Source organism: Cucumis sativus, chromosome 5 (assembly GCF_000004075.3).
Source record: "Cucumis sativus cultivar 9930 chromosome 5, Cucumber_9930_V3, whole genome shotgun sequence".
NCBI lineage: Eukaryota > Viridiplantae > Streptophyta > Magnoliopsida > Cucurbitales > Cucurbitaceae > Cucumis > Cucumis sativus.
The window spans coordinates 13,324,810-13,396,898 of record NC_026659.2 but is presented as its reverse complement, the minus strand read 5'-3'; the positions used below and the strand labels follow the sequence as shown (position 1 = coordinate 13,396,898).

The following is a 72,089-nucleotide window of genomic DNA, read 5'->3' as shown; positions in this document are numbered from 1 at the left end:
GGGGAAAATAAATTATTAACGATCTATTGGGATACCCTGTACAGTCACAGTCTTGTGATCCCGTAGGATACACATCTCAGTCTAACGCCCCGAGGGACGTACATATCAGTCTAGTGTTCTGCAGAAACACATATCAGTCTAATGCTCCCGAAGGTGCAAAATAAATTGGTGATCCCGAGGGACACCTACAAGGTATACATCCCAATAAAACTAATAATTTTCCCCTCATTCCATTCAATCAATCTTTCAGTTACTTCAAGTCACAAAGTTCTTTCTTTCAACGTCCTAACAGTCAACTTATTTTACTACAGTCATATGTCTGTCAATAATATGTTAATACATCAGTCAATCAACTATACAGTCAATGCACCCCTCAGTTCATCAGCACACAGTCATACTTTAACGTAACGTACACCCAATCCAAACGAAAATCACAAGATTCACATCTGCATCTCATACAAACACAATCTACAATCTTCGTCCTGTCCACATACACACACTTATATATATATTCCATGACAATCACGATATACATTCGACGTCAAGTCTACTTCAATTCATATGCATTCATATATATTTTCAGTCAATCCACAGTATACATTTAACACATACAATCCACAGTCATAAGTGAGTACAGTAGAAAATCCCTTACTTTCAAATTTGTTAAGCTCCTTAACCACGTTGAAGTCTATGAAGAACGAACCTAAACATTAAGACAATTTCTCAATAATTCTCTTCAACGCATCCATCATTTAAATTCAACCCAATGTGAATCTTTTTACAACTTACCCAAATCTTCGCGAAAGAAATCGAGCAGTAGCTTTGCGAAGAGACGACGTGCGACGGAGAGACCGTATACAGACGGCCGGAGAGTCGCGCGGCAGTGCAGACAACGGAGGAGAAGGGATCGGCGGCGGCTGGCTTGGACGGCGGTTGTGAGCGGCGGACGTGGCGGTTACTGCTTCACACGGTGGCTCGGCTTCGACGGAGACAGAACAAGACGCGGAAACGGTTGCAGCGGCGGTGAGGCTGTGCACGGCGACGCAAATCTGGACCGGGCAGCGGCGGAAGGACAACGGTGCGGTCTTGCGGTGCAGATCTGGACGGCGGCAGATCTGGACGCGTACGGCTGCTTTGCGAACTGAAGAGAAGAGGAGAAGGGTCGCGGCGCTCGGCTTCAGTAGGGGAGACGCGACGGTTTGCGGCGGGGCTACGGACGGAAGAAGAAAATGGAAGGAAGGGAGGCGACGGTTTGCGGCGGGGCTGCGAACGGGAAGGAGAAGAGGAATGGAGGAAGGAAAGGAGAAGGGAAAGGAGAAGGGAAAAGAGAAGGGGAATTGACAAAAATAGGCCAAAAATGGGGTAGATAAAGACTTTTAGGATTGATTGTAAAAAAGTTGACATTTAGGACAAATTGGAGTGAAATGACGAAAATACCTCATTTCATGTTAAACATTTCAATTGAAGAACCTGCGAGATGTCTGCGAGATGTTTACGAGATGTCAACCAGATGTTTGCGAGATAAAATAATAATAATAATAAATTGTTTTAATTGTTTTATTTTTTTTAAAATCCGAATATGAATTGTGTTATATGTATATATGTTTGCATCTTAAATGTATCAAGTTGATTTATGGTTGATTTAAGGTTGTTTTAGAGATGTTTCAAAGGATGTTAGCAATTTATTATTATTTATTATTTTATCTCGCAAACATCTGGTAGACATCTCGCAAACATCTCGCAGACATCTCGCAGGTTCTTAAATTGAAATGTTTAATATGAAATAAGGGTATTTTCGTCATTTCACCTTCAATTTGTCCTAAATGTCAACTTTTTTACAATCAATCCTAAAGTCTTTATCTACTCCATTTTTGGCCTATTTTTGTCAATTCCCAAAAGAGAAGGAAGCGGGGGGGGGGGGGGGGGGGGGTCGCGGCGCGCGAGGGAGAGAGAGAGATTTTCTTTTTCCTTTTTCTTTTCTTTTTATTTAAATTAAATATAAATAATAAATATATATATAAAATAAAAAACAATATATATATATATATATATATATATATATATATATATATATATATATATATATATATATATATACCTTTGGGGCATTACAAAGGTAGTAAGCCTCTCTTGGAGTTTTGCATTGAATATTTAACAACTATCTTGTCAATATACGATGCTTGAGACAAAGCTAGCTTTTTGTTCTCTCGATCTCTAAAGATCTTAATGCTCAAAACAAACAGTGCCTCTACCAAATATTTCATTTGAAATTGGGCCGCCAGCCATTGTTTGATATCAATTAGTACACATATATCATTCCCAATTAGTAGGATATCATCTACGTACAAATCTAAGAAAGCTACTGAATTGTTGATGATTCTCTTGTAGACACAAGGTTCATCAACAATTTGATTAAAGCCATAAGATTTTATTGTGGTATCAAATCTTATGTTCCAAGATCGAGAAGCTTGTTTCAATCCATAAATGGAACGATTAAGCTTGCAAATTTTTTGCTCTTGACCTGGAGTTATGAATCCTTCTGGTTGTTGCATATAGATGGTCTCCTCAAGATTATCATTCAAAAAAGCAATCTTAACGTCCATTTGTCAAATCTCATAGTCATAATATGCAGCAATGGACAAAAATATTCGAATAGACTTTAACATGGCAACAGGTGAGAAAGTCTTCTCATAGTCAACTCCCTCAACTTGGGTATAACCATTTGCCACTAGTCTAGCTTTAAAGTTTGCACCTTACCATTTGCACCCATTTTTCTCTTGTAGATCCATTTGTAACCTATAGGTTTTACCCCATCAGGTTGATCTACCAGATCCCATACTGAATTGAAGTACATAGACTCCAATTCAAGACTCATAGCTTTGATCCATTCATCTTTATCCACATCCTCCATTGCGTTCTTAAAAATCAATGGATCCTCAATTTTGCCATTAGACATGATAGTTAAGGTTTCAATTAAACTCAATAACGAATAGGTAAGTTTGTGACTCTCCCACTTCGTTGAGGTTCCCTCAACGATTGAGGTTGATGTGTCCTAGTGGATGAACCGACATGAACAACTCTTGTTAATGCTATAGGTTCTTCAACAACTCTTGTTGGTTCAGTAGTTTCATTAGAAAGTTTATTTAATACTATCTTACTTCGCGGTCTGTGCTTCCTTATGTGGTCCTCTTCTAAAAATGTAGTGTTTGTCGATACAAACACTTTATTATCTTGAGGATCATAGAAGTAATCAACTCTAGTTCCTTTGGGGTAGCCTTCAAATAAACATAATTTTGAATGAGATTCCACTTTCTTAGAATTGGTCTCAAGCACATGTGCTGGACAACCCCATATTCTGAAATGACATAAACTACCTTTACGACCATTCCATAATTTCAAAGATGTTTCATAAACACTTTTAGATGGAACACAATTCAAAATATAGATTGCAGTGCACTACATAACCCCAAAACAAATTAGGTAAGTGAGAGTAACTCATCATAGATCGAACCATGTCCAACAAGGTTCAATTTCTCCTTTCTGATACACTAAAACGAATTAGGTAAGTGAGAGTAACTCCACCTCGATCAGATCGAAATGTTTTAATAGTTTTCCTTAATGTATTTTCAACTTCAGCCTTGTATTCCTTGAACTTTTCAAGTTCTTCAAACTTATGTCGCATTAAATAAATATGCCCATATCTTGAATAATCATCAATAAAAGTGATGAAATATTCAAACCCTCCTCTTGCTTTAACTTTATAGGACCACATAGATTTGAATGTACAGGTTCCAAGGGTTCTTTGGCCCTATGACGTTTTCTAGTAAAAGGTCTTTTGGTCATCTTACCTTCAAGGCATGACTCATATACAGGTAAAGAATTTTCTTCTAACTCACTTAGAAGTCCATTCTTTACTAATCTTTCAATCCCACTGAGATTTATGTGCCCTAATCTTAAGTGCCAAAGATAAGCATTTTAATTTGGAGAAATTTTAAGTCTTTTCGTTTGAGTCACTGCAGTTTTGAACATTTCAGTATTAAGGAAAGCTTTAGATGTTAACGATCTTAACACATAAAGATTATCTTCTAACTTTGCAGAACAAATCTCAACACCATTTTTGCAAACAAATACTTTATTTACATTAAAAGTTAAAGAGTAAGATTTTTCAAGTAAGCATTTTACATAAATCAAGTTATCTTTCAAATCAGGAACAACATATACATTTTCTAATAAAAGAAAAGATTTTTGTAAAAAAAAGTCGAAGCCCTCCCACTGCAACCGTTGAGACGACATGCCCAGTTTCAACCCGCATCGTAATCTTTCTAGTCTCCAACTGCCGCCAGGAACTAATTCCCTGAAATGAAGAACAACATGATTAGTGGCACTTGAATCTATTATCCAGGCTGAATCATCATTTTCCACTAAACAAGTCTCTAGCACTAGTAAATCACATTTACCTTGTTTGGCCTTCTTTTTTTCTGCCAAGTACTTGGGACAGTTTCTCTTCCAATGTCCCTCATGGTTGCAATGGAAACATATTTCCTTTGCAGCCTTGGTTTTCTGGATTGTTTTAGCAACAACGAGGTTAGCTTTATTTTCTTGACCACCCTTCTTCTTCTTCCACTTCTTAGTGTCAGATGAAGAAAGCACAAACTTAGTCCCAGAAGTCGAACCTCTATGGAACTTTCTTCTGAAAGTAGCAACATTTGCCTCTCCCTTTTGTCCCTTGATTTTCATCAGAGACTTGAAAGTCTATAGCTCATTGAGAAGAGTGGTAAGGGTATAAGCAATCTTGTTCATAACAACATTGCTTCTAAATTGCATAAAACTCTCTGGCAGATATTCCAAAATAAAGCCAATTTGACTGGCTTCATCGATGACAACCCCATTCATTTCTGCCACATTGAAATGAACCATCATATTAAGAACATGTTCTTGCAGCGAGGCTTCCTCATTCATACGGGCATTATAAATGTATTTCAAAGCATCATGCTTGATCTGATAAGAGGCCTGACCAAACATCTCCTACAAGGACTCCATGATCTCACGAGCAGTGAGCAATGATTCATGTTTCTTGGCCAATACTTTAGATAAGCTTGCCAAGATATATGCTCAGGCTTTTTCATTTGCCTTAACCTAGTGCTCATGTGCTTCTCGAACAGTTCGAGTTGCATTAGCAACTGGGACTTGAAGACACTCCTCAACTAGGATAAACCGCAGGTCATCGATAATTAGCACAGTGTTAATAGTATTTTTTCAAGATGCATAATTATTGCCATTAAGTTTATCAACAGCCAACATATTCAAAGTAGCACTCCTCATTATCAAATTGCTGAAACATACAATTTATTTATATTAGATATACAAGCACTTTTCATACAGAAAACCAATCAATTTAGCAAAAATTTAATATATCCTAAGTGATATCTATTTTTGCAATGATGCTTTAGTGAGGTAGGATAAAAAACTCTGTAGGGTGATTAATTATCCCTTCACTGAATTGAGACAATCTCAACTAAATATTACACCAGAATAACTCTTATTTCTATAATAATTAGTCATCATTGTTTAGTCAAGGAATGATTAACTTACTTAAAAATTTCTTGTAAGTGTAACCCTTCATTTTAGATTCTAGATTTCTGCACCAATAAGTAATCCTTCGGTAAAAATCGATTGGAGCAAAAACTAAAGAAATCTTATCCATTTCTGGAGTTTGAGTAAAATCCCATGCAAACACCTTCCGTATGGGAACACAAACAAGGGTGCCTCGAGGCCGAGGATGAGAATTTACTAGAAATTAATGAAAGAGACTGCGGGATGTGTCTCTCCCACTTACTATAAACATTATCTCCATTCTTCTTGTTTTTGACTTAAGCAAACACCACCCATAGGGGGACACAATCAAAAAATGTCTCGAGGTCGAGCATAAGTCTCACGGTGTAAATATTTAAGGAGAAACATGAAAAGAAAAATGAAGTATCATATACCCTATTTTCTCCCACTTAGTGTTTTTCTTAAAATTAATTAAATTAGAAAATAAACGGCTAACTATTTATCTAAGTCCATTGTCAAATTAGCCCAATATAACTCTTATATTAGATACTTTAACAATATATGATTATTGTTCATCAAACACTTTGATAAATATAATCATGTATAACATGCTTATAAAATATTTGACTAATTCACCTTCCAAGTCAGTTCTCAGGTAGGGGTGTTCTGTTACTGTCAGCTTAAGTACCCAACCTAGACAAAACCTTCTTAGACAAAGGTTCCTTATAGACAAATATTTTATAAATTTAATCTTTTATTGATATCATTTTAATCCTATTAAAACAATAAAAGATTAATCCTATTTATAATTTAATTAGAAATATTATTCATTAAGGTCTAGGTGAATTAATTTTAAATTAAACCATTTAAAACTAATTGTAACCTTATGTTAGCATGCAACTCTTTATTATAGATTTTAATTCTAAATTCATTAACTATATAACACTTATCAGAAAGGAAACAATTAAAACCTATAAATATGCATTTCTAATGTCATTTAATAAAGAAAACAATTATATTCATTAAGGAATGACATGCTCAATGCATTTCCAATTTTATCACAAAATATAACAATTATATTAATGCAATAAAAATAAAAACATCCATCAATAAAACTATATAATACAACAATTTAAAAATAGTATGATGCATGGAAATTCACCTTAGGATTATAATTATAGTTTAAAATTTCACCTTAGGATTATAATTATCATGCATCATTCTTAAATATAAGTGTTTTATTTTAGTTGCATGATTTTCTAAGCATGCTAGTGCATCATATTTAATATAATTGTTATATTATATTATAATATTTAATATAATTGTTATGTTACATGTATCATTAATATCTTAGAAATTGCACAATTTCACACCCTAAGAGAATTTGACACCCCTAAAAAAACAAATGAATTTAATCATATTATATTAGTTTAATTAAGTAAAATAAGGAAAAAAAATAAAAATTTAACTTCTAAGACTTGAATTACTACAACAATGGAGGATGACACCGCCCCTACACCAAAAAACCATGGATGGTATCTATAATTCGAGCAAAATTTATATATTCGTTTCAGTTTTCTTTTTTCTTTTAAACAAACATTGCTTCAATTGTAAATCTGTACAATTGCCACTTTGTACAGAATACACATCTGAAAAAGAAAAATCTTCGAAAAATGCATCTTCACAACAACCATAGAATGACACAAATTTATAAACTCGATCGTAAAATTGAAATGGCCAAAACACCAAGCCTTTACATTAATCAAATTAATGAAAAAAATGCTAGCTAAGGTGCCAAAATCGAAAACATCTATTTTGCAAATTCACATTCATAATGCAGAAGAAAAAGAAATATTCACATTTTCTCTTTTGTTTCAATGAAAAAACAATTGCACCATTTGACTCTGATACCAATTCAAGGAATGAAATTCTCATAGTGGAAGCGTCTGAATGTCGTGCAAAAGAAATTCAACTTGAAACACTGAGAAAACACCTAAACATGCTTCGATGGAGGAAAAGAAGAAAAGAAAACTAAATTTTGTAGAACCTCTCAAACCTAAAGAACACCATGAAGTATTCCTTGTTATCCTCAATAAATAAATATATATATATATATATATATATATATATATATATATATATATATATATATATATATATATATATAACACAAACAACAGAGAATTTGTGGGCTTTTATTTTTTTTTTCTTTTAAAGGAAAAATATTTGCGGAGAGATTTTTCTTTTTGGAACCAATACATCATCAAAGATTGCATCCCCTTCTATATCTTAACCAAAAGATATGAAGACAGATGGAAATTATCTTTTATTTAAATTCATATTAATATAAATCTAATATAAATATAAATTATATTATATCTTATATAATTTTAATTTTATATTATATCATATATAATATAACCAATGACTTAGATCTTCTCATACGATTTATAGTTTTAATATGAATCAAATTCATATTAATTTTAATATATATAGTTAATTTATTTATGAATCTTATTCATATTATTATTATTTGAATCATATACAAATATTAACCTCTCTCATAAAAACTTTATATTATAATGTATCAAATACATTATATTAATGGTATCATATACAATTTATTTTCTTTAATCAATTTGAACTATTCAAATTAAACCAAAATAAATTTGATTCTCATTTATCTTTATTGAGCTAACAAGATGACCTTATGGACCTACAGATTAAAGCTTAAATGATGTGAGATTAATTAATTAAATTAATCATCATCTATTAACTATTAGTCATTCCACTGAAGACCAATAGTTGCACTCTTATTACTATAGATATATTTTTGTATCCATTAGATATAACCAATCAACAATGCAATGACCATTCACAAATTGCTCATAAGTACAGCTAGGCCAAAACTTACCGTTTTGCCCCTGTCGTTGCATCTAACTCCTTAAGTACCACCAATCCCTTTAATGAACAATAGTTATAGTCTCACTATAACTGAACTCCTCTCGGGCCAAGAGAGGGTGCGGTGCCACATTGTTCAAGCCCTAGAATCAACCCTTAAGAGAGAAATTTTTCTACTTATTTTATCTATAGATGAGTGAATTCCTTCTTGTGTAGTTGTATTTCCAGTTTCCTAATCAAACGAATCCCCAAAATGGTAGGCTTATTGAGTCGGCGATATAGGCCACTCTCACCCATGCAAATCAAAGGACTGCCTTCATAGGCAGGAGTTCACAACTCACTTAGGATTCAGGTCAAGTCACCTATGGTCATCTTGGTGAAATGTAGTCTCAACTAGTAACGTTGTTAATAAGAGAGACTATTCATTTCATGATCCAATATTATACAAACTCTTTGTATAGAATACCCCTGCTCTAATGTCTCGACATGAATGGTTAGGATCAAATTATTTGAAGTACTTTAGAACAATTGTAACAACTACAAAGTATGTCGTATTCGTAGTGTCACCGGGATAAGGTATCTAGCCTTATCCATCTACTACAGACCATTTAGGTTATCATTTAAACATGATCCACTTGTATGTCTCCACATGCATGTTTAGGTTACGGAAGATAACCTTGGATGTTAGTTTATTGGTTTTGTGGGTTAATGCAACTAAATGTCAAATAAAATAACACACTTTATTTTATTATATAAATAAAATGTTTGTATAATATACACAATTACAAACTGCAAGACCACAAGATTTAGGGCATCAATCCCAACACAAGCATGTTCTTGCCTTCTCCTTTTGCTTTAATAGACGTATGAGCATGGTAGTTTATGCTATGTGTTGTTAATAAGCCATATTTTCTTTATCCCTTAAGATTGCTTCTTCTTCTCTCTTTTTCTCTGTCTCATTATTTTTTGTATAATCTCCTTGGACCAGGTTAGAGTTTCAACTATTTTATGGGATTTGTAGGGACGAAGATAATAGAAGTTTTAGGGTGAAAGAGAGCTTTCTTTATGTAAAAAAAGTGGCATCCACAGAAACACTTACATACTATATACCTTCCATTTAATAATGGAACGGTTTTTTTCTTAAAAAAAAGGATCTCTTGATACACAACATGGAACGTTGAGAGATTTCCTCGGAGATCCTCTATTTTTATAAAATACCTCGAGATGAAAGAATTATGCTTTAATCCATTCGATCTTGAGTATACAATGTCCCGAGATGCCTCAGGATAAAAGAATTCTTTCTTTAGATATTGGATCTCAAGCCTTAGTTGCATCGAGGTGGCTCAAAATTTTCAACTCCCAACTAGATACCCCAACCCAACTCGAAAAAAAAATAAATTTTTTAACTCAACTCAACCCACATTTTAAACTAACCCAACCCAACCCATATAATATGGGTTGGATAGTCCAGATTGTCGAGTTATTCGGTTATTCTTACACCCTTACTTTTTTTTGTAATGCACTCTAGTGATCCTATAAGTTTTGCCCAATGTCTAGCCTAAAAATAATAATAACAAAATCATATGTATGGTTTTTTTTTTTTTTCATATTACTTATGAAAATGGCTTATTAACCCACTTTTGAACCATTAAATTCACCCTTTTGTGGTAATCTAAATGACAGGTTTACATTACCAATAAGATATGAACTCAATAGAAGCAAAAAAAAATTGTGATGTTGTTGAAAAACAGTAGTTAAGGTTATAGCCATGGATAAGAAGATAGAAGAAAAAAAAGGAAATAAAAACAAAAACAAAGAAAGAATCTCAGTTTTTATGAGATACACGTGTACCATGATAGGTTGTCATGTTTATTTGGATGTGTGGTATCATTTAACTTGAAATAGTTATATTGTATGTTTTGGGTTATGTAGATTGATAGACTTTCATGAGATTAATATGCGCATACATTATTAAGTTAATGTTTTATTGTCAACATGAGCTCAACTCAACTGTCACTTATATATACTTTGTGGTTCGTTATAAGTGTTCATACTTCAACTTATTGACATATGAAAACATGTAGGTTCTGGTAAACCCTTAACAAAAAAATGCGTCAATCATTTTTTACAAATTATTATAAAGTGTGCATATATTAAAGTATTAACTGCTTGTGTTTCCACAGGGGTGTGATTAGAAGTACTTTGTAATTGAAATTGATGTGTGACAAGGCTGCAAGAAATAACCTTCGCTTAATGTATTTTCTTGACAATACAAAAATGTGGTAATGTAGGAGTATATGATATTTGATTTGAAAAACAAAGTATCAAGGTAAAGATATTCTTGACATGCAATGGTAGTCATGTTGGACATGTTCTTGGCTGAAAAAACATATCAAAGTGTACAAGTTCTTTACATTTTGTAAGAGTCGTCAATATGCAAACGGACACAGAGAATTACTTAGCTTGAATTTGTGTCAACTAGTGACAATAATTAACTTTCCTCATATATTGAAAATGACATTCATTAGTTGTCAATACTACTTAATATTTGACATTTATTTTTCGTCATGAAAATACCTATTGTGATTTTTTTTTTCAATCTCATAGATAATCATACATTTACAAGTGATACAATAACAGTAGAAAACTATCAAAAAATTTAATCTGACAGCTTATAAATTTCATGGTAGACAATTTTTCTAGTAGTGACAATTATAATTTATCTATTAAACAACCAACAATAAAGTAAATTTATACATTACAAGTTCTTTTAATTCATAAATCAAAATAGAGTTTGCCATGAGATTAGACAATTTTAGGTGAAGGATATATATGTTATAAGTTACATAAAAGTAATTTATATTAAACCAAACTAATCCAAATTTATTATTAATTTTTTAAAATTATTATTAGTTAAAAATACATTTTTATTCTTAATTTTTTTATTTGGTCCAAAACTTTCAAAATATTATACTTTTTATCTTTAGATTTTGACTTTAGATTCAATTTAATTCATACGTTTTAAAATGTTACAATTTCCATCTTTAAGATTCAAGATTAATTTACATTTTTAATCTCAATATTCTTACCCAATGCTCACTTGAATCTTTAGTGCTAATGTCTATTAATCAATTTAAATTTTAATGGAAGGAAAGAAACGTATTTAATTATAATTCTTTTATATATATAATTTTAAAATTGATTAATAAACATTAACAATAAAGACAGAAAGTAAATGAAAAATTGAAATTAAAAGTGTAAATCTTCCTATCCAACCAAATTGAAACAAAATTTGAATATTAATAATAGAATGGAACATTTTTTGAAACTCATGCAACAAGGATTCAAACCAAATTCAAAACTTAATGATAAAATCTTTTAAAAATCGAAAGATTTAGAAAAAATACCTAAATTTAATACGAAATTTTACAAATGTCCTAAACTAAAATTTATTTTCTTAATTAAAATTTCGTATATTTTTAGAACAATTTAAACCTTATTTTCATTGTTTATTATATATGATTTTTGAAATTAATTTCAAATTATTTTCTTATTCATGTTAAGCACAAATTTATTAGGTAAATGATAACTTCATTATTTATGCTACTCATTAATGTGTATGATTTTATTATAAAAATAGTTTAATTTTTAATATAAAATGATTTTTTTTAATATGAAATAATGTAATAATTAAATATAAACTTATATAACTATTTTCATCCCATTATTAAGAATCTTAGAAATTTCTTCTGGCGCCGGTAAAAAGTTCTTCATCCTTTCTTTTGTTATTTGTCACACATATACTACTGTATATATTCAATAATACATAAATATATTCTTTTTATGTTTTGTTATTTTTTTATTATCGCGTATATATACTAATATATACACATATTATATATCTATTCGATTTTTTTTTTTTATTTCTTAGATATATGTTATTGAATAATGCATTTATGTTTTGTGATTTTTTACATATATACTATTGCATATATTCAAGAATAGATACACATTTTTTTTCTTCATGTTTTGTCATTTTTTCTTACTGCACTTATATACCACTGTATATATAGATTATGTATTCGATCAGTATTGTTTTTTTAATTCTTACATATATACTACTACATAATACATATATTTTCTGTGATTTGTTATATATATACTACTTCATATATTCAATAATACATAAATGTTGTTATCTTCAATATACTCAATATACCCTAATGTATTTCAAATACGAAATATAAATTTTTACTAACCTTAAATTTTTGACAAATTTTTTCGAAATATCACTATACCAGTCAGCCATCGATGTTCTTATTCTTCACCGTTTATACTTTCATCAATCTTCTATTATTCGGCGTCTTTTATAAAGAAAATGGAATCAATATTCAACGTATTCGAAAAATAAAATTTACCATTTTTTTAAAAAAAATTCTAAACCATAACCCACATCCATGATTGCTCTCCTTGTTGGTCCACCTTCTATAAACAAATTGATATAAGAACCTTTCATTTATAAAATATACACCGTATTATTCAATATATTCTATATTTAGGTGGAATATATGAAGAACAAAATATACTATTAATAATGAAAGAATGAACGGAGTGAGAGATTAAAAAGTGAGAGATCTAGGGAATTTTTTTTTAACAAAATAACCAAAATAAAAATAATTAAGGAATTTTTTTTATTATACTATTACCATAATATAATTATTCACTTACCATATTTATATAGAATATCTAATAAATACAGATGTTAATCATAGTCCACTTTTCTTTTTCCTTTTTCTTTTTTCTTTTTTCTATTTTCTATTTTTAATATATTATTAATAATAAATATGGGTAAATTAGTCATTTGAGTCTTATATTTGTGTAAAATATTAGTTAATTTAGGACATTTATGAAAAATTTGAGAAATCTAGGTCAATCTTGTAATATAGTATACAATTTTAGGCTATATGAGTTAAAGACCCTTAAAAATTTGAGGACAAAATAGAAACTACCTCCTTCGTGTCGATGGAACTTGGAGTTGGACTTCCACATTTAGAAATCTAGTTCCCCTTTTCATGTAGATCAACTTTATTAATTTGAAGGTTGGGAGGGAGAATCATTTTACCTACGTACTTCTCTTGTTGTTCTAGTGTGTGTTTTCGATCTCAAGTGTGTGGGAGTGCCATTACATCCTAAACATCTAGGGGTGTCTTGGTCTCATGTTCTTTTGTTTGGGGTAATATTCCTAGGCATGCCTACATTTACGGGCTTGCTATTCGAAATAGTTTGCAAACTTGTGATCATATTAGACAGTGGTGTTCAAATATCCCTAGTAATTGTGTTCTTTGTACTGTTGGTGTAGAATCTAAGGACAGTTTGTTCTTTAAGTGTTCTTTTTATCAAGAGAACATGTTGTGATGCGGGTGCTCTCATAGGATTTCATTTTGGGATACCAAGCTTGCTTGAATTTGTCATTTAAACAAAGATAATCGAGTGAGGCATAAAGTCTGGAGAGTCACTTGGTGTGCGGTTATCTAACATGTTTGGTGTTAGAGTAAGTGGGATCGGGGTGTCTATGATGCTCCTTTGCAACCTCCCATTTGAGTTGTTGATCTCGATGGTTAAGGGCTTCTTGTGTGAGGAACCACGTGGACTATTCTCCTTGAAACTTTCCTTGTTAAGTTGTGTGTGTGTGGTGTGTTGGTTTCCCTTTTGGTAATTTGTTTGTTTTGTTGCCTTGTATAAATATATGTTGATTGTAGAAGTGCCTAAACCCCAATCTGATTCATGAAAGACACCTGCATTCAGTTTAATACATCATATACTTCACATCTGATTATATATTTAGTTCTCCAACTTTATTTTCTTACAATTTAACCCTTCTACTTTCAATCTTTTAACAAAATAGTCCTTCAATTTTAGGTATTCTCATTTCATCCACATGCTCTCAAGTTTTTAACAATCCTAAACCCCAAACCCTAAAATATAAGTAGTATTTGAATTGAGTTTGTACTATATTTTAAACCTTTTTTTATTAAACTAGTTTTTACCACGTCATATTTGTGTTTCATTTTTATTTTATTGTATAGCGTGATTTTTTCTTCCCAACAAGTTTTTTTTTTTTGTTAAGTATCTTCATTTTCAATTCATTAATTTTCCTCCATCGTTGTTTAATATTAAACTCATAAACAGTTCTTAAAATGTTATACGATTGTTAAAAAAATAAATTAATTATAATACATTAGTTTACCATGCTAAATTACATAAACTTTTAGATAAGGGAGTTGATGAACGAATAAAAGGTACAAATTAAGAGAATATGGCAAACTAACTCAAAGTTTTTCTTCTTCTTATATACGTACATATTTAGATCTTCTTAAAGATGTCAATTGATGAGATATTTTTTTTTTTTATAAAAAACATTAACTTCATAAATCACATACCATCAATTAAGGATATATTTTTCTAATTTCTATTGTTGTTTGTATTGGTATTCAGGTATGCTTTCATTTTTACCGATCTTTATGGATTAATTGGATCAAAGCCAACAACTTCTCGATTTGATTAGCCTAACCCCTAGGTGGGTAGATTGATTGAATAGTCGATGACTAATGGAGATGTTCTAAGGTGCATATTTTATGTATAAATTGAAATATCGATGAAAAGTAAAAGATTTTAAAAATAAACACATCCAGAGAAGCATAAAAAACCAAAAAAGAAAAAAAATAGAAAGAAAAAGAACAACCAAAAACCATGAAATTGAGATATTCCTTCTTATTTGGAAGTCCATCTGAACAATGTACAAATTAACATAGAAAAAGAGCTTTTATAAGCACATCCATACTTAAGAATAGTTAAAGACTCATTCATTGTATTTTATGTAAGAATTAAGAATAGTTAAATGAATTATTAATTATTTCTATTTAGAAGATGATCTTTTTGAGCTCATTAACTATGAAAGTGTTCTTTAGTTACAACTTTTTTCAGAATTTTTAAAGTTTTAATCATTGTATTTTGTGTAAAAATTAATAATTAAATTGATTATTAATTATTTCCATTCATAGGAGTAACTTTTTGACTTTCTTAACTATGAAATTGTTCATTAGTCACAACTTTTAATTTTCTAGAACTATTAGAAGTTGGAAAGAATTTTGATTTTATTAAGTTATTAATTATTCGTAAGTTACAATTAACCTAATGGATTCTTAAATTATCTCATTTTTTCAATTAGCATAAAAATAGAAAATGACAACATTATCATCTACCTAATTATAGAAGCCACTTCTAAGAAAATGTCAAAAATGGAAGAAAAAAATTTCTCCTCATCCAAGTTTTTATATATACTAGTTTCTTTCACGTACGTTGTGTGGATGTCATGTTATTTTTTAAAATATAAAATAAATAATATAAGTTATAGTAGCATTGGACTAATAACTATATTTTCATATTTACCTAATGTAGGGTTATATCTTATAATTTTTTACTTTTCTTTAGAATTAATATTTCATTGTTAATTATAATTAATGACATTGATGTTTCAAAATTAATTTCTATAAAATAGTGACTACAAAATTTTATTTATTTTTAGTTAATCTCTTTATTTCAAGTTTAGTTAGATATCAAAATGTGAAAACATTTAATTTATTTTAAAAAGATTATATTATATCTTTAAATTATAAAATATTTTAAAGTTATATTATATTATGGAAGATTATCGAAAGAAGGATAAGTTATAAAGAAGAAAGAAGAAAAATAGACTTAAGTAATATATAGAAACATGATAGCAATTACTATTGGATAATTGAGGTGAAAAATATTTGTATATATAAAATGTTAGGTTTTTATGATATTAAATAGTTAATTTATCGTCTTTTACTATTTTAGAATTTGAATGCATTTGTAACAAGTATTCATGAGCCATCCATAGTATGATACATAATATAAAGGTCATATAATATTTCTAAGCTATGAATTTGAAAATGTGTAACTAAAATCATTTATTTGAATTTAGTTTCACCATATTTCAGTTTCCTAATTCTTTTGGTTTTGTGATTATGTCTAAATATTGAATTTTTATCCTCTAAAATAACACTAATTTTTAAATTTAAAAACACTCCAAAAAAAATGTTAAAAATTTTAGAATGTTGATCTATAAAAGCATAGCAAAGAGATATGTTGATTTAAGATAAAAAAATATAATAAAAAATAAGGTCTGATGTCATTTTATTTTCTTATTTTAGTTAGAAAAATAAAAGAAAGATGTAATAGAAAAGAATATGAATGAAAAATTTTCATTCTACTCATTTATATATAATTAAAAAAATAACAAAAAGAAAAATAGTACCAACCAAATAGAAAAGTAGATAATATTTACAAAGAAATAAAAGAAGTGAAGAAGAAAAATATTTGTATAGATGTCTAACACCAAATAAATAAATTTTGTCTTCTTGCATTTCTCTCTTCCTAATTGATGATACAATTTTCTAGATTCACTATTTATCTTTCTCTTCACATCTTTCTCGTCTCCTTGCACTTCCATCTCCACTTAACAATGATTTGTTGCTCAAGGAAGCAAAAGATATCATAAATTTATATTGAATAAATTAGTAGAAAGTATAGGTTAGAGAATTTGAAAATGCTTCTTTGAATTTATTATCATGCCTATAAAAATTATTCTTCCATTACCCATGAAGTTAATTAGGGTAATAAATGAATCAAATATTGAATGGTTGGAGAAATGAAGAGGAAGAGTTAAAATTCACTCACTATTCATGCATTGAAATTGAATGACAAAACTGCCATCAAATGAATAGTAAAAATACTTATAATTAAAAGGGTAAAATTGACTAAAAAAACTTCTCCAAATAGGAGCTTATATATATATATATATATATATATATTATAGACTAGTAAACAACACGTGCCATGCACGAGAAAATCACATACAAAAAATCATTTTCATTATAACTTTTAATGTTTGCTTTAGTGGAAATGATTTTTTAACTTTTCATCTCCTTGTTATAACTTTTCTCAAAATTTAAAATGTCTCTCCAACTAATTATATCATTTAAATTTATCCAAATTCATTCACATTTCTCTTTCTCATTTAATCTTATATCTCCCAACCATTTGCATTTCATTCTCTCATATTAACTCATTTTGTATTTCTTTCAACCTCTCAAATTCTTTCTCTTCAAATCTATGAATAAATAACTCTTCTTTTTTTTTTTTGTTTTCCATGAATGTTCTCAAGCCCAACAAAATACTAAGGGTAAAATAAGATATCATCAAATCAATACTTTTCTATTATCTTCTATTTTTTTAAAAAAAATTCATAATTAATTATTAAAAAAACAAAATAAAAACAAAATTTACCAGAAAACCAAAAAGTGAATCGAAACACAAAAAAAATTGGAACCATCATTATAATATTTTCATATTTATATCCTTTTTATATTCACATCGTAATGTGTGAAAAATGAATTTATTTAATAAAAAGAAAATGTTGTCATCTTTCAAATGTATCTTTGAATTTGATTTGTTTGCACAATTCAAATTCCATTTCTTAACATCTTGAGCTTACATGTTGCAAACTTAGCCATCTAATCTATATATATCCAAATAAAATAGAAGATAGAAAGGTTGTTAGTTGTGTTTATATATAACATTATGTAATGTCAGTTATAAAATATGGAAAAGTTACATTATGGCCGGCCATAATAACATAGAGCATTAACTAATGTCGGTCATGAGATCAAAATCTCTTTTTTTTTTTCAAATAAGAAGATGAAAAGTTAACAAAGTGTAACTTCTATTTTGTTGAATGTAAAAATGATCATATACATTAAATCTATCATAAAATTATCACTAAAACAACATTAAAAAAAACTACAATGAAAGGGTAAAATATTCACCAAACTCATATTTCTTTTGAAATTATGAAATTATAAATGTGAAATCATAATTTTTTTTAATGATTTTATAGGTAAAATTTTAAAGAAAAGACTTTAATATTTCTTGTTTTACACATTTTATTACCTTTATTTATACTTAATAAATTTAAACAATATTTACATTGTTTTAACATAATCAAAGTATAAGTCACCCAACTATTTCATTAATAAAATAGCTTTAATAAAAAAAATTAAATGAAGAAAAAAACATGAGCTATTGCAAACGGATTCTCAATACTACATGGTTTAAACATAAAAAGTATAGACATATGTACATGTCAACCATGACGTCGGTGGTTCAAGTTTCCCCAATTTATGTTGGGCACTAAAAAGAAATTTATAGAGGAAGGAATAAACACAAACATACTTCTATATATAAAAAACAGACAACAAAAAAAAAAAAAAAAAAATTGAAAAATATGATTTGATTTTTTCTTCACCCTTAGCATTTTGTTGTGACTTGTGAATATGAATGAAAAAAAAATAATAAGATATTTATAAGAAGATTTGAAAAGAAAGAATTGGAAAGGTTGAAAGAGATAGGAATGTGAATAGTTGAGAGATAGAAGATCAAGGGAGAGAGGAGAATATGAATGAATTTGGATAAATTTAAATGACATAATTAATTGGAGTAATTTTTTTTTTTAATTTTAAGAAAAATTATAATAAGTAGATGAAAAGTTAAAAAAATCATTTCCTCTACCATTAAAAGTTATAATGAAAATGATACTAACATTAAATCTATGTAAATGACAAAATTGCCACCAAAACAAAACTAAAAAGTGATATAATGAAAGGGTAATATGGGTCAAAAAATTTCTCCACTTCTATCTTTGATATATAGTATAGATTACAGATAAAAAAGTTTTTCTAAAAACACTTTTTTTCTTATGTCAATACAAATAGATACTTCTATCATCATTACAAATTTCATCAAAATTAAATATTATATAAAATAAGTGTATACTCTTCATAGTTGACGAATACATATTATTATAATTTAAATAAAAAAAGAGTCTTTCCTGTCTATAACTATAATGTGTAATAACCCTGTACTCCAAATAACAACCCATTACTACAAATAAATTTTTAATGGTAAAATGTTTATTTAAAGTAAAAGTGAACTTCTGGTAATTGACCTTATCTTCGATCGTGATGAAACAGTTAATCCCTTGTCTCATTCCTTTTGATTGTTGTACTAAAAAAATGATTACTTGTAAATTATATTTTTAGAAAATATAATTCTAAATTTGTAATAACGGTTTTAACTTTTTAAGAATGACGATATAAAAATATCAATAAAATGTTTAGTAAAATAAATGTTCAGAAAATAAGACTTAATCTCTCCCTGTGTTGAGAGCTATTTTTAAAATTCTAATTTTTTGGTGTTCAATTTAAAATGAAATTAAAAATATATGTTTAGATAATAAAAAAGAATAATCAGATCACTTTCTCTTTCTCTTTCTCTTTCTTCTTCTCTTTCTCTCTCACTCACTCACTCAACTCTCTCTCTTTCTATCTGTCTCTTTCTCTCTCTAACAGACTTCCCCCACAAATACATACTGACACACCCTCCCAAATTCCTAGAGAGAGAAACACACAACAACATCAACAACAACGGCCCCCATTTCCTCTCTTTCTCTCTCTTCATTTCATTTATACCCCTCTTCCTTTTAGAGAGAGACTGTCTTCATCCCCCTCTCTTTAACGAACCCAATTCTTCTTTTTCAATCTCTCTCTCTCTATTCCCCTCTGTTTTTTTCTCTCTATTCTACACATTTCTTTTCTTTTCCGTTTTTTTTTTTCAATTCATTTTGTGTTCACTGTGATGTACCCTTTTGAGATTTGAACCCCTACACTTTTTTTTGGATCCTGGGTTGGACTTACATTTGAATGTGAAGGTAGAGGGGGGCATATTTTGGTAGATCAGGTTGTGATGGCGGAGATTTCTGGTGATGGAGGTGGGTTTTTACCGGAGATTAGCAATGGGGTTGATTCTCAGGCTACGCCGACGCAGATTACAGCACCCAATCCAACGCCCTTGACGGTGTCCGGATCTTTTAAGGAAGGGAAAAGCTCCTCTCGTCGCCGGACGTCGGTCAGGCCGAGTATGGACGCCGACGACTTCTTGAACTTGTTGCACGGCTCGGATCCGGTGAAGGTGGAGCTCAATCGCCTCGAGAATGAAGTGCGAGGTGTGAAATGTGGTTCGATCTGGTGTTTTTTGACAGGGATTTGAGCTGGATTTTGCTCTAACGTTTCTTTGTTTGGTTGTTTTTTTTTTTTTTTTTTGTAGATAAGGATAGAGAACTCGGGGAGGCTCAGGCAAAGATCAGGGCTTTGAAGTTGTCTGAGCGGCTTAGAGAAAAGGCAGTTGAAGAGGTTAATGTTTTATCATTTGAATGTTTTGGGACTTCCTAATATGCTGTCAATTTTGGGGGTTCTTGTCGATTAGTTTAAAGGACTAAAACAATTACTTCAAATTGTTTTTCTTCTGTGAGATAGGATGGGATTTGATAGTGAATTCAAAACCCCTTTATAATTGGAGAGCACTACAAAACCATCTGTGGAGTTTGCGGTGTAGGTTGGAGCATTTTTCTTCAATTAGTTGGGTTTACTCTACGTATAGTTGAGATCTAGACTTTTCAATTAAATCCTCTGTTGATTCCTATTTCTATTATGTGGGCATTCCTTCGGTTATTCTTGATGGGTACTTCCCATCGTTTTATATGTCAGTTTCTTTAGCAATGTGGATCCGTAAGCTCCATCAATCCTTAGTGGGGAAGAAGTACATCCTTATCTCAAATCTCTAGAACTAAGCATTCTGGGAAGATACTTTTGATTTTTAAGTTTTCCCTTTATTTTGACAATGCTTCTTTCAAGTTCTAACCATTCTCTCAGAACATTTCTCTTGAATTACTCTGTGGTCCTTGACTCCTTGTATCTCTCTAGTTTGAGGGCAGCATGAAGATTTCCCTTTTACATTCATGCTCAATCTTATTTTTTTTTCCTTTTTACTAATAATGTTGGGGAGGGGAAGAGTGAATTTAGCATAATTTTATGTCATGTTCGTTTTCATTTTGTTGGATTTTGCCTCCCCCCCCTTTTGAAAACAAAACGTTTTGCTGCATGGGTCATTGTGGAAATTGTTCACTAAGTTTTAATCATGTATCTATTTTTAACTTCTTGAATTACTTTTGTAATTTCAATCAGTCTTAGTCTTTAATCATCGTTTTTGAATTCCAAGCGTGCAGAAGTTTAGTTGTTAATATTAATCCTTCTTCAGAAATGACAGAATTTCAAATGTTCACAACTATAGGTGGTATGGACTTTTAGAACTTAAGGTTTTCCTGTAAACTGATGCTAATACATTGCATTAGCTTTATGTATTCCCATCTCTTATCAGCATTTTAAAGTTAGCTACAGAGTGTACAGTTATTTTTTCTTTGATGCGGGGGGAGGACTCCTATTCCTGATCCTAGAACTATTTTTACTTTGGTTCATCCTTCTTCGTTAGGTTTCTTCGTCACTTCTGACTTTCCTACTTGGCTTTATGCTGTGAAGCACTAGTGGGTTCCTTTTCATGTATTCCCCCCAAGCAACATTTATGATATTTGAGTGACGTTTGTTCATTGAAGTACTGAAAATTTATTGTATGGAAATGATTTATTTTGATTTTAATTGATATTTAGCTGACTGACGAATTATCAAGGGTTGAGGAGAAACTAAAGTTGACAGAATCTCTTCTTGAAAGCAAGGTATTCACTATATATTTTTTTCTCTTTTTTCTTTTGTAACCTTCCGTACACCATTTGGTTGATATCATGCTAATTTATCTTGTAATATCTTGCAGAATCTTGAAATTAAGAAAATCAATGATGAGAAAAAGGCTTCAATGGCAGCTCAATTTGCTGCTGAAGCCACTCTTAGGAGAGTACATGCTGCTCAAAAGGATGATGACATGCCACCAATCGAAGCCATTCTTGCACCTTTGGAGGCTGAGCTCAAGCTTGCAAGACAGGAGGTAATTCATTAAATATGCTACAATAATTACTAATACACATACCGACTGAAAAGAAATTTACTGAGTTTATATTGTATTTTTTTGGTTGATTTCAAGATTGCTAAGCTTCAAGATGACAATAAAGCATTGGATCGTCTCACCAAATCAAAGGAAGCAGCTTTGATTGATGCTGAGAGGACTGTTCAAAGTGCCCTGGCCAAGGCCTCTATGGTGGATGATTTACAGAATAAAAATCAGGAGTTAATGAAACAGATTGAGATTTGCCAGGTAATGTTTCTGATGTGGGATGCTCAACATTTCATCCAACACGAATTTTTAAGCTTTATCATGAGGAGAAATTTATAGGTTTACTGATCTCTTTTAGGAAGAAAATAAAATCTTGGATAAGATGCACAGACAGAAAGTTGCTGAGGTTGAAAAATTAACGCAAACTGTGAGGGAGCTAGAGGAGGCTGTTCTTGCTGGTGGTGCAGCAGCAAATGCTGTGAGGGATTATCAGCGAAAAGTTCAAGAGATGAATGTAACGTGTCAAAATATTGAATCAGAAATGCCTTTTTGACATATACTATTTGCATCTTGGAGTGCTATACCAAAATTATTGAGGTTTGTTTCTGTGTTCTTCAGGAGGAAAGGAAAACTCTTGATAGAGAGTTGGCTCGTGCAAAAGTAACAGCCAACAGAGTGGCTGTTGTAGTAGCAAATGAATGGAAAGATGCTAATGATAAGGTTATGCCAGTTAAACAATGGCTTGAAGAACGAAGGTTCTTGCAGGTAAATCGAGTTCCATAACTCTTCTGCATCCGATATTGCTCTAGACTCATTTGTTGCTTGTATTTTGTTGTGCTATTACTTCTATGTTCAGGGTGAAATGCAGCAACTTCGTGATAAACTTGCTATAACCGAGCGGACTGCAAAGTCTGAAGCACAATTGAAAGTAATCAAATCTTTTTTCAATGGTTGTCATTGTGTACATGCTAACAATTGCTAGAAACTAAAAACTCTCTGCTGCTGTTTTCCAGGAGAAGTATCAACTGCGACTTAGAGTGCTTGAAGAGAGTTTGAGAGGGTCCTCTGGGGGTAACAATCGAAGTACTCCAGAAGGGAGAAGTATAAGCAATGGCCCTTCTCGTCGGCAATCCCTGGGTGGTGTTGACAACATTTCAAAATTAACTTCCAATGGATTTTTGTCCAAAAGGACACCAGGTTCTCAGTTTAGGTCTTTGTCCTCAAGCAGCAGCACTGTGTTGAAACATGCTAAAGGCACGTCAAAATCATTTGATGGAGGCACGAGGTCATTGGACCGAGGAAAGGTGTCATTAAATGGACTTCTACCCAGTTATTCATTCAATCAGTCCTGTGATGCAACAAAGGACAGTGAAGTAAATAATGATTGGAAAAGTAATCCTGATGAAAAAGGCAATGAGTCTCCAACGCTTGAGAGTGAAGACAGTGTTCCGGGCACATTGTATGATTTACTTCAAAAGGAGGTTATAGGTTTGAGAAAAGCTGGTCATGAGAAAGATCAAAGCCTTAAGGATAAGGATGATGCCATTGAGGTTGTTATTCTGGACAAGCTTGTTTACATTTATGATTTATGTAATTTATTCTTTATCGGTGAGTCTTATAGACTGTTGACTTCTTTTCTGGTACTGGTGCTCAATGTTTTTCAGATGTTAGCAAAGAAGGTAGAGACGCTGACCAAAGCAATGGAGGTTGAGGCAAAGAAGATGAGAAGGGAAGTGGCTGCCATGGAGAAGGAGGTAGCAGCTATGCGTGTGGAGAAAGAGCAGGAGAACAGAGCAAAGCGATTTGGTGGTAGCACGAAAGGTCCCGTTAGTGCAGCACAACTGCTTCCTGGAAGGTAAATTCAGATTTCTGTCCTGTACAAAACTAGTAATGAATCAACACTGTTATCATCAGGAAACTAGTAGTGTACATAATTATTGTATTTTGAGTGCATATCTCTGATCTTGATTTTTTTCCTTTTCCTTTTTTTTTTGGGTGGGGGGTGGAGGGGTGGTTGGAGATTCTAATCTATGTAATTTGGAGAGCTGATTAGGATATGCTCCTTAATTTATGTAATTTCATTATTTCATGTTTTCAAGCTAATGTGTTGTATGTACTGGGTTAAATGTTGGGAATTTGCGGCAAATCTTTGTTATGCAATGCACGAGATATTTGGATTAAATTGATAAGGAATGGAAAGTTGTATTAAATTCCACATGTGTTCAGTTTCTTTGTTAAGATGTCCTTTTCCTTAACGTCCTGGAAGATGTTGTGTATATAGACGTGTGTTGTGATGCTCTTTTATTGAGTAATTATCTCTCTCTCTCCCCCTCTTCTTTCTTGATGATACCCAATCCCTCGTATTAACTAAAAGTGATCAAAAGAGGAACAGAATCCTAACCATGTGGTCCATGTCCTTGTGGAATTAGAAATCTCCATCAGCCAGAAGAATAAAAATGAATATTGGTAATAGAAGAACCAAAAAGAAACTACAGAATGAACTCATTCCCTGATCTCGGGCACTTTCTGTCATGATTTCCTGTTGAAACTTCCATTCTTCCACATCTCTGATAAAACAGTGATCACTGTTTTCCCAGAAGACCCTGGCGGTTCTTAATGTTATGGGGGGCCCTTGGATAATCTCTTCAAGGTTGGTTACTGACCAGTAGATATAAAATTTTCAGAACCATTTTCCCAAAAGAAGGGTAAAAGATCCAAAATAAATAATAATAACAATAGCATCCTTTGGGCTTGGCATGAAACACAACTCTGTTGGTTCGCTAGGAGATTTGCCTTTCTTTGAGTGCAATAGGAAATGAATTTCCTACATGATACAAGCCTAGTGATGAAGTAGCTCTGTTTTGGAGCCTGGGATTCCCAAAACTATTTTACTTGGTGGTAGGAAGGGAAATTACCCCTTTTTTTACAGACACAACTACTTTCGTTTAGAAACAATAGAAGAATACAAGGGCAAAAAAAAAAGCAAGTCCACAGAACCCCTCTAAAAAATTACAAAAAGTCTTTGAGACCGAAATCCAAAACGAAAGATGGAACCTAAGGACCAAACATCACCATGGTCCCTCGAACACAATGATATTCCTCTCCCCCAAATATCATACAAAATAGGATACACTCCAGCTACCACAAAGGGTCCTTGAGACCGAAATCCAAAACGAAAGATGAACCTCACTAAAGACCAAACATCGACCATGGTCCCTCAAACACTCTGATTTTCCTCTCCCCCAAATATCCTACAAAATAGCATACACCCCACGACCACAAAAACTGTTATCATACATCAAACATGGAGTGTGATAGAGGGATGATCCCTCAACTAAACTAAAGAGCTTGCTCCTTGGGTCCCTATCAGACTGCCGTCAACAAGTGACTGGCAATTATTTGCTAGGACCATTATAAAGCATCAATAATGGTCCTTACTACAACTGAAGTGGAGAGCTTGTTCCCCATTTTCCCATCAGATTAATCTTGCCATTGCCACAACGTTGAGAGTTACAAAAAGATTGAACTAATGTAGGTTTCTAGATGGGGACATAATACTGCCTCTCCTCCACACCTCTTGAGTGAGGCATTTCAAAACATGATTAACTCACATAGACAATATAGTTTTCTTAATCTGTGATGATTATTTGTGTAAAAGAAAGAAACGAGAATTTCATTCTTCAAAGACTTGTGGGAATTATTATCATTTGTCGATCTGTGTTTACCGCACCCTACTGCCCTTAACTTTAATTTGCTCTTACTTCTTGGACCTTTCTTTATTGACTGTTTTCTTACCTGAAAAGTTGACTGACGTTTTTCATATTCTCCAGAAATGTTGGACGAGGTGGGTTGAATCGCAGCACGCAATAACAAGAAGCCGAATCTGCATTTGTGCAATCAAGAGTTTCCACATAGTTTATGATCTTTTTTCTTTTTTACTCTATTCTATTTTCTTCGTCATGATTGATCATAGTAGTTTAACCCGCATGCCGATGACCTTGTGTTCGTTAGAACTGTTGCCAATATAGAAAGGGGAAAGATTTGGAAAGATGACGCTTCATGAGGAGCTAATTGGTAATGCATCTGACTTAGGATTGTCATCCCTCTGTTTAGAGATCAGCAAAGAAGGGGAGAAAGAAAAAGTTAAGAAAGGAAGAATAGTTTGACTTGCTGGCTATAACCACCTTCTGTCAGGTTTGTTTTTGAGTGAACCAGTGGTTGTGTGATTTGTATAGGTAGTTTCTCTACTTATTTGAATTTTTACTTTTGTTTCTTCTATTGTCATATTCAGTTGATATATGATGTAATCTGCAATGAGTGTGTTATTGGTTCAGGTATTGTTAATATATTCTTGTTATCACACAACTCTCTTCTTTTATGCTCCACTTAGTCCTTCGCTGTTTTATTTACATGGTCGTTTGTAAACCTTTGCCAAAATGATGATAGGTGTTCAATGCCAAATTGAATATAGCAAAATATAGCTAGACGGTCGAGAGGTTTGTATTTTGAATCTCTTCACCTCGTATTATACTAAAGAAAATTATAGTTTATCAACAATTTCTCTTTTTTTTTTTAAACAACAGTTTATCAACAAGTTTCTTTTTTTAATTATTATTTCAGTAGGTTAGATAGTTGAGTCGATTGCCTTCTTTTCATTGAAATGGGATAGGTGTTTCATCTCGTAGTACCGTCTGTTATACCCATATTTCAATAGTCTTGAATTTATAGCTTAGTTGAGTTGAGTAGTTGCTTGTTTTTGTAAGCTCGTACCAACTCTCAAAATGCAGTCCAGCTATTCTCTTCAATGGATTGGTAATATGTTGTAAGAGCTTTTCACTTGGTAATATGTTGGGCCATTAGGAATTTGGAGGCTTTTGCGGTGATCAGGGGTCTTTTTGAGCTTCATGCCAAGTTCGACCCATGATTGTGTTAGTCGGGTTATTGCAAGTTTATGAATGCCTGTTCTGATTTTGATATGTCTGAGCTTCTTTGGCTTATGAAGGAGATTGTCTCTGCCTTCTGTTGTCCCATTGTCTTTTCTTCTCCCTCTAAAGGTGGTTGGGGTTCTACGGCTGTTCCTGGTTGCTTCTTCTATGCTATTTATGTAAGGACTCTTGTATCTCAAACTTTCAACATAATTCTGTCATATTATAAATGTCAAACTTGTTTTGTTGATTGATTCAAGAAAAATTGTTTTGTATTTAAATTCTTTGATAAACATGGTTTTAAATAAAAGTAGTTTAAAAACTATTTTGATTGATTTTCAAACGCTTAATTAAACACTTGAAAGTTAAACTAAATATATGTGTGAATTTTTCCAGCAAAATACATTTCCCACTTTATGTCCATTATTTTTGGAAAACAATTGTATATGCACATACGTATAAGGACACGAATATGTTTATGCATGAATAATTATATCAATATTCATATAATGATATTGTATGAACGATTGGACAAGTAATAAGTATTTAAAATTTTGTATGTATGAATATTTAACTAGCTTAATATAAAATTAAAATATATTTGATTTAGGAGAGGTTTAAGAATTTTGCATGGTGAATTAGCCATTTAAAGGTGAAATCATAAGAATGGATCACTTAAATGAGAATTCTTAGTGGAAATTTAATTGAAAGTTTTTGTTCCACGAATTCTATGTGGGGAATTAATTTCAGTATGAGTCTCTTAAAACTAAATTTCACAAAATGATGGGGGTGAAATTTGTGGTATGTGATTGAATGGAGCAGCATCTACATAGTTTATTGTACCCATAGGTCAGATGAATCCAATGTACAACAACAATTGGTACATCTATCTACTAGTCCACTACTTCCATTTCAATGACAATAAAAGCAGTTCACTGAAGTATAAGAATAGCAAATATATGTATGTATATATCAGTGCTAAATATAAGTTTGTGATCACTTTTCATAAATTGGAAAATTGGAGATTTAAACTTTTAACTTCAAAAAAAGATACTTTGTGGTCATTGTCATTGAGCTAAACACACTTTGACCAAAATGCACTAGTTTTCATTCCTCTTTTATTTCTAATTTTTTTACTAACGTAATTAGGTTACTATTTAAGATATTAAGGTAGATAATATAAATGCACCACCTAGTTAAACAGTGAAGTGTAGTTGTATTCATTGGCTAATTGACCTACCTATTTAATTAACTTGTCAATATATCAAACCACTGAAACAATATTGTTGACAACTATTTTTAGAATAATATTATCAACATGAGTTTAACATTGACATAAAAGGGTAATCCACGTTTTCATTACATCATAATAAATTTCTTAAAACATATTAAGACAAACAATAAAAATATTCACTAATGTGAATATAATATAAATAACAAATCGTTTAAATGCACTTTTGTATAAAAATAAATTTTATCATCACCCACTTCATTTGTTTTGCTACATTGATTTTTGTTGTTTTAGGCAAAGAGGGTGAAAGGTCGGTTAGAGATAAATCAAATATCAACACCATATTCTCCTGGTTTTGTTCTTAACAAAAAATTATCTTACACCCAAAACATAGACGATTTGCACTAAAGTGATGTCGAATTTGCTTTCAAGACAATTGTATTTTACTCTGCAATAGTCAATTTTCGAGTTTAGACATATTACAATAGTGCAAAGTGAAATAAGAAATGTAGTTATATAATTACTTGGTTCAAACATTTGCATATCCTATAACGAACAATATTTGTTTAGTGGAACAAAATTTTTTTTTCCCTTTTAAGGATTCTTTTGTTGAGCTTGTCAAGTAAACTAAGAACAAAAAGGTCCACTTAATAAAGGAATGTAGAAGGGACAACTTCATACCGTCAAAAGTTCCTTCCATAAGTAAAGACTACAAAAATAAAAGGCAAATGTCCAACTTTGGAAACTTTACTCATACCAACTTCAACATCATACCTAAACAAAATAAACGTTATATTTTTTTACTCAATGAAAAATTAGTTATGAAGCTGCCAACAACCAATTCTAAAATCTTGTAGTGAAGTCACCATCTTGTGTCAAGTAATATTTATATCTAAACCTAAACGAGCAATTTAGCTTTTTTTTTTTTTAAAGAAAAACAAAACTCTCTCCCTTTCAACATTCCACTCTCTTGGTTGTAAAAGCTACAATGGTATAGTCAATATGAAATCCCTACTCATAACATGCGAGGAAGGTTACTTTAACACTTACGAAATTTCAAAACCAGATCTTGTCAATTAATTTATTCACATAGATGCACATACAAGCTTGTATTCACCTGTTCACATGTTTGAAGGCCATTGAAAACTATGAACATTCCATTCTTACAAAGATGAAAGTAGAGTCATATCTTTTGAGTAAAGTACAAAAGATTAAAGGCATTAGTAACTTCTCCTAGAGGATCTCACATTTGAATCAACAACCCCCACCCTTTATTCTTCTAAAAGAAAATATACAAAACAAGCAAAACAGCACCATTCTATTAATTGTGAAACCGAGTACCCTCCAAATCAAGCAAAACAGCACCATTCTATTAATTGTGAAACCGAGTACCCTCCAAATCTTTCCCAATCCATTCTAAAAGAAAATATACAAAACAAGCAAAACAGCACCATTCTATTAATTGTGAAACCGAGTACCCTCCAAATCTTTCCCAATCCATCTTGAATATATATATATATATACCCTCAAGATTTTACAGTAAGTTGCACATTCATAGAGACAGGAAGAAAAAAGTTTGGTTGATTTACTTTTGAGAGGTAGACTGGCTTTTACTTGAAGTAATGCTTGAGATAAAGAGCATTGTTTTAAGGGTGAGTCAAACCTCAAAAAGTAAATCAAATCTGAGATTATTTGTCATAAAAAAAACACCATAACACCACTTTCAAAGTAATAAGTAACCACCACGATGTCACAAACAAGTCTAGCAGATCGTTTAATTATTGTGTATTTATAAATGACAGATGCCACATGGGTGGTTTTTTATTCGCTTGATCATGAGCCTACATCTCATGTATTACTTTCCCTTTCATATATATATATATACACACACACACACATATATGTATATGTATTCCTTTAAATTTTAAAATATTAGACAGTTTTAATACTCAGCCCCCCTTCCAATTTCATTGGCTTTACTAAAAAAATGTTGTAGGATTTCCAGGTGAAACTGGATAATTTATATTTATATTTATATTAATAAATTGTAGTTGCACTTTCTTTTTCTTTTTCTTTTCTTTTCTCAAGGAACTATCTTCCTACTTTCTGACATTATTTGTTTACCTCTGGATTTCAAATATTTTGCAGTAGCTTATCTATAGAACATTTTCAAAAACAAAAATTAATACAAAATATGGAAAAAGAAATTTTATTCGTTTGATCGATCTACGAAATAAGCAGTTTGATTCAACTCAATTTTTTAGCCCAATTGACAAAGAACATAAACTGAGCCAAGCCAATGGAGGACTGAAAACCAAGTTGGCTAATATTAAGTTGCATTTGGGTGTAGCACATTCCAATTCATATTAATAATTAAAGAAAAAAAAAGTGAAGATAAAAATAAATTTCACTTTATTAGAAGCTTGCTTTCATGGACCTAAATTAAAAGAAACCAAAGACTTCTTGTAGGAAAAGATAAAGATTTCCCTTCTTTTTAAGACAACGCTCTTTTTGTTACAACTGCAGCAAGCATTATTTGTAATATATGTGTCTTTTATTTGGCTTCTCTTGTTTTCAATAATATTAATTTGGTAAGATAGTATATTAAATTTGTCTCCACCTATAAGGCTTTTGGGTTGAATTGATGATATAATCAACTAAACTTTAAAGCAAAGTTTAAGGACAACAAACAAAATATCTAAAAGTTGAGAAGCTGATCTATAGAAGTTTAGAGATCAAAAGATGTTACTAAGTGGAAAAATGTTTAAAACATCAATTGTCAATTTGTATGATTATGGTGATGATTAACAAAGTTCGAGAAAACTCCCATGAATCCTTCCTAGTGACAACCTACAATACAATTTGCATCTACACTAATAACCTGGAGTGAAGTTTTAACATCTATCATCTAAAAGAGGCACCAATCCTTGGCAATTTAACTGTCATTCTCTAACTATTTGCATTGACTTCGTCAAATAAATTGTATCAATAACACTATCTAGAGCTGTACCGTTCTTCACTTGCTCAGGATATCCTCCTCAATGAGCATGCATTTGGGTGTCAGCTGATGAAGGAAGGAACTAAGAAAGTATTGTGGACTCCTGCAGAGAATTCAGTAATAAAATGTATCAGCAAGATATGAGATACTGCAACCACTACATTAAATTAAATAACTGTTGTACTCTGTCCTTTTGGAGAATATAATGATCTTATTATTTAATCAGGCTGAAGATACATATATATAAGCAACTAAGAAAACCCTAATCTAGGGAATGTAAAATTATAACAAAGGATGACTATACATAATTACAATATAAACACATATTATAGCACTCCCTCTCATGCTGGAACAAATATGTCAATCATGCCCAACTTGTTGCACATATAGCTTATTCTTGCCCCATTTACAGCTTTGGTAAGGATATCTCCCAATTTTCTATAGTCTTCACATCACATATCTCGTAGATATCAACTCTTGTATTTTCACGTGAATGAAATGACAATCAACTTCAACATATTTAGTTTGTTTATGAAATACTGAGTTGGATGCAATGTGAAGAACAATATGATTATCATATACCATAGTACTTTAGCTGGCACAATAACACTGGCGTCGATCTTAGTTAAAAGTGGGTGTGTCCGTACCATTTCATATAGATTGTGGTATAGCTCTATACTCTCACTCGACACTCGAACGTGAAACTACATTATATATTTCTTACTTTTCCACGACACCAAGTTTCCTCCAACAAAAATAATATTTAGAGGTCAATCTCCTATCTTCTCGAGATCTAGCCCAATCAACATCTGAAAATCATTCAACCCTTGTATGAATGCATCCAAGAGCAACATGTTTTAGCTTTAAATAAGATCCCACAACCAGAAGCAACTTTTAGATAACATAGGATTTATGCTACGATCATCCACAGTCGAGAATGATATAAACTGAATCACTATATTCACATAATAGGCAATATCAGGTCAAGTCACTTAAATAGTTCAACTTTCCAACTAATCTTCTATATCTCTCACGTCTTTAAACAATTCAACTTCCTTGGCAAGTTGCAAATTTGGTATCATGAGAGTACTACATGGTTTGGTTCCTAGTTTACTTGTCTCAAAAAACAAAACAAGCACATACTTTCATTAGGACAGGTAAATTACCTTTCATGCTTCTCATTACTTTAAAAACCCAAGAAATACTTTAATTGCTCCAAATCTTTAGTATGAAATTGACATTGGAGGAATGTTTTGAGAGATATACTTGACACATCATTTCCAGTGATAACGATATCACCAACATAGACAACAAACCTTAAAGGAAAACCATTGTCAGATTGTTGATAAAATACAGAACGATCAGATGTACTTTTCTTCATACCAAAACATTTGAGTGCTTAACTAAACTTACCAAACCATGCACGAGGACTTTGTTTCGGTCCATATACAAACTTTTGAAGGCAACGCACCTTATCACTCTCACCTAAGCAACGAACTCAAGTGGTTACTCTACACTTCTTGAAGATCACCAAGAAGAAAAACATTCTTAACGTCGAGTTGATACAAAGGCCAACTGTGAGTAGCAGCCATGTAAAGAAATAGTTGAATGGAAGTTATCTTGGCAACAGGAAAGAATGTATCAGAATAGTCAATCCAATTGATTTGGACATAACCTTTGGCAATGAGACGAGCTTTCAATCGAGCCACTGTTCCATCGAAATTGACCTTCATAGCAAACACCTATTTACACCCAATAGCCTTCTTTCTGACCGGACGAGAAAGTAGATCACAAGTACCATTATCATCTAGGACAGTCATCTCCTCAATCATTGCACTACGCCACCTAGGTTGAGATAAAGCTTCATTGATAGAGTTAGGGATAGAGGTGGAATCAAGAGGTAATAAAGGAATATGTGGGTGAAGACAATTGGTTATACGAAACAAACGAACAAATAGGGTAAGTACAAGTGCATTTACCTTTTTGAAGGGCAATGGGAAGATTGTCACTTGGTTCTGAATCATGTGACAAAGAAGTTAGTGTTGGAGGACATGGGTTTCAAGGTCACTGTAGAGGATGCTTGGAATAGACTTGAAGAACAGATAGGTCGGAAGGAAGAGACAGAGGAAGGTGGAGGAGAAAATGATGTGAGAGAGGTAATCTCATAGATAAAAAGATCGTCATTCTCCCCTTCACTCGGACTTGACAATGGTTGACTAAAGGGCAGAGTTTTGAAAAATGTAACGTCAGGAGATCCGAGATACCCATTGAGAGTAGGACGATAACAATATAACCTTTCTGAACATGTGAAAGGCTATTGTGAGAAAGGCTACCCTTTGATCGTACATACAGACTCTAGTACTTTACACAACTTCTTTCCCAAATTACAGCAGAATGTTGCCTCTATTTCAGAAATAAATCTTAAAAGTTCATCCGTCAAGCAACTGGAAGAGAAATGTCAGACTTCATTACCTCAATTGCAGAACACTTTTACACTTTTGCAAGGGAAAACAGCTGCTTGTCCACTTAAATCCTTTCCAATAAGCGGCGAAGAAAATTTGCGTGCATAGCATGACCACCCTGCATCAAGATAAATCCAGCAATCTTATCTATATCCTTAAGAAAAGAAGAAGAGAAAAGAAACCCTTCAAAGAATTAATTAACAAACCAAAATTTCTTCTTTCTTGAGCTTACCAAGCATACACACCCAATCAAGACAGCCAGAGTATAACTTCTTTCAAAAGGGATGATGAACCAAAAGAGCATAGAACACATAATAACTTGGAGAAAATTTCAATTTACACCCCTAATATTTGGGGTTATATCAATTTAAAATCAAAACTAGTAAATGTAATGGTAATTCATGGCTTTGATAATCATGAATACCTTCAAACCAAAGTCAATTTACACCCTTAATAAATGGCTTGCTCTCTCTCTCTCAACTCAAATAATCATCAATACCTTCCTCTTAAATTGCAGGCATCGACATGCATTAGGAATAAATAAAAGACATCTACTTAAGAAACAACAAAACAAGTTTAGATTGTGCTCCAAATAATTCTTTTTTATACCCATGGATGTCTAGACCAACTTGTGCATACCTCAACTAATCTCACGGATAACCTGCCTGAACCTACAACTTTTAGGTGTCAAGAAAACTCGTAAGAAATTAATTTCTAAGTAGGTGGCTACCATGGATTGAATTCATTACCTCTTAGTTATTGAGACAATGTCTCCATTTTTACTACTAGTTCAACCCATTATGATTGATTGTGCTCCAAATAATTCTTATAATCTGATTGGTGTGATCTTATATCAAATAACCACATGCTAGAAAAGTAGATCACAGAGAACTTACCTTGTAAACCACTAAGTGTGCCAACGGAATCCCTTGACTGCCCAACTGCGCAAAAAGCGACAGATCGCCAATTAAATCTAAAACCTTGTGACGACAAGGTTCATCATGGAAACGCAACGGTGGATTGATCCAACCTTTGCTGACACTGAAGTTGATAGGAAAATGGGAACCAGATTAACTTCGATTTCTTTTAATTTAGAAAGATTTTTCTATTATTAAAATAAACACACATGTATATTTCCTTAGAACTCAAGTACACGGTGTTACAATCTATATTACAAATCAAGTTCATGTAAGGTCATATATATTTCTAAAATACACTACACTTAAAACGTAACTTACATGAAACTAATACACGATTTAAACCGAACCAGTCAATTTCTTTTTTTGGCAAAGAAACCAGCCTCTATTAATAATAGTAAAACTCAGAGTACAAGAAAATTCTACGAGAGCAAAATAAAGAGATCAAAGGATCAGGAGGCACACCAACACAACATAGTCAACAAATCAAAACATACAGAAAAAAAAAAACAGCATAACAATCAACAAAACAGTCAGCGTAGAGTACAAAACTTGAAACAAAGGCTTGGGACAAGTGTGAACTCAGACTCAAAAAATAACTGAAGGGAAGAGGCAAGGACTGGGGAACTTATCCTAACGATCTGGGAGCGGAAAGGCAAGCCAATTCAAACAAAAACCAAATTAGTAAAAGTTGCCGTCGTCTTTTCACAAACAACTTAGCAACTCTCTAATACTTTTCCATCATAGCGCTCACATTTAACAGTTGACAAGAAAATATGTTCTTAATGAAATGACTATTTTCTTGAACAAAAAATGAAACTTAACTATTGCCCAATGGATACAAACTACCAGAGAAAGCAAAAAAAAAAAAGAATCAAGGTATCCTAAATTCAATATGTATCCTGAAAAGGTCAGAAGGCTTGAGAAGAGCACCAAAAGAGGAGGCCTTTAATCAAGCAGAAATAATAATTATCTGGCCAAAGAAGAAACATAGATTTATTTCTATTGAAAGGAGAGACAAAGAATACACACCAATTACGTGGAAACTCAAGTACCGGGAGAAAAACCACGATTGTTTGCTGTTATTATTTTTTATTGAATAAAACAATAGGTACAAGGGAGAATAAATAGAGTATACAATGGAATAAAAAAGGAAAAGATTTAGGAAAATAAGGAAAACATTCCCATAATCTTTCCATAATTATTCTAGGATTCTAACAAGGAAAATATCTAGAAAAAAGGAAAGAATTCCAACAATTTCCAAGCAAGACCCATAAAAAACTCCCAAAGATGCTAACAATGACTTAACAAAACCTCTAGTTTACTGCTGTCGAACACTTAATATAGAGAGAGCATGAAAATCGACAATCCTCCAAACTTCATAAATTTTGATCCAAAAACTTCTAAGAAAAGAGGAAATCTGTCAACAAAAAGCCTAATGAGAGAAAATGAACCATGAAACTTGTATGAATAAAACAGGCTCACTAATGTAACTCCAAAATCATGTAGGAATGAGAGCAAAAATCCTTGCTTAAAACGAAAAGATACTTTGACTGATGAAGATAAGACTTCAAACACAAGCATCTTTTGGGGTGTGATCACTTCAACTTGTAAAGAACCATAGAATGATCTTTACTTGAAACAAAGAAGAAAGAATGGACTCCAACCATACAAAATAGAACCTGATCGAATCTTTTACTTATTTTCTAAATATTTTCCTCGTTAGAATCCTAGAAAGATTATGGGAATATTTTCCTTATTTCTTAAATCCTTTTCTTCTTTATTCCCTTGTATATTCTATTTATTCTCCCTTGTACCTATTGTATTATTCATTAGAAAATAATAACCAACAATCGTGTTTTCTCCCAATACTCGGTTTCCACGTAAATTGGTGTGTGCTCTTGGTCTCTCCTTTCAATATGGTATCACAGCGGGACAATGAACACACCCTAGAAACACTAGAAAATGTAACCAATAATAGAAATCAAATAGAAGGGACAGCCACCAGTTTTAATACCGCTGTTGCCACCGCCGTCGATGCTCAAATGAGTGTTTCCATGGACGAATGGTTCAGCCGCCTATAAAAAACGCCCGAAAAATAAATTCCCGTCAGTTCTGCAGTTGTCCGCACTGAAAGTGGATCGATTTATTTTCATTCCCGAGGAAGTGCATATTTTACCGCCGAACAAGCCTCACGCGCCACCATCGGACCTCCACGTGCTGGTTTTTCCTCCTCAGACAGCGCCGACCATCCCATCTGTCCAACCATTTTCTTCATTTGCAGCCTATATTGCTCCCCAGGCCCCGATTTATGTTCTGCCACGTAATTCCGACTGGCCACCACCGCTTCTGCCGTCAAATCTGTATGTCATGCCACCCACTAACCCTAGTGATCATCCCGATGTTAAGAATCCACAAATTCACTCAACATTTGAGTTGGTGAATCTTCGACAGATTCCAACCCTAACGTGCAAGCTTCCTCGAGAATAACTCAACAGCAACTGGAAGAGCTTCGACAACAGATCGCAGCACTTGAGGCTCCTTAGGGACGACATCCAATATTTCTGTACTGTTGTATTTTGAGAATCCAATAAACTCGTTTCCTAATTTATCCTCTCTTTATGTGACTAATACAGTGACTCAGACTTCAGTGTATCACCTTTCAAAAGACAAGTTGAACGACAATAACTATTTCTCATGGTCTCAGTCAGTGAAGATGGTCCTTGAAGGACGACATAAATTTAGCTTTCTGACAGGAGAAATACTTCGCTCCCCACCGAACGACCCATAGGAATGATACTGGAAGGCGGAGGACTCTATCCTTCGGTCCATATTGATCAACAGTCTTTGAAGCTAATCCACACGGGAACCAAACCGATCTCAGTCCTGCTACTTTAGATGCCATTGTCCAATCAGGTATACCTCCCTCCTTCGGTCTTATTTGTGTTGATGGGAAGAACCCATGGATTCTGGATTCTAGTGCCACAGATCATTTGACAGGGTCCTCTGAATTTCTTGCTTCCAAGGGGATTGTTCATCAAAATTCGTTTGCCTACACTCCTCAACAAAATGGAGTAGCCGAGCAAAAAAACCGTCACCTTCTGGAAGTAGCTTGTTCCCTTATGCTTTCCACTTCCCTTCCTTCATACTTGTGGGGAGATGCTATTTTTACAGCAGCTCATTTAACCAATAGAATGTCTTCTCGTATTCTCCACCTTCAGACTCCCTTAGATTGTCTTAAGGAGTCCTACCCATCTACTCATCTTGTTTCTGAGGTTCCTCATGGTGTGTTTGGGTGTACCGCTTATGTCCATAATTTTGGCCCTAATAAGACCAAATTTACCCCTCGGGCTCAGGCATGTGTGTTTCTTGGATATCCCCTTTATCAACCTTACTTTTCCGTTAGCCATCTTCAGGGGAAGAGTGTGAGTGAAGAGTCTAACAACACCGTTGAATTTATCGAACCTACTCCTAGTGTTATATATGACATTGATCCTCATCTCATAGTCCTACCCACAAATCAAGTTACCTGGAAAACGTATTACAAAGGAATCTAAAAAAGGAAGTCGGTTCCCTTACTAGTTAGTCGCTGGCTCCAGTCCAAGACTCTAAACCTCCTCGAGATCAAGGTATGGAAAACCCCACTGAACCTTGTACTAATAATACAGTAAGTGAGAATGACAGGTCTAACCCTAATACAAAGCTATGAGTTTGGGAATGTGAAAAAATTTGGCTCTAGAAAGTCTTGTCAGATCTTCATCAGGAATGTGAGATACCATTTAAGCTTTTGTGTGATAATAAAGCCGCTATTAGTATTGCTAACAACCCTATCCAATATGATAGAACTAAACATGTTGAGATTGATCGGCATTTCATCAAAGAAAGACTTAGTAGTGGGAGCATATGCATTCCATACATCGCTTCGAGTCAACAAGTTGCTAATGTTCTTACCAAGGGGTTTCTCAGACCAAAATTTGACTTTTGTGTTAGCAAGTTGGGCCTCATTGATATTTACGTCCCAACCTAAGGAGGAGTGTTAGAATATTTATGGAAAGATTATGGGAATATTTTTCCTAATTCCTAAATCTTTTTCTTTTTTATTCACTTGTATATTCTATTTATTCTCCCTTGTAGTTGTATTATTTATCAGAAAAATAATAAAACTAAAAACATCATGGTTTTTCTCCCAGTTCTCGTGTTTGCGCGTAAGCTTTGGTTTCGTGTTTATTGCTTTCAATACTGACCTCTTTCTAAAGAAAAAAGATAAGCAACTCATTTAATGTTTTCCCAACTCAAAACAAAACAACCTATTTAAAATGCTCATTACCTCATCCAAAACTAGAAAGAACAAAAATAAATAAAAGACCAAATCGTAAAATTATATGATTGTCATCATCATATTTGAGCCACAAAGTTGAGTAAAATATAACCCTTTTGAATATCTTAAACAATTTAATGAAGTTCTTCGTTTACCTTCATATTTTTCTACCTCTTCTTTGATAAATTTATCTCTTTTCTATTGCATTTTATTGATTATTGTACTTCCATAATTTTGATGTTTTTTATATTGTACTTTAGTGTTTGTATTTTATTTCGTACCATTGTCATTAATTTGACATTTTTTTAAAAAAATTTAGTGGATTTAGTGAGTTACATTTAGCATCTTTATGTTAAATTTACCTATATCTTAGATTTTTAAAGAAAAAAAACGTATCTTCAAACGTATCACTATCTTAGTGTTTTAAAAATTGACGTATCGATGTATCCTATTGTACCCGTATCTCGTATTTGTATCTATGCTTGTGCTTCATAGTGAAACCGAAAAAGATCACAAGCCCCAATCCTCGAAAGTACCAAAAAGAACTATACAATGTGAGAGAATCATTACAGACTAGTGAAACACAATTTGATCCTAATTGGTGAGCGACTGAGGCATGATTTCTTTCATCTGTAGTTCACCAACCTCAATTAAAGAACGACAGTAGGGAACAATTGTAAGGTACCAAACTCTTGATGTCGTTGATTGCAAAACTGATGTAATAGAATTGGGATAATTTAGTAAATTCAATTAATCTTGGTTAATCCTTGATTAATTACATTTTAGTTTCCTATTAGTTATATCCTTCTTTGATTTGATTCTTGGAGAAATTTCTCCTTTTATCTCTGTAGGCTACATCAAAAACTTCAGCTGAATTCCTTCTATCATCAACCAACTAATGAATTTCAAATGCTTATGAAAAAGAATCTTCAATAGGAAATTGGTACCTAACTGTTGCTGATTGCAAAACTTCAACTGAATTCCTTCTATCATCAACCAACTAAAGAATTTCAAATGCTTTTGAAAGAAGTTTTCAATAGGAATTTAATTGATATCTTTTCTTTATGGAAACAAGTCTCTTTATTGATATAATTGTTGAAAATAATTGTATTAAGGGTATTTGTGTAATCTTTACACACTTTTCTATTTCCTTTTTTGTCAAGGCCCATTATGGCCTATAAATGTTCCATCCCTTGTATTCTTTTAATAATAAAAAAAATATACAAAAGACTCATATCATGGTTTTTTCTTCCTAAACTATGGTTTTCCAAGTATATCCAGCATTATTCTTTCTTCTTCTTTTTTAATTAATTTTATATGGTATTAGAGCCGTGGAAAAAAAAAACCTTAGCCATCATGGAAGAAGAAGAACAAGTAGGAAACCCTAATACCACAACTGTTGCCATTGCTGGACTGTCTATCGAAACTGCTGCCACCTCCATTCAAGCGGTCGTTGATGAGTATCTTGGGCGTTGTTTCTATCAACGATCAGCCTAGTTCCACCGACAACCAAACCCCATTCAAGCAGATTCCCTTTTCTGTTGATGACCTGCCCTTCTCCGGCAACCCACTTCTCACCGGCAGGCCTTCTGTCAATTACATATCCTTCGGAAGCTGTGATTCCAACTTCTGCCCATCATAGCCATCACTCATTCATCCCGACCAAACCGACAAATTTCTCTAACCCGGTAGGAAATGATCTATGCATAGAAATTACCTGAGAGTGCCCTTGAGATGGTGTCCAATACTCCATAATGAATGAGGTTGACTGTGTATATGATTTCCTTGCTGGTTTGAAGTCCAAGTTCGACTTGGTTCGTGGTCAAATATTAGGTCAAAGACCTATCTGCTTTTTAATGGAGGTGTGTTTAAAAGATTTTTTGGAGGAAGACCGTATAAGTGCAACGAACATCATCTCTGTTCCGTCTATTGATTCCACTACCTTCAGTGTAAGGTCCAGCTCTAACAATGACAAGCAGAATGGGAAACCTATCTTGGTTTGTGAACATTGTAAAAAACCGTGACATACATAGAAAAACTGTTGGAAGTTACATGGTCGACCACCAAACAGTAAGAGACGCTCGCCGAATGACCAGCACAACTCTAGTAAGGCCTTGAAGATTGATTCTGTCAACTCTCCACCCACCTCAATCCCTGTAAGGATTCGCAGTGATCCCAATACATCCTCATTTGGAGCCATTGCACAATCAGGAAACTCCCTATCATTCAGTCTATCAGCATCGATAGTAGGAAGCCCTGGATCCTCAATTCAGGTGCTACTGATCATCTTACTGGCTCATCTAAAAGTTTTATATCGTACTTACTGTGTGATTGAAATGAGAAAATTAGGATTGGTGATGAATCCTTTGCTCCCATTGCAGACAATGGTCACATTTCACCGTTTGATGGTTTTACCTTACAGAATGTATTGTATGTGCCCAAAAATCCTACAATTTACTATCTATTAGTAAGATTACCATGGACAGACATTGTCAAGCTATCTTCTCACTTGATGTTGTTTCATTTCATCACTTGAGCTTGGGGAGGATGATTGGCACTGCCCGGCATAGTAGGGGACTCTACTTTCTTGATGATGATGCTTTCTCAAAGGACTAGTTTATTGTCTTCTTATTTTTCCATTGTTGTGGCATTTTCGTCTTGGCCATCCTTCAATAAATAAAATATCTTTTCCTCACCTGTTTCAAGAGTGGATGTTTCATCATTGTCTTGTGATGTTTGTATTTGTGCAAAACAACCTCAGATCTCGTTTCCTTCTCAACTCTACAAACCTACTCAACCATTTACCCGTATCCCTAGCAATGTTTGGGGATATCCCAGGTCACTACTGCCTTGGGGAAACATTGGTTTATTGCCTTTATCATACCCGTCCAGCCGTCCCACTTGGGTCTTTCTCCTCACTGATTCTGAAAATAGAGCCGAAACACAACTGGGTAAGACTAGTTCGGATGACTCAGATGAACCAGGAAGTTACGATCCCTCTCTTGACATACCCATTGCTTTGAGAAAGGGCATGAGGTCGTGAATGAAACACTCTATGTGTAACTACTTATCTTACAGCAATCTATCACCTAAGTTCAAGGCTTTCACTATAAGATGCTGCAACAATACCAAAGAACATATCATGGTTATGGAAAGTCCTAAGTGGAAGGCAGCTATCATGAAAGAAATGGGAGCTCTTGAGAAAAACAAAACATGGGATCTATGTAATCTTCCCAAAGGGCACCAGACAGTGGGATGCAAATGGGTATCCACTCTGAAGTATAAATCAAATGGGGCGTTAGATCGATACAAGGCCAGGCTAGTTGCAAAAGGGTTCACTTAGACGTATGGAATAGACTAGTCAAAGGTGTTTTCACCTCTGGCAAAGTTAAGCACAATCAGGGTTCTTCTCTCATTGCAGTCAATAAATAGTGGCCAATACCAACTTGATGTAAAAAATCCCTCCCTAAATGGTGATTTGGAAGAAGTGTATGTGAGCTCTCCTCCAGGGTTTGAGTTCCAATTTAACCATCAAGTGTGTGAACTTTGGAAATCTCTCTATGGCTTGAAACAATCTCTTAGGGAAACTTTGACCATATACTGTTTAAGAAGAGATTTGAATCTGGGAAAATTATTGTGCTGATTATTTACATCGATGATATTGTCTTATCAGCGATGATATTGTCTTATCAGCGATGATATTGCTGAGATTACCAGGTTAAAAAGAAAGATGGGTGACGAGTTTGAGATTAAAGACCTAGGGAATCTAAAGTACAACCTTAAAATGGATGTTGCACGATCAAGGGAAAGAATTTCGGTTTTGTAAAGAAAATATACGTTTGACCTATTGAAGGAAACATGTATGATTGGATGCACAGGAGTTCTATTCATAAAGAAAAGTATCAACGATTAGTGAGAAAGTTGATTTATCTATCCCTATTGGACCAGTATTTCCTGTGCAATCTCCGTACGAAGAACACATCGAAGTTGTGAACTGTATTATGAGATATCTAAAAACTACTTTAAGAAGAGGTTTGATGTTTAGGAAGACCAGCAAAAGATGCATTGAGGCCTATACCGACTCAGATTGAACAGGATCAGTGAATGACAGAAAGTCTACTTCGAGATACCGTACCTTTGTATAGGACAACCTTGTAACTTGGAGGACTAAGAAGCAGGGGGTTGTTGCTAGGAGTAAGAAGCTAAATACCGAGCTATGTGTTTGGAAATTTGTGAAGAGTTTTTGGTTACAAAAGGTCCTATTTGACCTTCCCTGGGATGGTGAGTTACCTATGAAGCTATTTTTTGATAACAAAGTTGTATTAGCATAGTTAATAACCCAGTTCAACATGACAGCACTAAACATATGGAGATTAATAGACACTTCATCAAGGAGAAATTGGACAATGACAGTATCTATATTCCGTACACCCCATCAAATCAACAAATTGTTGATGATCTTACTAAAGTGTTACTCAACCAGAATTTCAACTCATGTATTAGCAAGTTGGGTATAATTATCATCTACGGCCTAACTTGAGAGGGAGATTTTAAAATAATTATCATCTACGGCCCATTATGTCCTATAAATATTCCATCCCTTGTATTCTTTTATAATAAGAAAAATATACAAAAGACTTATATCGTGGTTTTTTCTCTCTAAACTAAGATTTTCCACGTATACACGTTATTCTTTCTTCTTCTTTAATTAACTTTTATAATATTGAATCAGACTGATTTTCAAGGTACAAAGAAAATAAAAATGGAAGCATTAAGTCCCCGGAGCCAAAAACAAAATACTTGAGATCAGTAGGTACAACCGCCTATCCAACTATGTTGACACCCCCTACAACACCTCATCATCATCCTAATACAAAATATCCATCATTGTAGTGCAGGAAGCAAACCAAAGAGACAAAACAAATTTTTTTTTTATAAGAAAAAGAGACAAAACAAATTAACAAAAAACAATGACACGACAGGCAACAAAACAACAAACCAACAGTCAAAAAACAGAACAACTTCCCAATCGAAGATGTAAGAACAAAACAACAAACCTGCAAACTAAAGCATTTTCCATTGAGCCTCCTTTTATAAGTCCCATATTACGCATTTGCTCTACCTGCAATGAAACAAATAACGCCCTTGTTTATGCAGTATGTATGCAATAAATTTTCTAGAGAAATACTCCGTATTAAAGACCCAGAAAGTATTTGAGACTAGGCAACTTGCTCCAGTGCATCTCCAAAGTTGAAAATATTGTTTCAATACTTAATGCAATTCAGCAAGAATAGATAATCCTGACTTTCCTTTTTCTTCATTTCTTCTTTCTTTCTTTCCTATTCCTTTTCCTCTTTTTTTGGGGAGAGGAGGTTAAATTACAACCTCAGTCCCTAAACTTTGAAATTTGTGTCTATTTGGTCCCTAGACTTTGAGGTTCCACCGGTAGCAACCTGCTTTGGCCCAGCTGGAACTTTGATACCAAATTGGTGTAGCTTGCAGACTAAAAAAGAAAATTCTCCAAGAATCTAACTCATAATCATTTTTAAAATGTAAGATGTTCCATACATGAAGGGGTGGACTCCCTATTTATAGGGAAATATTACACAAATAGGGAGTAAAAAGAATTAACCTGGGTTTACCCAAAGAATAATATAATCCTCCCTACATCGATTACCTAACAACATTTTCTTCGAACTTTTTTCACCATTTTCTCATTTTGATCCAAATAAGGATTTCACACAATGGATTGCATTGTCCCAGTGGTCAATAAAATGTGTCTGAATAAGTTTCTTGTATAATATTACACATCTCCTAACTCTCATTTAATATTGAATGGTGTTAAAGGAAAATTAGAGTTCTATGGATTATTAGTATTTTCCATTAGTATTTTCCTTTTTGGTACTTTCCATTTATGAATTTTCTTTTAGTGATTTCTTTAAGGTCTATATATTCCCTATGTAAAAGATCATTATCTACTCTGAATTATTATGATTTATTCAATAATATAGAAAATTCACAAATGGTAAAACATCCATAGATTTTTCAGAGAGATACTCAAGAATGAGAGTGAGTGTGACCAATTGGAAGAGACTATAGATCCCATCAGCGTGGACTCAAATAGGACGACAAATGGTAAAATATTCATGTCTGCAACAGCTTACAGGCCAACAATCATTTAGCTAACAACCACTTCTCTTGCGATGAAATATCGACAGATTCACCAAACAAAATTATTTAATAACAAACTTACACCAACCTCCTCATAAATGCAAAAGGTTCTTGATGGGGCTATTTGCTCAGCATAGAACTTGTTGTCCAAAGGGGCAGTAAAAAACCATTGGCAGCCAATTTCAGGCACCTTGCACGTAAGAAAATATTCATAAATCACTCAATTCAATGGATAGTAAGCGATTTAAAGGACATCATGAAAGTAATTATCAAATTCTAGTTCCATCTATTTATTTTAATTTATCATCAGTAAACTTGTGGCCAAAAACATTTTGCAAAAAGAATAACAGTAACCCCAATCTCTGACTTACTTTTAATAAATGGAAAACCATGTGCAAAATAGTAATAATTTCTAAACTTCATCATTTTTTAATGATCTTTCTTAATCTCAGTCTTCTTAGTGGCTATGTCAAAGAATCAAACATAGTGCAGAAATAAGTTTCCTGGAGAACGACTCTTCTCATATGATGCTAACAGAACAGAGAAATTGTCACAAAAATAAATAAACAAAAAGGAGCCACATTTTCAATTCACCCCGCATGCAGTAAATAACCATTTTAAAAATATATCTGTACCTGAGGAAAGTCGATTCCATAAGTGATACGAACTTCTGTGGCTGGAAAAGCAATAAGAAAACAGTCATTCCTCCACACATGGACAGGCTGATTTACATGTGGTGCCATTTTTTCACAGAAGTTGCCACACTGGTCTATAGCCAACTTAAGACCAATCTCCTCTATCGCATCCACCCATTTACCCGCAGATCCATCAAAAATTGGAACCTGAATATATATTTCAGCAACATTCTTCAAGTAAGCATATGTCACAAAATTGATATCCAAGCTAAAAAAATAATTGCTCGAGTTTATTGTACATGAAGACAAACTTCCCACACAGAAATTAGAAAATTGGTATTTAAATTAGGGTGGAATGCATGCCAGTTTTTGGATAAAAAACCAAGTATTAAATCATTCTTCAACTAAAGGTTATGTCACGGAATTGATATTCAAGCTAAAAAGTAGTTGCTTAAGTTTATTATACATGGAGACTAACTTTGCACACAAAAATTAGAAAATTGGTATTTAAATTAGGGGGAAAACGTGCCAACTTTTGGATAACAAACCAAGTACTAAACTATCAATCCAAAAAGGAATGTACAAGAAACAACCAATGCCTAGGGATTAAACCTTCCAAGGCTTGAAAATTAAGAAGTGTTCCACTTTCAAGCCAGCAAAATTAATCATATGAGAGAGGGAGAGCAACAAAATTATAATTTATAGCTGAAGGCCCAACAAATGGAGCCTAACCTACTTAAAACTTCCTTGGGAATAGTTCCATTCATAATCTTCCCGATCTTCCCAAGTCTACGATACCAAATGAAAGAGGGGTTTTCCAAGAATTATATATTGTAACTGAGCTCCAGAAAATCAGTCTAGAACCTCGTTCCTCACTAAAAGTCGTTCAAAAAGCAGTTGCTCAAATGTTTCTCACCATCTTGGATTCAATTTAATAAAAGAACTTCTCAATATTCAAGAAGACGATTCTTCTTTTAATTAATTGGAATAGGGTACAAGACTAATCTTAAATAGAGATTACAAGGAAAAACAAATTTGGAAGGAAAAAATATACAAGGAAACAATTACCAATTAAGAGCTAATTACAAATAAGGAAATAAAATATACAAAAGACAGGTGTAAATTATAATTTGACATTACTTTGGAGAGGATATTTTCCATTCATATTTGGTGAATGAATGTTTTCGATTACCATTTTGAAAAGTAAATGCTCAAAAAATTTGTTGCTCAATCCTTTGGAGAGGATATCTGATATTTGATTATTTGTCGACACAAAAGGAGTACAAATCAAACCATTGTCCAGCTCCTCTTTTATAAAGTGTTTATCCACTTCGACATACTTGGTTCTATCATGTTGAACTGGATTTAGGAGCGATACTAATAGCAGACTTGTTATCACAATAAATTTCATAGTTCCTTCCCATGGAATCTTTAAATCTTCCAGGATAATTTTTATCCAAGACAAATGCCCAAGGCCATTGCTCAAAAGTCTGCTACTGAACTTGATCTCACAACTACATTTTTCTTTTTACTCCTCCATGTAACCAAATTCACACCCAAGAAAGTACAATAGCCAGAAGTCGATTTTCTATCATCAATAAAACCCGCATAATCCACATTAGTATAAACTTCTAAATTGAGTTTCTTGTTTTTCTTAAGTAACAATCCTCTCCCAATGGGGTTCTTCAAGAAGTATCCAGTACACTGCTTCAAGGTGAACTTCCTTTGGATTATGCATGAATTGACTTACCACTCCAATAGCGTAAGCAAAATCTGGTCTTGTACGAAAGAGATATATTAGTTTGCCAACTAACCTTTGTTATGTTTCCTTATTTACTGAAGGACTCTCATCGGCTGCACATAATCTATGATTTTCATCAATTGGTGTTCCCATTGGTTTGCTACTAAGCCTTCCTGTTTCAAAAAGTAAGTCAATTATGTATTTCGATTGTGATAAGAAAATGCCCTGTTTAGAATAGGCAACTTCGATTCCAAGGAAATATTTCAACTTTCCAAGCTCTTCCACTACTTGAGTTTCCCGCTTGGTGGTAAACATTCTGACAAGGAAGCCTGGTTTCCGATGTGAGATTTAGCATAGAATGAATAAAAGGATATGCCGAGAAGAAATTTTAGTTGAAGAAGTGGAAAGTTTATTCCCAGTCGACCTTTTTTATGCTAGAGGCAAGAGGCCCTTCTGAAGGACTCTAATTTAATAGAAAGGACCTTTTTTTTCAATTTGGCATTTGGGTACCGACTAGGCAAAGGAAGGATGAAAGGGAGTTTCTTGTACATGAAGGGATTTTCTGGCTTGATCTTAGATATTCCACCCACTCCGAGAAGAATGAATCTTCAACGATTCCTCCATCTTTCAAAGCCTGGTTTACTCTCTACAAGTCAAATGGGTTTGAAAAATCCTCCACTGACAGAAGATCCTTGATTAATGGAGGCTTGATTGTTTCAAAATCACCAAAGTGTAAAAAAAATTCCCTGAACGGTTTCATTTTTACTTGAATCTTTGCTTAAAAAAAGATTGAGCTTCAGTAGTGATAGTTTCTAGACCTCCAAAATGATCTCCTATGACTTTGAACATCTGGTTGCTCCAATAATCAAGAGGGAGTTTTATTTGAATCCATCCTCCATAACCTTCAATAACCGATGGTCTACTATGTTTACTTTTGCTCCATTTCTCAAACCTCAGAAGAAAAGGACCCATTACTTGCCATAACTCTTCTTTTCCAACGAACTCTTCTAGAGATCCTTCACCCAATTTAATCAAAGTGTTCTTTGAAAACAATGGATTAACAATTATTTTTTATTGAAAAAGATCCTCCAAGATTTATCTAATTTCCTTCCAATCATCAAACGCAAATAATCTTGAAATAATCAATAGATTATCAACCAATGTTGAGTTACACTTTGAAATCTGAGGTTAGAACAAGGGAAGAAATGCTCTGTTTTACCAACTCCTAAATAGAGGATCCATTAAGCTCCACCATTTTAGCATAACTTGCCCCTAGTGACTCAGAAGGAAGGTGTGAGGAGGTCTGGAGATGTTTTCTATACCAATTCAAAAAATATTACATTTTTATTGCATTTCCATATGTTTTAATTTGACAAGTTAGGGTAACTACCATTAATAGGTTAGTATTAAAGATGGTAGTTGGAAGATAGAAAGCTTGATTAATGTTTTATTTTGACTTTTTGGTATTTTCATTAATTAGGATAGAATCTCTACAAAGCTATATAATGTCTTTATCCTTCCAATTGTAAGAACAAGACCTTTTGATGAATGCAATTTGAAATCTCATTTTGAGAGTTTTCCCTTAATTTGCAATTCTTGTGATAAAATGCATGCGAGTCATTCAATCTAACCTTGATCAAGTTTGATTGTGAAGTGACTCAATTTAGAACAAGATTTCCAAATCTTGCTTCTAGATCTTTGATCTAAGAGGTAATATAATCCTAACTTCTTCTTGGTTGATCTAAATTAGTATAAGGATGTGTTATTTTCTTATTTCAAGGGTTCTTGCTACGAAAATAGCTTGGATCTTTGAATTGAGGATTAGGATTACCTTATCATATCATGGTCCTTCAATCCACTTCCATAACCCTTAATGAATGGAGCCATTGCATCTCGAGAATCATATCTACCCCTCTAACTCCAAAGGTAAGAAGTTATCTATCACCCTCCAATCTCCAATCATCAGTTCAACATTTTTACAGACCCCTATGCCTTTTACTATTGTCCCTGAACCAAGTATCACCCCACAAAGGTAGAGGTAATAGTGGGTCTAATGGGAAGTTAACATACACGTAGTGGGACTAATAGTGGGTCCTTTACTGAGTATAAATTTATATTCACTCTTTTCTATGTTTAAATTTTCAGGCAAAGGTAGAGGTAAAGACAAGTTGGCGAATGAAAATAAGTGACGTGGTTCACCATAGGGGACAGTTTATGTTTTCTTCCGCATTTAGGTTTTCAGTATTTAATTATCAGAAATTTATTTTAGAACTCATGTTTACTTTTAGATTTTTTTTTTTTATTTCAAATAGGGCCCGAACTAGTATTTTATCTAATATTTTATTTATGATTTTATTTTCTTACGTTACTTATATTTTATGAACAAATATTTGAAGTGTTTTTTTTTTTAAATTTAGTATTTTCTTTGATTTAAATAAAAAGTCTTTATTGGTTTTTAAATGGTAATGGCCTTATAAAGAGTTGGGTTGTTACAAAACCTGATCGACAATGAAGGCCAACTAGACAGAAAAAAAAGTCTCAAGGCTCTGATACCATCTCAATATTCAAGAAGATGACTTTTCTTCTAATTAACTAAAATAGGGTACAAGACTAATCTCTCAATAGAGATTAAAGGAAAAACAAATTTGGAAGGAAAAAATATACAACGAAACAATTACCAAGTAAGAGCTAAGTACAAATAAGGAAATAAAATATACAAACAAGAGCTATAAATTATAATTGGACAGAACTTTTGCCTTGAAGATGTGTTTCCAAAGCCTATACAATGGCATAGCAGACCTGAGCTCAGTCATTAATAAAAGAACTATTGCCTGAACAATGTCTTTTTCAAGATGGAATCTACATACCCATTTTTGGTAAGCTTAGGAGAGATTTCCTATGGAAAAGTATGGAGGGTGGGGCTTCCCACTTCATCAAGTGGGAGGTCGTTTTTAGACCAATTAACCTTGGGAGCTTAGGTATTGGAAATTTAAGATTCACAACAAGACCTTATTAGCCAAGTGGTTGTGAACTGTGGTGCTTACAATTGGAGCTTTATGACTTATGGCATAGAGTTATTGCCAGCAAGTACAACCTTCCTTGTCGTTTGTGGGTTTCTATTCAAGAGTCAAAAGGCATATGCAAGATGGTTTGAGCAATTACTTTTGAGGGGATGGTTGATTGGGTAATACCTCTTTGTTCTTTTGATTATACCACCTCTCTTCCTTGAAGGGTAGTTATCTAGCCACACTTGTTTCTTCTTGGGTCCTTCCTCATTTAATTTTGGGGTCTATCACCCTTCGTTTGATAGAGAGTCGATGGATGTCTCTTCTTCATTCTCTTTGTTGGAGTTTATCCATGTTCCTTAAGGAAGAATGGATCATTAAGTCTCGCACCATCGTTCTTTTGTGGATTTATGTTGTTCATACTTCCTTCTTTTGTGTGATCCTTGCTCTCCCAATTCCCCTTTGTTTTCCACATTATGAAATGTTTAAGTTTAAAAAAAATTAATAAAGCAGGTTTTGTATGGGAAAGTTGACATTGTGGCTTATATTCTTAGGCACTCTTCCATATTGTTGGAACTGCAATGGTGCATTCTTTGCAAAGGTGCATCACAGGACCTAGAGCACATCCTTTGTAATTAACAGTTTGCCAGTGTGGTTTGGGATTTTTTCTTTTTTTTTTTTTCTTTTTTCCTTCTTCTTTTTTGAATTTTTTATGCTCAATTGGCTCAAAACCGAACTGTTGGTTTATAATGGAGAAGGTGCTTTTCTTGGTGAAAGCTGGTTCTTTAAATATTCATAACATAAGTACGTATAAATATATATATATAGCCAAATGACAGTAGAACTGAACAGGTTATCATGTTTCCGGCATCCAGGGAAATCAATCAATATGGGCCAAGCTTGATTTTCGCAAATATGATGATAAAATGAACTCACTGCCCTAGTCACACGTACCTCGACTTCGCTGTCTTTGGCATCTTCATTCGTTATCACGATCCTACAATTGTCGACCCCCATGGCCTCCATGGCAGAAAGCAAATGCTCAACTGTTCGAATTTTAAACCCATCCTTAGAAAGCGTGGTGCAAAGAGGCGAGTCTTCGGCATAATCGATCGATGCAGGAATGAAGTTGGATTTGAAATCAAAATACCTTCCTCTGCCAGCAAACTCGGGACACAACTTCACTTTCGCAACTTTCCCAGAATGCAGAGATATCCCACTCAGCTCCAGACATCCCGCCAAGGTTTGCTGAAGCCTGCCCGTCTACACAACAAAAAGAAGCAAAGTAGCAACCCAGAATGATCACACACAGTGAGTATGAAAACTACCTTCCATTCAATTGTTTTCAGCAGTTCTTTTGTTCTCAGAGAAACACCATTTCTATGGAAAGAGAGAGAGAGAATACCGGCGACCAAGATATTGACCTTGAGGATTTGAGGGCGTTGAAGGCAGTAGGAACGAGCATTGGCCGGTGGCGATGGCGATGGTAACGGTCAAACAGGAAGGGGAAATAGGAAGAAGGGCGGAGAAATGTGTTGACGTGGTAGCTAGGGGAGTTCCCCACGTTATTGTTTCGCCCCCTTTCAAATCAAATGGAAAATAGGGTCCGTTTATTTTAGAACATTTTGGGGCTGTTTGAGCCCAGCAAGAATGGAGTGGGTTCCTTGTTTAAAATTCAGGGGAGTTTCTTAATCCTTCTCACTCCCCTAACACCCTCTCTAATCCTTTCTCACTTTCCCGCATAATCCTTCTCTATTCTCTCTTTTCCATCACTTTTCATTTTCCTCCAAGTAAATCGCCCTAACTCCAAATCTACTAACCCACTCATTCCCCCATCAAAGCACTTTAAAACCCAAACCCACGTCCACCCAAGACATGAACAGCAAATCTCCAAATGGGTTACACAAACCGTTGGCACATCCACAGTCCACGACATTGAAAACGAGCTTCTTATTATCAAAATATTATGAAGAATATTATCAAAATAAACAAAAACTCATACATAAATATAGATATGAGTCCAACGAATTCACGTTGTCTACTTAAGACAAATTTACTCATCCCAGTGTTTGAGTATAAAGAATAATTGTCACGTTGTCTACTTAAGACAAATTTACTCCCAGTGTTTGAGTATAAAGAATAATTGCCTCTCAGGATAGAACATATCATCTTTCTCCTAAATAGAGAACCTCGCATAGAAGATCAACTAACTAAACCTTGTGAATCTACCAAACGTCAAGATTGTGGATATGGAGAGAAATTTGTTTATAGAAGACAGAATGATTATTGATGTGTTTTTTCTCTCAACTAAAAGAACTTACTTATAGACTTTTTGTGACCATTCGAAGAGTCATATTCTTTAGTTATTAACATTTTTCACTCATGATGCATCCATTCATGAAAAATCATAAATAATAGTCATTTATTCCAACAATCCCATCAATAAATGATAAATTGACAAATAGAAAAAAAAAACATTCGGTATTTTCCAATGGAGAACCTACATGAGGATAAGTAGTATAAACTTTGAACTTTCACTAGTGAAAATCAATCGAGTTTACTTGGTTAATCAGTGGACATGATGCCTTGAACTGTCAACCGTTCTAAAGTAAACTAAGACAATAGATATCACACAGCTTCTCATTATAACAAAGTTTGTTTTCATGGTTGTGTTCATTTTGGCCTTCAACACCGCCTGGTCTCATGAGTGTTTTAGAGAATTTTGCCTTAAAATTCTCACAGAAGTGGCCCCTTCACACTCACATAGGTGGTTCTTGTACAGAACATCATCTATGTTCTTTTTATTAATAAATATCACTAACAGAAATCATTAAAAGCATAAAGATTGCCCTAAAAGCATAATGACACTACCTCATCATTCGTAGAATGGGTAAAAAAATTTAATGCATTCCTCGTTGTGTTATTTAGAGATCGATTTTCCCGTTAAACCTAGATCTTGGGATCTCTAGTTAACTAGGTTGGGTTGTCTCTCTAGATAACTTCATAGTATAGGCTTTAATCCCATTCATTTTTATGAATTTTCAACCTACTTCATATTATATGCTTTAATCTCATTATCTTTTGACCTCGCAAAGTCAATTGTGATGATATCACTAGAGAATAGTTGTCTGATTGTATTATGTCTCGGTCGTATATGTCGAGACCTGCCATTATACATAATATTTCGTGTCCTTTCAATAGTTGTTTGACTATATTGCAGGCACTGATTTAAACCAAACGCGAATATCTTCCCAAAAAATTAAAATCATTCTACTTCTTCACCAGCCTTGTCTAAAGCTATAAATTCAGATTTCATTGTGGATCGTGCTATACATGTTTGTTTGGAAGATTTCCAAGACACGGCACCACCTCAAAGGGTAAAAATGTAACTTGTGGATTTGGAGTCTTTAGTGCTCAATATCCAATTGGCATCACTATAATCTTCAAGTACAACAGGATATTGAGTATAGTGTAATCCATAATTTTTAGTATGCTTTAAGTATCCCAAATTTCTCAAGATAGCTTTCTAATGATCATGACCTGGATTACTTGTATAGCGACTTAACTTGCTTACAGCATACGCTATATCAGGACGTGTACAACTCATGATGTACATTAAACTACCAATGATGCGAGAGTATTCTAATTGTGCTATATTATCTCCATTATTTTTACCTAAATGAAGACCAACATCAATTGGCGTCTTTGCAATCACAATGTCATGTTTTGTATATTTCTTCAATATTTTATCAACATAATGTAATTGAGACAACATTAACCCTTATGGGGTTCTAGAAATTTTAATACCTAGAATAACATCTACGACACTCATGTCTTTCATCTAAAATTTATTGGCCAACGTTTGTTTGGTTGCCTTAATAATGTTGATATTGCTACCTATAATTAGCATATCATCAACATATAAGCACACAATGACACGGTCATTCTCATTGCTTTTGACATATACATATTTATCACATTCATTGATTTTAAACTCATTGGTCATCATTACACTGTCAAAATTTTCATGTCATTGTTTTGGTGCTTGTTTTAGTCCATAAAGAGACCTAATTAATTTGCAAACTTTCTTTTCTTGATCGGAAGAAACAAACCCTTCAGATTGTTGCATGTTGATCTCTTCATCTAACTCACCGTTCAAAAATATCGTCTTGACATCCATCTGATGTATCTCAAATCCATGCAAAGTTGATATTGCTATGAGAATGCGAATAGAAGTAATTTGAGTAACTGGTGAGTATGTATCAAAATAATCAAATCCTTCTTGTTGCTTGTAACCTTTGGCAACAAGTTTTGCCTTATATTTATCTATTGACCCATCGGTCTTCATTTTTTGTTTGAAAATCCATTTGCAACCAAGTGGTTTACTTCCTAATGGAAGATCAACTAGTTCTCAAGTATGGTTATGCATAATGGACTCAATTTCACTATTCATAGCCTCTTTCCAACATGGAGCTTCAATAGAGGATATGGTCTCTTCAAATATTTGAGGTTTGTTTTCTAACAAATAAGTTAAAAAATCAGGCCCAAATGATTTTAAGATCCTCATTCTTTTACTTTGTCTGAGTTTTCATCCTTCGTTAACTCAACATTTGATCTATTATGAGATTCACTCGTTATAGCATCAAACAAACGTTTTTGTAACCTTGCTTCACAAGACATTTTATGAGGAAAAACATTCTCAAAGAATGTTGCATTCCTTGATTCCATGATTGTATTAACATGTATATCTGAAATATTTGATTTATGAACTATAAATCGATATGCACAACTGTTACTAGCATTACCAATGAATATGCAATCAATAGTTTTTTGTTCGATTTTAATCATTTTAGGTTTAGGCACGACAACCTTTGCTAGGCACCCCATACTTTTAAGAATTTGTATGAAAGTTTTCTTCCTTTCCACTTTTCATAAAGAATATTTTATGACTTCTTATGAGGAATTCTGTTTAATCAATAGTTTGCTGTCAACAAAGCTTCTCCCTACAAATTTTGGGGTAAAGATTATAAGCATTACGTTTATCATTCCCTTAAGTGTTCGATTTTTCTGTTCAACAATTCCATTAGATTGAGGTGAGTAAGGAGCTGTAGTTTGGTGAATAATGCAATGTTCTGAACAAAAGTGTTCAAAATAAGGATCATATTCACCACCTCGATCACTTCTTATTGCCTTAATTTTTGTGCTAAATTGATTTTCAACATCTTTTTTTTATAAAGCTTAAACACTTCAAATGCCTCATCTTTGCTTTTTAGTAGATAAATATAACAATATCTTGTGATATCATCGACAAAAGTAATAAAGTACTTTTTTCCACTCTAGTTTGCACAAATTTCAAATCACAAATATCACTGTGAATTAACTCTAAAGGCTTGGAAATTCTCTCAGTTGAATGAAAATGTGTTTTAGTCATTTTCTATTTCACACACACCTCACATCTATGATTTGTGTCAAAAGTTAATTTTGGAATCAAGTTCATATTAATTAGCCTTCGCAAAGAATTAAAATTAACATTTCCTAGTCTGCCATGCCAAACAAATGACTCAACAATATAAGCAAAAGTAGATACTTCATTAATAATACTTTTGGGTACAACTGTGAGTACATTTAATTTAAAGAGATCATCACTCAAATAACCATTTCCAATGTAATCTCATTCTTGGAAAATACAAACTTATCAAATACAAAGCCCAACTTAAAGTCATTCCTACTAAACAATGAACCAGATTCTTGCGAATGTCAGGAACATGAAGTGCATTGTTGAGAGTGAGTTCCTTGCTAGAGGCTATCTTAAGAATCACTTTGCATTGTCCCTCAACCTTTGAAGTAGAGCAGTTACCCATAAATATTTGTTCTCCACTAGAAACTAGCACATATGATGTGAACATATTCTTGTTGGCACAAATATGACGAGTAGCCCCAGTGTTTACCCACCATTCCTTGGAATTGCCCACCATGTTTCATTCTAAAATGACTGCACAAAGGTCAATATTTGCAACACCATTTGATACTTCATCAACTTCTATGATATGAGCTTGAGCATGTTTTTTCTGAAGGTTCTTTGGCTTACGACAATCTTTCGATTGATGTCCCATACAAACTAATGCAGAATATATATATATTGAAAAACATTCAAGTTAATATACTTATTGTGATACTTGAATAAAAAAAAATAAATCTAAACAACATATATACGTATGTGTGTGTGAAATAAACTAAGGCAGTGAAAAAAAAATCCAAACAAATTAAAGATCAAAACAATATAGAAAAATAAAGTAAATGGATAAGTAATCTTTATACACTTACTGTGGTGAAGGTTTTTTTTTTTTTTTTTTAATTCTTGTTACAGATAAACATAAAGCTCTATATAGAAAAAAAATTGTTATACAAATGATTTTAAAGGTGCTTGATAATACTTGTTAATGAAAGAAATACATAAGCATGTAAAAGCAACTATACATAAACATTTGTAAATTAAATTTGTGTTTAAGATTGTTATACAAATTATCAAAATATTACGAAGATTATTATCACCATAAACAAAAACTCATCACAATAAACAAAAACTCATACATAAACATAGATATGAGCCCAACGAATTCAAGTTGTCTTCTGAAGACAAATTTACTCATCATAATACTCGAGTATAAAGAGTAATTGCCTCCACATAGAACAACTCACCTTTCTTCTAAATAGAGCACCTCGTATAGAAGATCAACGAACTAAACCTTGTGAATTTACCGAACGTCAAGATTGTGGATATGATGAGAAATTTGTTTATAGAAGACAAATGATTATCGATGTGTTTTTTCTTTCAACTAAAAAGACTTATTTATAGACTTTTTGTGGACATTCGAAAAGTCATATTATTTAGTTATTAACCGTTTTCATGAAATGATTCATTCATGCATCCATTCAAAGAATCATAAATAATAACTATTTATTCCAACACTGACATAACGAGGTGCCGCAAAATAGAAAATTCTTGAGCCTTTCTCCAAACCCCAAAAGTAAAATCCAAGTTCCTCCGAGGAATTTGGATCTCAATGTCGAGAAATTTCACAGAAGACGCCGATCCCAAAATTTGCTCTTCTAAAGAATCCCAATCTCTCTCGAAGTTGACACGAAGTTTCCCGGCGGCGAAACACTCGGCAGCCTCCTCCTCTACACTCTCCGACTTCAACTGAGGCAAATCTGATTGTGGTGGACGATGTTCAATAATTTAAAACAGAGGAAGAACAGGATGATTGGTACTGGGATTTGAATTCTTGTGAGAAAGTAGGGGAGAAATTAAGAGATGGGTTTCCTAAAGGGAATGGAGGGGTTGTGATTTTGACGAGTAGAAGTGAGAAAGCTGCAAAAGCTATGGTAGGAGAGGGACATTTGAGGTGTTTGGTTCCTCAAAAAAGAATTAGAAAAGAAGAAAAATACAGAATGAAATCGATATTGTCCTCCTTTTCCTTGTTGCCTTTCTTCCTTCATTTCCTTGATGCTTTTAGAGAATGAAATTGATTTGGTTAAAACTGTGGAGGTAGACTACGAGTGGAAGGCTCAAGTTGGAAATCCAAACGTGTATTTTTTATTTTTTATTTTTTATTTATATTCAAATGGTGTATGGTTTGCAGAGAAACTTTGTATTATTATTTTTTCATATTCAAATGGTGTATGGTTTTCAGAGAGACTTCACACCCTTTGCAGAATTATGTTTCAGACAATTTGGAGATAAACTATTGTATTGAGCAAATCATAAACAAGCCTCTAATTTATTTGCTGATAGAGGATATGACTTGAGACTTTTTAGATATGTAATCCTCACGCTGTAAAGCAAAAAAGAAATGTAAATTGCAAGATAAAAGAAGTTGGCTTTGCCATTGATTTCATTGCTTGAACATTTGATATTCTGTATTTTTTAATCAATCATAGAAGTTGTTTTTTTTTTTTTAATTGGGGGTTTTGATGATTAATATCATGAGCATGTATGATTGTTGCATCACAAAGTTGGAAAAATTCAACCAAAAAGGTTATGAAAGCATCCAATTATTTAGTTAGTTTAATTGGGAGATGTAAGTAATCTAATTGGAATTAGGGTTTGAGTATTATGATAATTTTGGTATAAAAATTATCTTTCCAAGATTTTCCTCTCTCTATTTACGGAAGCAACAACCCCAATATATATACAATTGCATTCCCATTAATTTGGGGAAATAAAGAATAATAAACAATAAAGAATGACAGATGGTAAAATCTAATTGGAAACCAAAAAGTCCTTCACAAATCTATTTCCAAGCATAGGAATAATTTTGAATCACTACCTCATGTTGTCTAACAATATAATATATATGTATGTTAAAAGTAATAACTAATTTACAAACTATCCTAACAGACAAATTCACATACCTTCACGATCTTTCAGTTTGGTTTTTTTTGTTCGATATATTGAATGACCTACCAAATAATATATGATTTTTACGTAGTTAAAATAGTTGATACAAAAAAAAGAAATTAACGATATAGGTATAACATACATTTCAAGGACTTCAGACATGTCTCCGTCAATCCGGTTCTTCAAAGGATCAATCCAGAATGCAGCACCCTTTGAAGGATTTATAACGACTAAACTCCAATGATTGCTAAGAATACGTTTGAAACAGTATGACTTCATATTGGACTGGTGCATTTAAAACATGAATGATACTGAAAATATCATGATCATGCACTTACCCAGAGTTGTAAGGGAACAATACTAGTTGATCATACTCTACTCCAAGCAATCGAACATTCAACAACTATGCTTGCGATGCTTTATAACTCAAAAAACTAATGGATACATCCTAGAACTTGTACAACCCTAAACTTCTCCTTCTTCTATAATTGTGTAAAGGTTGACACAATTACAATGAATTATATTAAAAGGAAATCGTACATCATGTAAACATCATATACACATATATATGCTACTTTTACTGAACAATAAACATAGTAATAAGAAATCTTACATCATGTACGCATGGAGACATGTTGTACATGTTGGCTGCATTGGGGAGAAATCTCTTAGTGACACAATCATAATGTAACATTTTCTTCTCACACCGAAGACCTCAATGGGTGTGGTTAGTTGAATCGATGACCCGATATGCTCAACTAGCCTTACCAAACATCGAAGGGCCACTAGAGCACGTTAATATGTTGCACTAGAGAATGTTGGTGGATCCTTACTCAAACCTACAGTCTCCTTGTATCACAATGATTACAACTAGTGTTAGTATAAATTGATGCATGAAATAGCAATGCAAGAAGACACCCATCACCTTGTCATTCTCAATAAGAACAAGATGGCATGGCCACAGTAAGTGTGAACTCACTTTATGTGTCATTTTGATGATTCATTCCTTCGTCGGGATGGGAATTGAACATTCACCATCCAAGATAACATCTACTGACACCTTTATGTTGTCACCGTGACCTTCTGCATCAAAATATTATCCCGTGGACAACGATATTATCTTGTGTTTCAAACGCCAACATACATGGGATTCCAACCTACGTAGAAGTATTTGTTAAAAATGTGTATGTAGACCGAGTAAAGAAAATGTACACTTAGTAAAGTATTTGTTAAACTAACCTTCATTTGATTTGATCTTATATCTACCACATTCTCTTCTTTCTTCACTTCGGCTATGTTATTTGCCTCTTTCTCTGGTTCTGAATTAGAGGCTACATATTCAACCTTATCATTTGAATCCCCTTTCATTGATGGTGTTCCTTTTGAACACATACTTTGTTGTTCTTCTTTGTCTCCTATGCCACCCTAATCTTTTTTTCATTTTTTCTAGCTCCGCTTCTAACTCCTTAATTATCTTCGCCATTTCATCTCGTTCTTCATACACTGTCTTCTTCTTGTTACTTTGTTTCGATTTTGATTCCGTCGGGGTATGGAAATAATTTTTCTTTGTGACATACTTCCCCACACCTTGAACTATTCCTGAGTGATCTTTTCCACCCAATGCTTGGGTTAGGTACATCATCACCACCTGATAAATTACGTATCTTCTGGTTGTCCAATACATCGTCCTAACAAAGTAGGAAAAATGGAAATTACTAGTTGTGAAACCATGTAAAAAAAATTGTTAACGTATTAACTTACTATAACATTGGCAACGTCCTTTTTCTCTTTGTATAGAAATTCTCCCTAACAATCCAAGCGCGCATGGTTCCATAATAGCGATCGATCAATTTGATTGGACAAAGAAGACGCACGCTATATAAAGAATAGATGTTATATAATATAACAAAATTAGGGAAGGAATAGATGTTTACTACTTCAATAATCAAATATGACAAAGATCGTGACTTACCATCTCCTCAACAAGATTTGCATATCCCTTTTGAGATGTTCGATGGTTGTATTTGTTTAGCTTCCTTTTCAGTTTCCCATCTTTACTTTTTTTCTTTAGAAAAATTGTATCAACTCAATTCAATTAACATATTTAGGTAACAAAGTGTATATAAAGTATAAGAAATGGTTTGAATCTTCATACTTACTTCAAAATCTTCCTTCAAGCGTGAAACGACAAATTCAACCGAATGGTCTTGATCGATGAATGAGTACTCAGTTGGTGGATGTTTTAACTTCTCTACATCATCCTTTAATGGTAGTACGTATGTTGTTGTCAATCTAGACATAAATCCACGAAAGCATACTCCAACATTTTGAAGAATACTTTTCTTCGACTTTGGGTCAAGAACGAAGTCAGCCTACAATGTGAAAAACACATAAAAAATATTAAATTTGTTCCAGTGGAGGGTTTATTATACTTAAAATGACTTAGAAAGATTTTTACCTCAATCAGTTCAAAGATGTTATCCTTCATCTCTTAGGGAACCGCAGGCCAACTAGAGTGCGTGATTGGAACGTGAAACCTTATCGTCGTTTCTATAAAAATTTTGAGCTTTGTTGCATCCTGACCAATTGGTTGACCCAATTGGTTGTATTCAACCACTCTTCTCCGCCCCTCACTACTAACACATGTTATCTCCTTCATTCCCGTAGGGCCACATTTTATTTTTGGGCTACTGCTTTCCCCTCTTTCATGGGGTTGTAGCGAGCTAATCATCATCTGAATGGACCATTACTGCAAATGTGGTTTCAAACATAACCCAAGAGACTCTTAGTAACAATACTTATGTAATTGTAAGAAAGAAAAAGAAGGCTACTTTGAGAACTGAAATGGGACTTTCATAGTGAAATGTGATTCAACTGTTGGTTCTCAAATAAATGGAGAAACTATTCTTGCATACTCACTTACGCAAAGTTCATAATAACTATGGTAGAACACATAACACTTTCAATGTAGAATATCTAATACATAATAATGTTTGAAATTGAAAAACAAATAAACTATTGAACATGAAATGAAAACTTGATAACAGTAGATTCTGAAGTAATCATATCTTAAAATGTCATTATCCTACAAAGAAGAAAAAACAGACAATCATTAACTCTATGTAATGAACATTGGATACAACCAAATAACCAAATGCATCTTACTGTACATACTTCTCAAAGTCAATTGGTAACAATGTGCCTTCACAGTTAGGTCTAGCGTATGTTTCCCCACTTTCATCAATATCACATGTTGTTGTCCATTTCGAGAGTGGAGGATAGTGCGGTAACATGTCTCCTATGTCATCATCAACAAATTTGTAAGGAAAGTCCTTCTCTGGTGGTATTAGAACAACTGACCATCTTGCATCAATAGGATCTGTGACATAGAATACTTGTCTCCTATGTGTGACAATAATTAACGAATCTGAAGAGTGTCCAATTCAACTAAGGTCCACCAATGTGTAATTAAGATCGTCCATTTGAATACCAGTATTATTTTTAACCCAATTGCATTTGAAAAGAACAACCTTAAACGTATTGTAGTTGACTTCCCAAATCTCTTGAATCATCCCATAGAAAGACATGTCACAAATGATCGGTTTTTGTCCTTCGCACTAGACACTTGCATTATTGTTGCGACTAACAAAATCCCACTGTTTCCAACAGTTCGGTGGTCATCACGAGACTTTGTGTGGTAAGAAGATCCATTAATCATGTACCCCTCATATGTCATTAAATCAGGGTGGGGTCCATGTGCAAGCGATCGTATGGTACTCGAGATACCCTTTCCTTCCTGTAATTCTCTCATCACCTATTGAAGAGAATAGTCAATCGTTCTAACTATTAAACAAGAAATGAAAAGGTAATTTGATTGTTTAATTACCTGATCCTGTAACCATGCACCGAATGATCAATTATGTTCAACTTGTAGCCATTGTTCATTTTTGGCTCTTCTTCGATTTTTCATCTTTATTTGGTTCAAATGTCGTCTACAAAATGTTTCATACATTAAAATGGTTCCTTGAGGGTAAATTAATGGCAGTATATAATCATAGGAATGCTTACTCTATGTATGGGGTACTTCTTCAGTGTTTTGTAAAACGTGAAGATGTGCTTGCTTCAGTTGTTGCACATCGGGTCGAACGTATATTTCTGCTGACAGTGATCTATCGCTTTGTCTGTCTTCCCTTGAATTGAGTGATCCAAGTCCAATAGGATCTAATATAGAAAGAAAACCTGAATAGAATTCAACAGCCTCCTCACATATTTATGCTTCTACAATGCATTCTTCCAGTTTAGTTCTATATGAACATAACTTTTCAACACTTTCATGCATCATTCAAATTGGTACATCTACCACAAATATACAGGTTCACAAAATTTTATTTCTCTCACGAGATGAACGACAAGATGAACCATAATTGTAAAAAATGAGGGTGGAAAATACTTCTCAATATTGCATAAAGTCATAACTATATCTTTTTGCAATGCATCAAGCTTTGAGACGGAAAAACTTTTAGCACAAATCGCATTGAAGAAAAAAACACAGTCTACTGATAGTGTACCTCACATTCTTCAGTAAGACTGGGTGTATTGCAATTGGAAGCAGTTGTTGCATTAAAACATGACAGTCATGAGACTTAAGGCCAGTCAGCTTTAAGTCATCCAAAGAGACACAACTTCTAATATTTGATGAATAACCTTCTAGAACTTTAATTTCAGACAAAGTCTTACAAAACTGATACTTTTCTTCTCTTGACAATGTATAACATGTCGCAGGTATGTAAGTTCTATTACCTATAAACGTTGGTGCCAATTTTGGTATAACTTTCATTTCAACTAAATCAAGTCTAGAATTCATCACATCTTTACTTTTTCGTGGTATATCAAGCAAGGTGTCCACTATGTTCATGATACATTTTTTTCAATATGTATTACGTCTAGATAGTGTCGTACATGCCAGCGTTTCAAATATGGTAGTTCAAAAAATTCTAATCTTCTTTTCCAATAGTAATTGCCACCTTCATTATGCAATGTCTTCCCACACTTCTTCCCACATGAAAATATCATATCTTTCAGCTTGAAGTACATGGTCTCCCCTGACAAGGGTTGTGGAGGACTTTCATGCCCTTGTTTACAATTTTTTTTTTTTTTTTTTTGTATTCTGTATGGATGATGTCTTAGACAAATACTTCATGTGTCCCATAATTTCTTTTTCCATGTTGTAGTCTTATTGAAGCAGTCTCCTCTCCACATATTGGACAAGTCTTATATCCTTTGACACTACAACCGCATAGATTACCGTATGCTAGAAAATCATTGATGGTCCACAATAAGACAACCCACAATGTGAAATATTATTCTTTATATGCATCGAAACAACGAACTCCATCTTCCCACAACATTTGTAGGTCATCAATTAAGGGTGCCAAGTACGTATTGATATCGTATCCCGATTGCTTTGGACCTGATATTATCATTGTCAACATCAAATATTTTCTTCTCATACACAGTCATGGCGGAAGGTTGTATATTGTAGTAATAACAAGCCAACAACTGTACGTCGTTGATAAATCTTCAAATGGGTTAGTTCCATCAGTGGACAAACCCAAACAGAAATTTATTGGTTCTAACCCAAAGGTTGGAAAGTTGTGGTCAATCAACCTCCATGATGGAGTGTCAATCGGGTGTCTCAAAATACCATCAACTCTTCTATCGATCTTATGCCAACGCAAGTTCTTAACATTTTCAAATCTCTTGAACATTCTAATAAATCTTGGAACTATTAGGAAGTACCACATCTACTTGGCAACCACTCCACTTTTTTCATTTTTTGAGTTCTTAGCGATCTTCCACCTTGACAAACCACACTTAGAGCACTTTGTCATGTTTTCATATTCCTTTATGTACAAACAACAATCATTAGGACATGCATCAATTTTTTGGTAACTCAGTCCTAAGGCACCTAGTATTTTCTTCACTTCGTATAAGAAACTTGGAATTTTGTTGTTTTTAGGTAATAGATCGCTTATTATGGACAATAATTCAGAGAAGCTAGTGTTACTCCAACCATACCTAACCTTCAAGTTATACAATCTCATGAGGGCTAACAACTTAGTGAATTTCTTACATCTTAGGTATAAGGGTTTCTTTGCATCATTGAACATAGTATTAAAGGTATTGGATGTATTACAAGATTGTTCGTGAACGAATTGAACCATATTAACTATATTAAATAAATCGTCGTTTTCATCCACTGTATTTTCCATTATGCTCGTAACGTTCTTTGAGTTCAAATCTTCACCATGCCAGAACCATACCTTATAACTTTTATCAATTTCATTGGCATACAAATGATACCAAATTGTTGAGACATCCTTAAGTAAACGATTCCCACAATTCAAACATGGACATCTAATTGAATTAGAACCTTTGGCATGACTCAAACCAAATTGAATGAACCTTTCGACTCCTTAATCATATTCTCTAGACATCCTATTTTCCGTCATCCATGACCATGTCCGTTGTATAGATGTATAAAAATACAATCTTCTAAATTGGCCTCTAAACAAACATGATTACAAAAGAGATCTTGGGTAACAACTTAAGGAAATCAATGAGTAATTACATCCTACAGTACACATATTTCATATACAAACACTACCAACTTGCAAATTTGTTTACACTTTGCTTCAGTAACGTTTCAAAAAACTTGGAAAAAAGAAATTCAAATTCAATAAGTGCATCCATATGCTTAAAGAATGAACTTGATGTATTTTACACTTTCGTTTTTCTAACTTTGTCGTAAATTATTATGTGTCTATTTGGCATGGAACAAGTGCTTTAAGATTTTAATATAGCTTTTGAATATAGGTAAAAAAAAAAACTACTTTAACAAACTAAACACATTCTTTGCAACAACTTATAAAGTTGTATTTGAAAATTATAAAAACAATTCAAATGAGAATTACACTTTTGTGATGAAAGTTATTTGTAAGGTGCTTTAGTCTAATAACTTTGATTAAATATTTCAAACATATATATTTTGAAGGTTGTTGATGGAATATTAAAATCAAATCAAACACATACTATGAAGACAACAAACTCAACCTTAAAGAAAATCAATTTAATTGTTCCTAAGAGTAGAATTTAAAAAGCGTCATTAGACATATACATTCCAAAAACAAATCAAACATACCATTAACTATAACAGTAAGTAAATTCACTTTATTCTATAGAAATAACTTCAACAAAAACACTTATTACTTAAAATCATTTTAAAACAAAACACTTATTTGTGTGTCTAGAACAAAAAAGTGTAAAAATGTAAAAAAAAAAAACATTTGAAAAGGTGCTTTCCAAAAGTACAAAGAGAAAGCATTTCGTTTGAAAACACATTTCTTTTTTTTACAGTGATATGATATGTTTCTTTAAATTCTTGATTTCAATCACCTTGGTTTTCCTTTTTCTTCTTTTTCTTTGAGTGGCCTGTTGTTTTCTGCATTATAGGATTGATTTTGAAGTAATTTTAAGCAACTGCTATATCAACCGTGTTTCTGTTTTGGAATTGGGTATGGTTTCTGTCATTTATATATTCGTATATGGTGTTTAGTTTGGTGTGTTGGGTCCAAATGTACTTCTGATTTGGCATTTAGAAGTTTTGGTTAAGTTTTCTCTCATACTTCAACAATGATCACAAATACAATTTTAAGATCAACAATATTATTGATTGTGGATTATATTCAGCAGTACACATCCAACCAACTCAAAATGAAACTCTTCAAACATAACACTAAGGCAAAAACCTGCTCTAGAAAAAACGCACAGCAGAAAAACCAACAAAAGACAACACCAAAACAGTCTTATATAAATTAATGAAACAATATATCTTAAACCTAAATTTTTAGGGCCTTCATGCTTTTTCAATTGCTCTCTTTCAGCTTCAAGTCTTAAACATTTTTTTGGTCTAATTTAAGTTAAAGATAAATCCAACATTTATTTCACATACATCATGTACGGGTGTTTGCCCAAAATAGGGAATTCAGACGAAATTGAAAATTTCACACCTTACCGACGACCCATGGAGTTGAGGGAAAGAGTGATAGAGAACAACTTCATAGAGAGAGAGAAAGAGAAAAGGAACAGACGACTTATCGGTAAAAACAACTACACTATCTAATTTTGTTTTACATTTCAAAAGTAGCACACTTTTAGAAAATTCGTAATTTTTGTTTTTCTTGGTCCATCTCTGTTGATCTTGACACTGAGATTCTTCACATATTTTAAAAAATTCATTCAACATAATTTCTTGATCCATCTTTTCTGTAATCGACACCGAGATTGTGCGCTTTTTTTTTAATTTCAAAACAAAGGTTGATTTCAAAGATTATTTTTGTCATTTGATAAAACCCTTTATTTTGTAATTTAAAAAAAACGCATAATCTCAATGGCGATCATGACCGAGATGGATTGAGGAGTTATGTTGAACAAATTTTTTAAAATTTGTAAAGAATTTCGGTGTCGAGTTTGTCCAAGATTGATAGAGAAAAATAAAATTACAAGTTTTTCGAAAGTGTGCTACTTTTGAAATGTAAAACCAAAAGTGTGCTTCTTCTAAAAAATTTCCAAAAACAATCACCACATCTAAGACAACAAATTAGAAAACTTACCTTTTTTTTGTCTAATTCATGAAACTGATCTAACTTGTCGAGAGAGTACACAGATAGATCGAAAATATTTTTCTATCTTGTGTACTATGTTAAGAACAAGAAGGGGCTTGGAAGCCACTCAATATGTGGGCGTCGAAGAGATGGTTGCAATTTTCTTGCATATTGTAGCACACGATGTTAAGAATAGCGTAGCTTCACAACATTTTGCAAGGTTCGATGAGATAGTATTGAGACACTTCAACGTTGTTCTCAACACAATTCTTAGACTCCATGACATTCTTCTTAAGCAAACTGATCCATTGACTCATTCATGTTTGCACGAGAAGTGGCGACAATTTCAAGTATATAATTGGCTCACCCATTACTTTCAGTGGACATGTGCTTGTATGAATAACGGATAAAAAGCATTTTACCTCTTAACAGAACTGTCTAGGTGCATTAGATGGTACACACATCAAGGTGAATGTAAGTGTGAGTTATTGCCCAAGGTATAGGCGAGAAAGGGTGATGTTACCAAAAATGTACATGGTGTGTGTTTGCAAATGGTGACTTTATATTTGTCATGCTTAGATAGGAATAGTTTGCATCGATTCGAGGGTACTTAGAGATGTAGTATTAGCACTTACTGGTCTAAAAGTCCCAAGGAGTAAGATGATACATTCTCTTCTCTTCATACAGTGGTGTTAGACCATATGCTCATTTAATATAGTGTACTTAATAGTTTATAATATGTGCACATTGGGTAGGTTACTATTACTTGTGTGATGTTGTTTATCAGAATGCTGAAGGATTCCTCACTCCACACTAAGGTCAACGTTACCATCTAACCAAATGACATGGAGGAAACCCACCAACGTGCCTGAAAGAGCTATTTAACACCGACTTTCCTTTGGTAGAAACGTTATTGAAAGAGTATATGGATCATCGAACTATCGTTGGGCCATATTCTATGACGAAGATCTTATTACCCCATTGACATACATGATACAATGTAGGATGATAACAAATGTTGCCTCTTACATAACTTAGAGCCAACATTTTAGGAGGCGCATTTTGGTGAAGGTGATTCAAGCACACTGAGAATATAAACTTTGTGGAAACGACTAATGTTTGGACTGGATGGAGGGATAATCTTGCAAACCAAATATTTAAGGAAATTATAATGTATGACTAAAATATGTAGTTTAGTTTTTCATATAATTTTGTTATTTTATCAGATAATCTATATTTGAACTATTTTTTGTGTGTAATTGGAGTCATAAATACATGGGGTTCCTTTTAAATTATGAGAACTAAGCTATCTATATGTCAATCTATAGATTTTTTGTATATTAACTTTTCTAAAATTCACATTCTAATTTAGATTGTGTCAACGAATTCAAAAGCCATTAAGCATTGGTAGACAATCATTGAGGATGAGGCATTAGTTGAGTGCTTATTACAACTAGTGGAAGAAGGTGGCTGAAGAGCCGATACTGAGAAATTCAGACCTGGATATTTGGTACAAGTACAGAAAGGTCAACAATATTAAAAGTAGAACTTACTGAATATTCTTCTGAAAGGTCAATTTTATATGCATTGTTGTTAATTTTTCCAGAACTATGAAAGGTCCATCCCCTCTTGGATGTAACTTTGCTTTCCTTTGAGACATAAATCACTCCTTATGAAAATGCACCCAAATCCAATCATCCGGTTTAAAAACCATTCTCTTTTTCCTTTGTTGACTCTTGAAGCTACTTTGGAGTTATTTTTTTCAATCCTCTCTTTCACTTCCTTATGTAATGTCTTGAGCAACTCTACTTTGTTTTGTAGCTGCATCAGTTACAAACACATTAGAAGGAATAGGCAGCAAATCAAGAGGTGTAAGTGGGTTAAATTCATAAACAACTTCAAAAAGAAGAACAATGAGTTGTACTATGAATCACTCTATTATATGCAAATTCAACAAATGTTAACGAATCCTCTCAAGACTTAACGTTCTTTGAACTAATTGCCAGAAGTAAAGAACTCAAGGTTCTATTAACCACTTCAGTTTGTCCACCAGTTTGAGGATTACACGTAGTTGAAAACAACAACTTCGTCCCCAACTTACCTCATAACACTTTCAAAAAATGGGTTAAAAACTTTACATCCCTATCACTAACAAAAGTTTTAGGAATTCCATGCAATCTTACAACCTCTTTAAAGAATAATTCAGCCACATGCTTAGCACCATCGGTTTTGTCAAATGCTATAAAATGTGTCATCTTACTATATTTGTCCACAATAAAAAAAATGATATCCTTACCCTTTTTAGTCCGTGGCAAATTAAGCACAAAATCCATAGATTGTGATCTATATTTATCCTCTTTGCATTTAAAACATTGACTACAAACCTTATGAACGTCATGTTTCATTTTAGGCCAAAAGAAAAAAATGCTAATGTAACATGTCATAGGTCTTATGAATTCTAAAATGCCATTTTAATCCACCCCTATGAGCTTCTTTAACAAGCAATTCTCTTACAAAACACTTGGGAATACAAAGCTTACTTTTTTTAAACAAAAAAATCATGAAACATATAATTAGAGGGATAAAAGCCTTATGGCAGCGGAAGAATTTAAAGAACCGTTACTCAAATTAATTTGGGAATCTTAAAATACTAATACATTGGCAAAATATTAGAATCAAAATTCTAAATTAACACTAAGCATGCTTTAAATTAAAGAATACATAGAATTTACTTTTGATGATGTCTCTGAATCTACAAATCACCGAATTGGAGACACCACCCATTGGAGACCTTCCTATCCTCTGGGATGAGATTGATTTGTGAGAACCAATTAGGATGAGAAAATATTTAGAGATATTTGAGAGAATACCTTTTCTTTTTCAGAGAGAAAAAACCTTGACTTTTTTCTTGATGAATTTCGTTCAAGAAATTTTTTTTCTTCTAGATATTTATAACTCTCTTTCCTACTTGGAATAGGAAAAGAAGTAAGAGAGAATCATGAGATTCTATTATCAAATCTACTAACTAATTAACAATTAATCAATTAGTTATTAATTAAATCATATTTAATTAATATTTCATTCAAATCTTATTTAAATAAATATCTCTCCAATATCTTATAGATTCATATTAATATAATTAATTAAATCATATTTAATTAATATTTCATTCAAATCTTATTTGAATGAATATCTCTGCAACATTATTTTATAAATTTAATTTAATTAAATAAAACTAAATTATTAATTAATTGTCTAATTAATTAATAGCTAAGTTAAATATCATATATTTAACTTAAATTAAATTTGAATCATATTCAAATATAAGTTTATCTCCTAATCAATAATTTTAGTATGAATCCAATTCACATCAAATTAATATTTGAACTCATTCAAATATTTTATCTCTCATAAATTAATTTTGAATCATATCCAAAATTAAATTTATATAATAAAGTTACACAAACTTTATATTATAATGTATCATTATACATTAAACTAATTCCCAAAGTAAATTTGAACATTTCAAATTACAACCAATATAAATAAATCTCTTTACCATTTACGAGCTAGGAAAGAGACTTAATGGACCTACAGATCAGAAGCTACAACGATCTGAGATTAATTGGCTAAACTTATTAACCACATTAATCAATATTCGTTAACTGTGTGTACACTCCACTAAAGACTCACAGTTGAACTCTTCTCACTGTAGATATATTTTTGTGTCCACGGATATAGACCAATAACAATAAGTTAGCCCTTCACAAGTGTTCGTAACACCAACTGGGTCAATTTACCGTTTTACCTTTGGGTTACCTCTGATCCTTAAATACCAGTGCTCCTCCAATGAACAACCTGTTTATGGTCTTACCAATAAACAGAAACCGCTCTCGTGCCATAGAGAGGGTAGGATCCTTTGTTCAAGACCTAGAGACACCATTTAAGGGAACACTCATCTACTTACCCTAAAGTAGGTAAGAAGTGAATTCTATCTTGTGTAATTATGTTCCCAGCTCCCTACTCGATCTTATCCCCAAAATGATAAGTTTGTTGAGTCAGCGATCTGACCACTCTCACCTGTACAAATCAAAGGACAATCCCTCGCGAACAGGAGTTCATAACACACTCAGGATTAAGACTAAGTTAAGTAGGTCATCCCAGTGAAATAGAAACGTAACTAGTTAA

The 72,089-nt window shown here is 33.1% G+C and overlaps 2 protein-coding genes across 8 annotated transcripts; one reads left to right on the top strand and one right to left on the bottom strand.

Annotated features, from left to right (window-relative positions):
* Positions 1–19,895: 19,895 nt before the first annotated feature.
* LOC101212718 (microtubule-associated protein 70-1) lies at positions 19,896–26,812 on the top strand. The gene is made up of 11 exons (XM_011656221.2): positions 19,896–20,599; positions 20,701–20,786; positions 22,097–22,162; positions 22,258–22,428; positions 22,525–22,695; positions 22,793–22,948; positions 23,053–23,199; positions 23,291–23,362; positions 23,448–23,984; positions 24,099–24,289; positions 26,265–26,812. The coding sequence occupies exons 1-11, from the start codon at positions 20,341–20,343 to the stop codon at positions 26,302–26,304; spliced, it is 1,896 nt and encodes a 631-aa protein (XP_011654523.1). The 5' UTR covers positions 19,896–20,340; the 3' UTR covers positions 26,305–26,812.
* Positions 26,813–31,295: 4,483 nt separating this feature from the next.
* On the bottom strand, positions 31,296–52,600 carry LOC101205101 (probable UDP-3-O-acyl-N-acetylglucosamine deacetylase 2, mitochondrial). 7 transcript variants are annotated; one of them, XM_031886011.1, is made up of 9 exons: positions 52,262–52,593; positions 51,988–52,100; positions 51,792–51,883; positions 46,092–46,298; positions 45,539–45,646; positions 44,343–44,407; positions 34,947–35,091; positions 34,061–34,168; positions 31,296–31,691 (listed from the first exon to the last, which is right to left on the bottom strand). In XM_031886011.1, the coding sequence occupies exons 3-8, from the start codon at positions 51,861–51,863 to the stop codon at positions 34,115–34,117; spliced, it is 651 nt and encodes a 216-aa protein (XP_031741871.1). In that variant the 5' UTR covers positions 51,864–51,883; positions 51,988–52,100; positions 52,262–52,593; the 3' UTR covers positions 31,296–31,691; positions 34,061–34,114. The 7 variants fall into 7 exon arrangements, with proteins under 7 accessions (XP_031741871.1, XP_031741865.1, XP_031741866.1 ...); XM_031886005.1 differs by having other exon boundaries at positions 51,792–52,100; positions 52,243–52,596; XM_031886006.1 differs by having other exon boundaries at positions 45,545–45,646; positions 51,792–52,100; positions 52,243–52,592.
* Between the last annotated feature and the right edge of the window lie 19,489 nt (positions 52,601–72,089).

Coding starts and splice junctions, on each gene's coding strand:
- LOC101212718 (XM_011656221.2), top strand. CDS start 20,341: ATGGCGGAGATTTCTGGTGATGGAGGTGGGTTTTTACCGGAGATTAGC. Junction 20,600..20,700: donor CCTCGAGAATGAAGTGCGAG/GTGTGAAATGTG, acceptor TTTTTTTTGTAG/ATAAGGATAGAGAACTCGGG. Junction 22,163..22,257: donor AATCTCTTCTTGAAAGCAAG/GTATTCACTATA, acceptor AATATCTTGCAG/AATCTTGAAATTAAGAAAAT.
- LOC101205101 (XM_031886005.1), bottom strand. CDS start 52,302: ATGCTCGTTCCTACTGCCTTCAACGCCCTCAAATCCTCAAGGTCAATA. Junction 52,101..52,242: donor GGTCAATATCTTGGTCGCCG/GTATTCTCTCTC, acceptor TTTGTTGTGTAG/ACGGGCAGGCTTCAGCAAAC. Junction 44,408..45,538: donor GCATTTATGAGGAGGTTGGT/GTAAGTTTGTTA, acceptor GTTTCATTGCAG/GTAGAGCAAATGCGTAATAT.